Here is a 72089-nt window from a genome sequence, read left to right on the forward strand (position 1 = left end):
TTACACACCCATAGCCTGTTCATTCCAGAGAAAAGATGGCTTTGGTTTATTTTTTGAGGCAATGGAGTGGCAGATCCATTTATGACAGAATGTTTGAACATGTGTTCATTAAGTCTTTAGTTGACTTTGTGTAATTGAAAAAAATAGTGGGTGTTTACGCATTGGCCATATGGATCAGCCTGCCTCAACGAGTGGGCTGCCGGCCCAGATCCCTGCCCTGGCTTCACCCCGGCCTGAAGAGAGGCTGAATTGCAGGGCTCTGTGGGTGCGGGTAGGGTTGTCTCACCCCAGAGCTCAGCAGCGTGGGCCACCCCAAAGGACGGGAGCCCTGCTCTCTTCCTTCTCCTTCCCGCCAGGCGTGCATGAATGGCCACAATCCCCCATGCAGCAATGAACTTGGAGCCTCAGCCTCCAACTCTGCCCAGAGTCAATCCCAGCGTTTCCCTCAAACATACTGTCATCTGAGTTTGAGAAGAGCTGTGAACACAAACCATAAACTACCGAGCAAAATATAGGGATGAGCTGTTACTGCTGAATGGCACTGCGGTTAGGACACCGGTCCCAAAACCTGTGGGTTAGAATCATGGCTCGGCGGTGGCTTCCTAACCATGTGGCCTTGTACAGGCTGGGGCACTGCTCCGTGCCTCCGTGCCTCCCTCCCAGAGTGGGGGTGAGGATGAAAGCGTGACAACAGTGACGTTAGTGATGAGGGTGCTTACCCCATGGAGCTGATGGAGGGTTATATAACACACGTAGTACCTGGCACGGAGCAAGGGGCATTCACGGGTTTGCTATTCTTTTTTAATCGTGGCGGGGGGGGCCTCTAAATCACAATCCCAAGATCAAGAGTCGCATGCTCTACCGACTGAACCAGCCAGGCACCGCACATGTTTGCTATTCTTAACATTAACCATTAATACTGAGTTCTGGCTGAGAGTAAGCTAGTTTGCTTTTATGATAACAGTGACCTGACTTTAGGGGGGGAAATGAACTATAACCTTGACAGGGTTGTTCAAGGTCTTAGAGAAGCAGGGTGGGGGGCAAAGGAGCCATACACACCTGGGTTCGAATCCCAGCTCATCTTCTATGGCCCTAGGGCACCTCTCCATCCCTCTGAGCTTCAGTCTCCTTATCTGTGAAATGGGGTCAATAACTACGCCCTGCCATGGTTATAATAAACCTAAAGCTAATTATGAAGAGGACCCCACTGATCACTCACGACCTTCCTCCTCAAGCTGTTGGCTAATAGCCACCTGTATTACACCAGTGGCATCCTCAAACTCTTCTTTTGCCAGCATCTCTGTCCACATCCAACTCCATCTCCAGATGTCAGGGTGCTGACTATGCATCATTCATCCCTGAATGCTCCATGCCCAGCATAGCCTGGCCCTCCAAGGGTGCTCAGGAGATACTCACGGGGTGAAGGACAGTGCACTGCAAGCCAAGTGGCCAGGTGTATCTCTTAGTCCTTGCTTCTGACAACAGCATCATTTCAGGGCCCACCTGCCAGAGAGGATGGAGGTCCCCCACAGCCCAATTCCAGCCCCAGCCCCACAAGACACTCTGCCCCCAGAGCCCACCCTATCTTCGGGGACCGATCCCTTCCCCCAGCATCTTCCCACCAGGCTCACTGAACAAAAGGTGAGGAAAGTTGCAAAGGAAGGTCAAGAATTTCAGACACATCTATCTTTATTTGTTTCCTGTCAGAAAAGTTCAAGAATTACACCAAAAAATACTTCAGCCTCTGCTACCTACTGACAAAAATACACCACAAAATTATAAAGCGCTCAGCGGTTTTGCTAGGGACAATTTGTTATTCCGCTTCGGATGACAAATGAATTTACAGGTGACTTGAGGTGATGGGGTGGGAGGAGGAAAGTCAGATGATAGCGTTTGGCAGGATAGTTTGAGCGATGCTAGTCTCCTTACCCAGCTGTTGTGTATGATTTCGGCAACATAGCGAGCCAGGAGAAAATGTCCATTCAACAGCCTGTCGCAGCTTCATGGGGAAACAGTACTACATCTCAGATAACCAACTCTCCCAGCCAATTCTGGCCCTGCAGGCCTGGAGCCACGTCCCACTGAGTGGGCCCTCTGGAAACCTTTGCAGGAGCGCCGCCTGGGAGTACCTGATGTGGTCCCAGCGCAGCGGGAGCCCCGGGCAATGCCAGACGCTGCCCTAGTCAGGAGCTTCTAGAACTAGACTGGGGACTTTGGGTGCTTGTCCAACAGCTGTCAGTACAACAAGTGGGCAAAAGACGGTCACATTTTTCAGCTTCCTTTAGGGGTGATTTGGCATTGTTGCAACCCTGGTCTTAAAGGCTCCCTGGCTGTCACCTGCGGGTCCCAGTTATGACCTTTATCACTCTTCCAATTGTTATTAGCACTTTGGGAAACAACAAGCAAACAAGACTTGCAAAATGTGCTGCTTGTGCTTATGGCTCGGCCACATATGATACGCCTGTCCCGTGCCTTGCTTCGTCCTGCGGCCTCTCGTCCCCTCTCCCTGCCTACCCCTGCTGTCTCTTAAACATAGGCAGTATCCGGGTGTCGATCTAGACATGCAAGAAAAAGACAGAGAAAGTCTGCCTCTGCTCAGTGTTTGATTGCAACTATGCATCCCCAGGCCTCATGCACCGGCCCAAGCCCCAGCTCAGATTCCTGTATGGACAGTCTGTGTTAACTTGGCAAAACACACCCACGGTGGGTGCTCTTGACTTTGGGTTGTGTGCGTCCCAGACCTAAACATGCCAAAATCAGCCCTCTTCTCTAAATAGGCCAGTCCTGATTTCCTCTCTTCCTCTCCTGCAGAGCAGGGGCCAACCACGTAGCCCCCGCCTGCATCACTCACATTTTCTGTACCTTCCAAACCCCCACTGAAACTACGGCTTCTCATCGAAGAAGCCCAGAGTCTGTGCTCTTTACTGCCCGCCAACGCCTTCCAGATGCAGCCAGTTTAATCCTTCTTTGTTCATTTTGTTTCCTTTTCTGTTTTTAAATTTTCCTAACAAGTAATAAGCAGTGGCTTTGAAAATATCTTACATGGGAACAATCAACACGAAACATGCCTTTGTACATAATCCTGACTTGGGGACGAATCAACAATACCAAAGGACAAAAAGAAATACCGATTCAGACAACTCCAGTGCACGATATTTTCGGTGAGTTCCCCCCCACCCACCCCGGCCCCACCCCCGCCCCCATATCCCAGGAGTACAGTGGTGTCTTGTAACTGGAGCTTGGCTTAGCCAATAGGGGGCTCCCCTCTGTGCCCCCCATTCTGGCTGGGGGTGGGCCTCTAATGGCCCTGGGTCTTGGGCGGCTTGGGCTCGTGGATGACAGCAGCCGCCGACAGCCACGGCCCGATGGCCCGAGCGGTGCTCTGCTTGGCCACGCTATAGTGGCTGATGACCGTGTAGAAGCGGCTTCTGGAGTTGGGGTCCTGGGATGAGTAGTAAGCATCCAGGGAGGCCGGGATACAGCGCTTGTGCTGAGGACGAGAGAGACAGAGTCAGGGGGAGTTCAGCGGACTGCTTCCAACTCACCCTGCGCCTCGGCCACCCCATCGGGGGGCCACGGCCATAGGGGGCTCTGTGCCGGAGGGCAGGTGATGTCAGCTGGCCTGGGCCTGGCCCTCAGCACTCTTTCCCCAACATCATCACCATCGCCATCTCAAAGCCACCACCTACTCGACGCTAGAAAGAATAAACCTGTTGCTAGACTGGTGGTTGCGAGAGGCTGGGGGACAGGGGCGGGGGGTGAAGGTGGTGAAAGTGGCTAAAAGGCACAGACATCCAGTTTTAAAATAAATAAGCCCTGCGGATGTCATGGACAATGGTGACTATAGTTAAGAACTCTGTCTTGTATACCTGAAAGTTGCTAAGAGAGTTGATCTTAAGAGCTCTTATCATAAGAAAAGAATTTTTTTTTGTGGTGATGGATATTACCTAGACTTACATTTAAAAATATATGCAAATATTGAATCATCACGTTGATTCTTGAAACTAACATGTTGTATGTCAATTATCCCTCCATTTGCAAAAAGGAGAGAAAGAAACCTGAGGCTGGTACTAATCCATGGTCCTCTGCTCAGTGACTGTGAGGCCACAGAGGGCACCAATTCCGCCCCCACCCCGCCACCGACCTCTTGATCCAGCTCATTCACCCATCCCCCAGCTGCTTCTCTGGGTCATGGCTCCAGCCTATGGCTGTCTATTTTATTTCTTTGATTTTATATTTGTAACTCCTCTCTCTTTGATCCAAATCTTTGGTTCCCAACAAACATTGATAGAATGGCCTATTTGCGTTATCCTACAATATATATCCAAATAGTCACAAAATAACACGAATATTATGACCAACAGTTAGATTATTGAATCAACTTTAAGATTTCTCTGTAACTTTCTGTAACCTTAGAATATATTCCTCTGTGGGTTTACAGTCAATGCACTCTTCTCGTTTGGGATATTTATTTTCTTTGTACGTTTATGTCCCCAAATTGATACAGAGCTAGGTTCTTTGTTAAGCTTGTTTTGATTTTGAGGAATGACTTGCTGTTATTTATTTTTTAGATATGTCAGACATTTACAGATACCAAGGACAAATGGATAGCAAGATGTATCCAGAACAGCCTTGCTCCTCTTCCCTGTCCCCTCTACTCTCTTCCCTCCTCCACCCCCCCACACCGAGTAACCATTTTCCTAGTTTTTTCATTTATCCTTCTAGAATTTCTTTCTGAAAATATAAGCAAATATCCTTCCCCTCCCCTTTTCCTCACACAAAGGCAGTGCCTTTTTCTCTTCATTATTATCCTGGAGGATATTCCAGGCCCGGGTCTGGAGACCTTCCCACCCATTTTCACGGTTGTGCAGAAATCCCTTGTGTGAACATGTCATCGTTCATTCAACTGTCCCCTCTTGAGAATTGTTGCCTCTTTGAGAACCTCAGCTTTTAACTACCAGGAATGTAATCTGAAGAAGCCACGGAGCAGAACTGAAGGATGGGTGTTTCTAAGGCAGAACATACCCCATTTGACTCCCTCACTTAGGAATGTAATGTGACGGTTTGGAAAACTCTCTTACCCTACATGTTCTTCCCCTGTTTCCTCGTATGTAAAGTGGGAGCAATAAAATCTATTTTTAAGAATGCATGTACAGCTCAATTGAGATAATGTTTGTGAAAATATCGAGGAAAGGCTGTGACTTATAATGGGTGCTCAGTAAATGGCAATTTATAAACATTTGAATCACCTGTTTTCGCTGTAGAACAGATTCTGTCTTTATGACAACTAATATTCGTTGAGAGCCCATTATCTAATAGGTCTTTTGCTAACTTAAATTCTCTCCTTAAGGCCTCACAAAAATCCTGCAGGCAGGTATTACCAGTGCCCATGTTACAGGCAAGAGACTGAGGTTCAGGGGCGAAGAGACACCCCAGAGTCACGCAGCTGGTTCGGTTCTTCAAGGGAAGGAGTGTGATCAGAGCAGGGTCCAGTGGGACGGGCCCAACAACAGAAGGACTCAGGAGACTTCAAAAGCACCGGCTCCCACCACAGGAACCGGGAATCGGACATCAAACCAGGAAGATGGGTGCCAAGGCAGAGCTTTCTGAAGATGGACGGACTGGCCTATCTCAAGCGGAAGCGAGCTCTCCCTGCCCGCTGACCTCCAGCCCGAAGCTGGACCACCTCCTACTCCTGACTCCAGAGAGCACCATCTGGGAGGAAGAACTCTACTGCCTACTGGAAGGAAACCAAGTCCTTCGTGAAACGCCTTGCCTGACACAGACTACATTTTCAATAGTCTGCAGGGAGGTCCCCCGAATTTGGATACCAGCGAAGAGAAGACATTGATAAACCCTCTAATTGAGGTTGGCAGTCACCTGGGGCCACTCACCTGCCAGAAGCCCCTTACCTTATAGACAAATCCCTCTGGGCAGCTGTGGTCATAGGTGAAGGCTTTGTAAACCACCAGGAACACGATGCAGGCGAGGAAGGCGAGGGCCAGGCTGACAAGAATGGTGACCTGGAGGAAAACAACGTTGAGAGTCATCCAGCCTCAGCCCTACCTGCCTTGAGCCCAGCACACAGGCAGCCTTCGAATCCTGGAGCCGGTAGGCAAAGTGGTATGTCAGAGAGAGCAGGGGCGGCCTGGGGCCCGAAGAACTGGCTCTGTTTCACTCTGTCACTAACTTGCGGTGTGACCTGGAGCAAAGTACCTGTACTCTTTGGGCCTCAGTTTCCCCCTTCTGCTAGATACTTTCTGAAACTCCTTCTTGGCCCAAGGTGTGATTCCCCCCCTCATTTACTTTTCCTGTTTTTGTTTTTGTTTTTCACTTTTCCTGTTAAGTGTGTGTGTGCTCGGGTGCACAGCCTGAAGCAGGGGGCGGCAGGGTGTGTGGCGGGGGGGAGTCATTAATCCACCTGTCACTTCCGGTGCTTCTGCTTTCCATCACCACCACCCTCCCTAGAACTACTGAATTCCAATCTCAGGTACACCTGCCTCTTTCACCTCTGCTAGGACATGCGACCAAACTAAACCCCTGCTCCTTGTCATCCCACATCTGTTCTGCCTACATTTTTCCCCAGGTCCACCTTTACAGTCACTTAGGCCAAACATCTTGGAGTCATCCTTTTTTAAAAAATTTTTATTTATCTGAGAGAGCGAGAGAGAGCAAGCATGAACAGGGGGAGAGGCAGATGGAGAGGGAGAAGCAGGCTCCCCACTGAGCAGGGAGCCTGATGCAGGACTCAATCCCAGGACCCTGGGATCATGACCTGAGCCAAAGACAGACACTTAACCATGTGAGCCACCTAGGCACCCCTTGGAGTCACCTTCAACTCTTTTTCCTATATTCTACATCCAGTCCTCCATCAGAAGCTATGGTTTCTGCCTTCAAATATATCCCATAATCTAATGGCTTCTGACCTCCCAATTGTCTCCAACCCAGCCGAGTCATCACCACCTCTCATCTTTAGTCCCAAAGCAGCCTCTAACTAGCAGCCTTCTCGCCCCCTTCGATGCAATCACATGCAGCAACCAGGGAGGTCCTTTCAAAATCTAAGTCAGGGCATGTCCCTTGTCTGCTCAGAAGCATCTCATGGTGTCCAAATTGCTCACAGTGAAAGCCTAGCTCCAACCATTATCTACGAGCAAACTTTAAAAAAATAATACAAGACTAAACAGACAGGATTTACCAGAAAGGAGTAAATGGTTAATTTCAGAGGCACCTCCAGGCTTGCACCAACCCCATCCCACTCCCCGTGTACAAAGTGGTAGGGTAATCCCATGACATGGGGCACCTAGTGTTACTCGCAGAATTCTTTTTCATGCTATTTTTAAAAGCTGGTGGCTTTTTGAGCCAGTTGGACGAGACACATGGCAGAATTCCTCTCATGGAGAGGAGGTTTCTTTTGATTCAGAAGAAAAATAAAATCAACCTCGGGGGTCCCCAATCCCATCTCCTTTTCCACTCCAGGTCATGGTTTATACGGACCAGAGAAGACAGAAGTCTATGTTGCTCCAAATGAACGGAGTTGTTTGTTGGCAGCTTTAAATACTGGGTGGGAGGCATTGGAAAAGGCAAGAGGAAGATGGAGATGGGAGGTGTCCATCCAAACCCAATGGGCAGACACTGTCTGTGAGAAATACCTTGTGCACGTGTGTATGAAGTTTTAGGACAGTGAGCTATTATGATATAAGAAAAATATATATTTGGGTCTTGTTCCCAATTCCTGGCACAGAGCTCCTAAAACCCTTATAATTTCCTAAATGATAGGAGCACTAGAAGCATCTTTTGTTCTAATATTTGGGTTTTGCGCCCAGTTCCTGAAATAGCCCAGATCCATAAAAATGAAAGGAGTCTTTTATTGTTCATAAGGAGCCCCTTTCAGCCACACCTGAATTTATGTTAATGACGTGACTTTTGGAAAGCCTCTAAGGAGGGGGGGCCAGTTGCCAGGGAGCCACCCATGGGATTAGAGGGTTAGAACTTTTGACAGCACCCCCTCACCCACGGGGAGGGGAGAGATTGAGTTCAATCACTAATGGCCAATGATTTCATCAAGCATGCCTATGTAATGAAGCCTCTATAGAAACCTTAGCTGAAGGGATTTAGAGAGTTTCCAGATTGGTGAACAAGAACACGTCCATATGCAGGAGTGTGGCTCACCCCATTACTCTACATGGGGACAGAAGCCCCTGTGCTCAGGACCCTGCCACACTTCATCCTGTGTATCCCCTCAGGGGGCTGTTCATCTGTATCCTTCATAATAAATCAGTAAGACTAATATTAAGCGCTTTCCTGAGTTCTGTGAGCTGTTCTAGCAAATTATTAAAACTGAGGAAGAGAGAGTAGGAGCCACCTGTGAATAGCCAGCTGGTCAGGAGCACAGACACAGCCTGGGACTTGGGACTGGCATCTGAATGGGGACAGTCTGTGGGATGGAGCCCCTCAACTGCTGGGTGTGCGCTAACCCCAGCAGCTAGTGTCAGAGGTCAGTTAAATTATAGAACATCTAGTCACTGTCCCCTGAGAATTGGAGAATTACCTGGTGTGGGGAATACCTCGCACGTTCGATGTCAGAAGTATTGTGGAAGGATGGAGAAAAAGCAGTTTTTCCTTTCAGATGGTGACATGCAAAATTCACTTCTAAACTCTTGTCAGCACAGTGCACTGTCCGCCCCTCCATTTGCATGCTGACCCCTCAGCTGCAGCCTGTTGCGCATGCACTAGCCTCCTGCCCAAGACTGGGGTGGGGTGGGGTGGGGTGGGGTGGGCGAGTGCAGAGACCCGGACTGCAATCACCCGGGTAAGATGTGGAGAGAGTTGCAGATGGCAGTGGAGGCTGGAAGCTGAGTCAGAGATGCCTGCATGCATACACCCCTTTAGGGACCTCGGAGATAGGATTTGATTAGTACAGGGAAGGGGGCCACCGCAGACCTCTGGCTAATGCTAAGGACCTGGGAATACCTGGTCAGCAGATGTTTGGAGTATAGATATAAAGATTTGTAAATGCCCAGATTTCCCAGTAGCTAAAGGCAGAAACAGCCCAAATGTCCATGGACTAATAAATGAATAAACACATTGTGCATCCATACAATAGAATATTATTCATCCGTAGAAAGGAATGAAGTACTGGTAGATACTACACATGTCGATGGACCCTGCAAACACGCTGAGTGAAAGACACCAGGCATAAAGGGCCACATATTATATGACTCCATTTATAGAAATATCCAGAATAGGTCAGTTCAAAGAGAAAGAATGCAGATTGGTGGTTGCCAGGGGCTGGGAGGAAGGGGACTATGGGAACAGAGTTTCCTTTTGGGGTGAGGACAGCGTTTTGGAACTGGGTAGAGATGGTACTTGCACAATATTGTGAATGCACTATAAATGGCATTGGAGTTTTCACTTTAGTTAATTTTATATGTGGATTTTACCTCAATTTTTAAAAAATGCCCAGAGCCCAGGTTCATTCTTTCCATCAAAAGGCCCTTAAAGGGCGCCTGGGTGGCTCAGTTGGTTAAGCGACTACCTGCGGCTCAGGTCATGATCCTGGAGTCCTGGGACTGAGTCCCGCATCAGGCTCCCTGCTCGGCAGGGGGTCTGCTTCTCCCTCTGACCCTCTTCCCTCTCTTGCTATCTGTCTCTCATTCTCTCTCTCTCAAATAAATAAATAAAATCTAAAAAAAAAAGGCCCTTAAAGTCCTGCTGGCACGCTCTCACCAGAGCCGTGCGTGGGGCTGAGACAGACATGCTTGCAGGCGCAGCCCCGGACAAAGGACGGCTGCAGAGCTCGCGTGTGCCAAGGAGAGAGCAGAGACCCGCAGCCCCACCCTGTCACCACCGCCAGCCTCATGCAAGGTCGGGGGAAGCCCCCGGGAAGCCCCCATCTTAATGTGATCTGACTGAACAGAGACCCAGTCTCTGGGCTGACCCAGCATGGGCGTTTCCGGGGAAGCAGCAGGTTGGTGAAGAGGAGGAGGCACTGGGAGCCGGAGCATGGCCCAGCACACCTGTCCTTGGGACACGTTCCCCTTAGGGAGCCGGGGTGTGGGGGGGGCCTGGGCTCTTCCCTTCCTAACAGCTCTGAGTTAAGCCCTATTAAGCCCCCACCTAGGAGGGGCAGGGTCTGATTCACCTCAGTGCTCCCAGAGCTCCAAAGATAAGCCCAGCAAATGTTTCTGGAACAAGGAAAGAGAGGGAGGGAGGGAAGATCCTGTAGGATTCAATGCTGATGCCAAAATTGCTACCACCCTGGTGGATTCTCATTTGTTGGGTCAGGGATGGTAGGTCCAGGACATGGGGAGTCTTATGAACTCTCTGGGTGATTATAACATACAAGCTAGGACGAGGACCACTACTCTAGGATGACTAGGTGTGAGTGGTTCTCAAGCTGGCTACACATTCTTAGAATCACCTGGGCAGCGTTTTGAATAATGCTGATGCTCTGGACCTGCCCCAGACCCATTATAGCAGAATCTCTGACAGTAGAGTCCCATCCCCAAGGTGACCGTCGTGTGTCCGCAGGGTTGAGAAGACTTTGGCACGTAGACTGTGGGCAGGGTGCCCAATATCACTGCCAGAGACCAGGGTCTGGTGCTGAGGAGGGTGCCAGGAGTGTGGCCACCTGAGGGATTTTGCTGAGTGAGGCTAACAAGCCCCGGAACGAGGCTGAGCAGAGACCATTTTAAGGGAAGGAGACCTTGCCTCCCTGTCCTGAATCTTGGTAACTTCTGCAGCTGGAGGCCAGTCACTCCTTAAAACCTTGTGGAAGTCAGAGAATACAGGGCTGTGAATCAAGCACAGGCCCTCCCTTGGAGCCTCCCAGCCTACAGGGTGAGGGAGAGCTGAACAGATGGATGTGGGCACGTGCACACCAGGGGTGGCACCCTGATGAGGGCATCAGCACAGGGGACTGCTGGGCCTAATCAGCCTGGAGGTAGGGGATCATGGAAGGCCTCCTGGGGGAGGCAATGTTGGACGTGACTTCAGGGAAGAAAATAGGATAGGGAAGAAAGAAGGTTCTGGGCAGAGAAGTCGTATCTGCAGTGGAGTGGAAGCTGGGGCTATTCTGGAAACATCATACAGTTTGACATGGCTGGCCCAGAGGGTACAAGTGAGGGAGAGAGAGGTCTGGGGCAATGGGTAGGTGGCAAGAGAACAGATAAAGAAGGGCCAGGCTAAAACTTGCACTGTATCTCCAGGGTAACAGGGAACCCCTGAAGGTTTTAAGGAGGGAAGTGACAGGATACAAATTATATTTTGGAAAGATGTCTCTGGAGGCAACGTGGAGGCAAGTTTGCAGGGGCATGGCTAGAGGCAGAGGTCAGTAGGGAGGCTGATGTACTAGGGCATGCCCCAAAAGCGGAGGCTGGACATGGGGCCGTGAGGGTGGAAAGGAGTGCATGGTTTGAGAGGCTCCTAGGAGGTGAGCAGGGAGATGGGAGGGGGAGGAGCGAGGGGCTGACTCTGGGGACAACGGGTGACATTTGGGTTGGTCTGGATTCTTGTGAACAGCATTGATTGTTGGAAGGGTCCTCAGAGAGGACCCCAGAGAGAAGCTCCCACTTCCCCACTGAGCACCTTGCAATGTGAAAGCCTGGCTGCACGTCAGTAACAACTACCTGGGTTTGTATAACCTCAGAGAGGTCCTACAACACTCGGCTTCACCTCGTGATGTAACAACCTGGAACTAGAAATCAATTCCGGGCTAGGTTTGGGTTTCCTCGGAGATGCAGTCCTCACCGCTGGACATAGGCCTCCTCCCCATCTCCAGCCCCCGCCACGCGTTCATCCGTGCATCCACGCGGCACACATTTATGAAGGGCCCACGGCGAGCCAGATGCTGCCCTATAATCATTGCCTCGGGAGCTTACGGCAGAGACAGGGTCAGACGCTGAACAAGCACAAAGAAAGAATTCTAAAACAAGCCCTGAGCGGGATCTGGAAGGGCACATAGCAGGGATAGGATGGTCCAGGGTGGGAGAAGGAGGCCCGCATAAGAAGACTCTGGCGAGAGTGGTCCAGGATGAGGCGCCAGCCCAAAGACCCACAAAGGGAGTACCTGGGTCCTAGTGGGTCTGGAAGGAGCAGGGTAGCTGAGACAGGGGACAAGGGGAGAGAACGCTGAGATGATGCGCCACAGGGCTTTGAGACCAAGGTCACCTTTGTCCTGCCCAGGAGAGCGACTTCCCACAACATCCATCCCATATTTCAGGTATCGTCCTGCTCAGCCTGGCCTGGCTCTGCCACCTCCAGCCACACAGGCCACCACTCTCTGGCTGGCCTGGTCCCCTCCAGCTACGCCCAGCCCACTGAGCCCTCCTGCACTCGTGTGTCTCAGCGTGGAACTCCCACATGTCCCTCCTGATCACAGAGAATGGTCCTCAGCCTTCCAGTCCAGCCCGCTATCCCTTCCCTGCCTGGCTCTGTACTAGGGCCTGCGTCGGCCGCTCTGAGGGTGCTCCCTCTGTCATCGTGACCTCTTCATACCTCTGAACCTTCCCTTCCCCGGGGAATGCCTTGGGCAGCCAGCACATCTCATCGTTTACTCTGTGCCTGGCACCATGACTCCTACAGAGGGGGATCAGTAAACATCTCCTGAACCGAAATGCTGAATCAAAGACTGCACAGTGCAAACACGCACACACACACACACACAAACACACTCTTCCCCAGACATACACAAGCAGACAGACATGCAACCTGGTCCCAACCACATTGTGTTTATCTAGGATGGAGGACTGAGATACCTGCACTTGGCCTTCTGTTCTTTTCCATCCCCTATTCTCAATCCCATCCACCACAACCCCCAACACACGCTCAAACAAAAGTACCTGAACCTTGAAAAGGGCCAGGGTTTAGGTTGGAATCTACTAAGACCTGCCCAAGATTTCTCCTCACAATTTTGAGCATAGGTCAGAGAGAGAACAGAGAAAGAACTCAGCACAGGAGTACGCAGCTCACAACTCCAGCAAAGCCATGCTGGGACGGGGGCCATAATGACCACCTGCCATGGGCCACACATCCATACAATAATAGTAGCAGCGGGAGTAATATTGATATTACTCATAGGTACTGGGGTGTCTGGGTGGCTCAGTTGGTTAAGCGTCTGCCTTTGGCTCAGGTCATGATCCCAGGGTCCTGGGATCGAGCCCCGAGTCAGGCTCCCTGCTCAATGGGGAGCCTGCTTCTCCTTCTCTCTCTCTCTGCCCCTCCCCCTGCCACTTGTGCTCTCTCTCTCTCTCCCCCCCTCAAATAAATAAGTAAAATCTTTAAAAAAAATCAGAGGTGTTGTTATTGAGAACTTATTGTATACTAATATCGGCACAATCATATACTGCAAGTAGAATTATTATGCCCACTTTGCTGATGGAGAAACTGAGGCTCTGACAGGTTAAGTGACTTGCCTAAGGTCCCACAGTGAGTAAAAGATAGGTTCAGACAACACACCAAGGCGCCTGAAGGACACCTTGAACTCTCCATTCGGGATCAGTCACGTTGTCTTCTGCCTCAGTGGGATTTGTGTTCAGCATCCCCCCAGGCCTCAGTCCCTTCCCTCCACTGCCTGAATGCAGGCCTCTTGTATTTGCTGATGCTGCAGCTCATCCTAGGCCCAGATCAAGTATCTCTTTTTCCCCAAAAGTCTTCCCCCAAAGTCTTCAGGCAGTACTCAGCCCCTCCCCTGTCTGCTCACAGCTCCCTGACACTTTTCTCAGTGCACCGTCATTAACCACCACGGTCTGCTTCCCCTCTCGAGAGGTCGTGTGGAATAACACTTCACATTTCCATTTACGAAGCACTGATTATGTGCCAGGCACTGTTCTTGGCACTGGACATGGATTTATTCTTGTAAACCTCACAACAGCCCTACGAGGTAGGTTCGTCTTCATTGTTTTAGATGACGAGACTAAGGCACAGAGAGGTTAAGTAATTTTCTCAGAGTCACACAGCTAATTAAATAATACAGTCCGGGGTGCCTGGGTGGCTCAGTTGGTTAAGCGACTGCCTTCGGCTCAGGTCATGATCCTGGAGTCCTGGGATCGAGTCCCGCATCGGGCTCCCTGCTCAGAAGGGATTCTGCTTCTCCCTCTGACCCTCCTCCCTCTCATGCTCTCTCTCTATCATTCTCTCTCTCTCTCAATAAATAAATAAAAATCTTAAAAAAATAATAATAATAATACAGCCCAGAGTCTAATTCAGGGAAGTATTGGCCTGGTCCCTTCACCCATGCTGTATTCCTCGTAAAGCATTTATTCATTAAATATCAGCTGAGCCCCTACAATGTGCCAGAAATAATTCTACACATTGGACATATGCTGAGGAGGACAGGGGAGGGCCCTGCTCTCATAGTTTTCCTCCCATCCCTTTGAGTGAGTTTCCTCCTCTGTAAAAGGGGAAAAATAATAGTACGTGCCTCTCAGAGTTCTGAGGATTAAATCAGATAATGCATGTGAAGCCTTGTAGTGAGTTGACTCACCCCGCAAGACAGATGTCCACATCCTCACCTCAGGAACCCATAAATATGGCCTTATTTGGAAAAGAAGTCTTTGTAGATACAATTAAGTTAAAGATCTGAAGATGAAATCATCGTGGATTATGCAGGTGGACTCCAAATCCAAGAACAAGTGCCCTTATAAGAGACATACAGAGGAAGACAAACCCACAAGGAGAAGAGGGGGCCATCTGAATGGGGAAGCAGAAACTGGAATGATACGCCTGCAAGCCCGGGGAACACCTGGAGCCACCGGAATCTAAGAAGCAAGGAAAGACCCTTCAGAGGGTACATAACCCTGCCCTGAGTTCGGACTTCTGGTCTCCAGAGCTGTGAGAATACATTTCCATTGCATTAAGCCACACAGTCTGCAGTAATTTGTTATGCCAGCCCCAGGAAACTGATAGAATGCCCTCCCATAGTGCCTGGCAGTGCTGCAAATGGGAGCTCTTGGATTTCCCCACATCAGCTGCCATGCTCCTCAGCATGTACTCCAAAACTTCCAACCACTCCGGAAGACTGCCATTTTTCTCAACATGTGTTGCTCTTATGCACCTTTTCAGCCTTTCCTCCCTTAGTGAACTCCTAGGCATGCTTCAAAACCCAACTCACAGCATGTTGCCTTCCCTGGCGAGCCTTCCCTTGCCTACTTGTGCTTTCACCACACTTTCTTTCCTCCACCATTAAGCACCCGGCCCCATACCACGACTGTCCACTCTATTGTGTGTGTCATGGGGCAGGGACTGTATCTTGTTTGCTTCTGTGGTCCCACCTTCTGGCTCAGGAGCTGGCACTGGGTAGAGGGGATGCTAATGTATATCCCACATTCCCTACCCCTCACCCCCTTTCTCATCTTTAGCACAAAGCACTAGCAGTAGCAAATTTTCAGGGCCCTTCTTAACTGTTTCACTGCCTGGCAGGCTGACTGATAAAATCACTGCATAAGGCCATCTGAGTAGTTCATTTGACACTGGAAGAATTATTAGTTGCCCCTGGAGCAATCTCCTCGTCTGTCTGCTGTGCCTGTCAAAGATGAGAGGCTTCTCTCTGATGGCTGGGAGGCCTGGCTCCTCCATTCTGGGCACTGTCCATGAAGTTCTGTGCAGCAGTGGTGGCCCCATCCCAAAAGGGCTCTCAGCCTGCGTCTGCCTCTGATGAGCTGTGTGACCTTGGGCAGGATGATTCACCTCTCTGAGCTCATTTCCTAATCTGTTAAATGGGGACAAATCTCCCAGCCCGCAGGACTGCTAAGAGGATCCATTGATTCACTGTCTGTAAAAATGCCCAAGGTTGTCCTGGTGCACGGGCTTAACCGATAATAACCATCATTTACTGATTGTTCGGTAATGCACCGGGTACCGTGTCCAGCACTTTGTAGGTAGTATCTTTTTAAAATCTTTCATGGGAAACCGATAAGCCCAGGTATTACCCCCATTTTACAGCTGTGCAAACAAAGGCGCAGAGGCACCGTGTAGCCTGCCTGAGGCCACCTGGTTATTGAAGCAGCAGAGCTTGAGTGGAACACTGGAATATCTGATTCTGACATTCTCAACCCTAACCACTACCTTAAGTAAACTTTTGGTAAATATTTCTCTGCCCTGCTGCTGCCTTTGCTTGCAATAGCTCAATGAAAGAGGACAATCTATACTCTTAACTAATTCTAGGGGGGATACCACCTAGACGTGGATGTGGAAATCCCAGGAGTTAGGAAGACAGAGGAGAAGAACAAAAGCCTCCCACTGTCTGCTGAGCCAGGACACTGATCTAGGACCCTCATTGTGGCAGGAAACGTGAATTTCATTCACATTCATGTACTGCAGCCTCGCGGCATCACAATGCCCAGGAAACCACCCTTTTTATGAAGAATGCAAACCCTGGAAACCTCAAAGCAATCGAACCACTCACATCAGGGAAATTAAACTTTGTGGGGAGATAAAAACAGAGCTACCCGACAGACATTCATCTTTTGTATGCGACAGCTGGAACCTCCAGAGACTGAATTAGGCCACCCGATGTCTTGCTCCTGGCTCAGTCCCAAAGATCCTGACAATAGGGCTTGAGTGGAAAGTGCAAGGGGATGGTAAATTCTCCATAAATCCTGCCTCAATGACATCCTGGTTTCCCTGGCCCTGTCCCTAGCACCAAGCACTTAATGGAGTAGAGTTTTAGAGCCAGGATGTCCAGACGGAAAGCCCAGCTCCGTGACTGACTTGCTGTGTGACCCCGGGCAACGCATGAAGCCTTCAGGATAGGCCCGGCCCGTGGTAATGACTTCAGCACCCATGGAGCACATACATGGCTCACATCATTTCACGTCCTCGAAACTCCGTGGGGAAGGTACTAACTAGCAATGTGCCCATTTTACGGATGGCAATGACTTGACATATATGAAGACAGAGTGGAGATTTAAACTCAGGTCTAACTGAGAAATACAGCTGCCTTACCATAGGTTATACTGCTGATAAATCTATAACTGTGTTAGAGTTTATTTTTATTCAAAGTGCGCTGCACCATTATAATAAGAACAACATTGGAAATCCAAGAGGAAAACACCCATTACAATCCTGCCATCCTCTCAACTCTGTTTTTACACACTTTCTATTTATTCTTATCCACATGCATCCTTGCATAAATCTTGATTTCTTCCATTTCTTCCCATTTTACCCGTTCGTCGCCCATCTAACTTTCTACAGTCACAAGGAAAGCCTGGCCCCTCCCAGCACCATACAGACCTCACTTTACCACCTGCCAATGGCTCTAGGTCATTACACTAATCTACACAAAACTGTCATGAAGTATGACCAAGATGAATAATGCAAAAGGCCAAAGGTCCACGTAAATGTGAAAGTGATGAACTAACACTTCTCGTGGCCACCACTGTTACTGTTATAATTGTGCATCCTCAGAGCTGAGTTTGGTCCAGGTGTTTCTGCAGCACAAGGACCATCGGGTATTACACTGTGTTGCCATCACCTGTGACCTGTCCTCCCTGACAGACAGCCCCTCAAGGGCAGTGCTGTCTGCCTTTGGGCTTCCAAGGGCCCAAAGGTCCCACCGGTGATTCTTGTTGATGGGACAGAAAGGCACCTCTCATGGGGGTCATCTTTTCTCTGGCTTCTCCCGCCTTCCCCTCTCAATCCATCATCTCTGCTGGCCTCCAAAGGGATCTTCTTAAATTATTCCTCAGCACACTTTGTGGGAGCGGCTGTAGATCTCATCTCGGCCCACTGCAGGGCTGACCTCATGTCCGGACATGGTGTGTCTACGATTTACTGAGCATCAAAGCCATCTGAAGAGACTGAGCAGATGCAGGGTCCCGGGCCTTACACCCAGAGATTCTGGTTCCCTCAGTCTGCCCTGACACCTGGAAACCAGCATTTCCACATAAGCCCAACAGTTTCCAGGTTTCAAGTAACCTGGAAACTATAGTTAGATCAAGGCAAAGACCAAAACTCTTTGCCTGGCCTCTAAGAGAAGAGAGCAAGGAGCTCACATTCTTGATTGGCAGATACTCAGCACTTTACAAATATTAGCTCACTCAGTCCTACCCAGTGTCCCAGAAAGTGGGTATGGTTGATATTCTTGCTTTCCAGATGACAAACCTGAGGATTGCTGGCACTTCTTCAGTTCCCAGAGTTTTCCAGCCCATCGGTAATGGGGCAAGACCTAGACGCCAGATCTATTTGGATCCAAAACACATTTTCTTTCCTCAGCACTGCACTGTCTTCATCATCTGGCCTCTGCTGACCCGTCCCACATCACCAACTACTACTGCCCCTGCAACCCTCACACACACACACACACACACACACACACATCAACATACTGACCCAGGTAGACACACAGACACAGAGACCTACGCACCGACACACACAGACATACATACATACACACGCACACTCTCCCTCCCTCTCTCTCTCTCTCCTTAGCTCCTGAAAGTTTTAGACTTCCTGCTACTGGCATGCCTCTCCACTGCCTTCTCCCTGGAGGGCGGTCCCAGAGCACAGACAGGTAGCCTTCCCAGACCTTTCCCTCAGGAGTGAGGCCACTCTGAAGCCCCCAAGTGCTGGTTCTGGCCATGGTCACTTAGCGCCCTGTGTTGTCATGACTTCTTGCCCCATCATCCTACCCCACTAGACCAGGAGCTTTTCAAGGGCAGGGGCCATGCCTCTGTGACCTGTCCAGTTCTTGTCCTGGCCCTGCCACAAAGAACCTAAGAGGGAGCTGGGAAGGACTCATACCCATTTGCTTCAGCCACACCCAGAGCCGGGCCCCCGAGCAGAGCAGGGCGGGTTTCCTCCAGCCAGGGCTCCATGCACATCATAGCCACAGTGAGAAGCACACAGCTGTCTCTCGGTGTCCCAGCCAACCCTTGTCTGGACCCATCTCCATGGAGACACCAGCCCTGCAGCCCAAATACCCAGTTCCATTAAGCTACTTTCATTCCTCAATCCCCTTTCTTGGCAGAGGAGTTGATTTTAGAAAGAGAGAGAGAAGCAGGTCAGCAAGATTAGTTTGGAAAATTAGAAATCATCCTCCATGTTCCAATGTGTGGCACCGCTAGAAATGCCGGTGGGGTTTCGGAACCAGATAAGCCACTCCACGGCTTTCTATAAATCTTGCAAGGGTGAGAAACCATGCCTGCCAACACCGCAGCAGCCCCACAGCAGAGGGTCCTCGGACAGAAAGCAGCTGTGCTTGGGGGAGGCGGCATTTCTCCTCTCCTCAATTTGCTGCCTTTGTCCGTGAGGAGGAAGGAATCTGTACCCCCACCTTCTACCTCCTCTCCCTCCCGCCCCACACACAGACACACAGACACACAGACGTGTGCACCCTCCCCACCTGGAGGAGTCTTGGAAGAGACTCACAGAAAAGAGTTAAAGCCCCAGGCCTGAGGCCTTTACCTTCAGAAGGTCTACTTGCAAGGCTGGCACTTGGCTGGTGCCTGGGGACATGCACGTTCCCAGAACTAGTAAGAGTGGCTCACTGTGCCTAACTTACACAGACAGTATGGGTGATGCCGACACCTGCCTTCCTTCTGGGGGTCTGGAATGTGGGGACGTGCTGGGTAAGGGGTGCCTACGTGAGCAGCTCTCAGTAAGAACCCTGGGCGCTGAGTCCTAATGAGTTGCCTGGTGGCCACAATTTCATGCATGTCACAACTCATTGCTGCGGGAGCTGTGTCCAGCATGACTCCATGAGGAGAAGACTCTGGAAGCCCGTGCCTGACAGTGGCCCTTTTTCCTTTGCCTTGTCTCCTTTTCACTGTAATAAAACAGAGTGCCGAATACAGCTATACGCTGGGTCCTATGAGTCCTTCTCGTGATTCACCAGCCTGGGGGTGGTCTCAGGGACCTCTAGTACGGCTCCCCTCATTGGCTCCCTTTCTGGTTCCCCTAAAGGAGAGGCATCACAGACCTGATTTTTCAGAGCCTGGCAGGAATATTTGTTACTATGGACCTGATGCCTTAAAGACAGGCACCAGGTTCCAGCCTTGAACCTTTCCCTTCCTCCCCCTTCCAGTTCAGGCCCCCTGAATCTCTCTTCTTTACCTCTTGCCTCGTGGATCAGGACAGGGTAGGGGTCTTCTTCTTCCTGCCCACATCTCTTTTCAGGTCTATACTTCCTCTCCTTGTGGCCTCTTGACCCATGTGATCACTGGGTGAGCCTGACGTTGGGATTTGGGAATAAACACTCTCTCTCCTATCTTCCAGCTCACATTTTTTTCCCTCCGGTGGTGGCGAATGTGCTTTGGACTGCTATTTTCTCAAAGCGTAGTACGAGATCCCTCCTTGGGGTGAGGGTGAGCAGGCCAAGATGAGAAGCCAAAGACTCTGAGGCCTCCCCCCAACAGCCTCATGCCCGCTTTGCTCACGGAAGAAGCGGTCTCTCAGGATATCGGCTACTCTCCAGGGGTACTTTGCCTCCTTATGTACAGACGGCCTTGGCAGGGAGCCTCAGAAGGAAAGAGTGGAAGGATTCTGGCACCAAAACATTTGTCTTCCCAGCTCTTGGCAAAGTACACATGTGGGTATGTAAGCTGACTCCACAGCTGCATTGCCCAGTCAGGATGCTCATCAGTTTCACCTTTAGGTCACACCTAGGAGCTAAGTCCGCCCTCAAGGCCCAAATATTCTCAGGTCAGCCAAGGATGTTTCAGTGTGGCCTCAGGCAGAACATTTTACCATCAGTCTGTTCCATCCTGATAAAGAGAGAAAAATGCAATGGCTGTCCCATTTAGATTTCCCAGGCCTCAGCTTTCTCATCTGGAAATTGGGATCATAATAACTACTTTAAAGCACTGGGGTGAGGATAAAATGAGATTGCTGTGTGAAAATACCGAGCCCAGGGCCTGGTGCAGGGCCAGTGCCCAGAGCTGGCCAGCCCATTCTTCGTCCTCACCAAGGATCTGGGAAGAATAAAGGTGCCTCGGGATCTAAAATCTGATTTCCTCTGACTGTCCCACAGTTCCATGCTTTGAATGATTTTTTTTCATGCCAAACAAACAGCATTCGTTGAATACTAATGAATTCATTCTCCTATTTTGGATTCCTTGGACTCAAGTACATACCTGTGAATGAGAGATAACCAGAGTGACCAAAACAAAGACCCTTGGTGTCTTTGTGGGTCTGTTTGGCCTAATCAGAAGAAAAGAAATTGTTTGGGTTTTATGAACTATCCGGGCAAGACTGAAGACAGCCATCAGTAGTGGCCAGGGCCTGTCTGAGGCCCGTGCAGACTCAGAACAGACCTGCTCTCCACTTCTAGCTCCTTCCCCTGCTTTCTGCATGACTTTGGACAAGTTCTGTGATGTCTCTAAGCCTCAGGTTCTCCACCTAAAGATGGGAGTTACAATGATCCCTAGCCCCCAGAAGCACTGAAAGGTACCGTGTGGATCATACAGATCAGCGGCCCAGCTTTGCTCTACACATTCAGCAGAGGGCAGAACAATTTCTGTCATATTACCTCTGGGGTAGAAACGCTGACCCTAAAGTGGCAGGCAAGGTCTGGAGAGTGAGCGTGTGTTTTGTTCACTCCCATGTTCTGTTTAATTCCTCCACGGGAGTTAGTTCCTAGAGAGGGAGCTGGCTGTGCTTATGGGCTGTGCTTCCATATCCAAGATGATTTCACTAGAAAGGTTTAAGATGGGCAGTAAGAATTATTAAACACAGTTGGTTGTTTTAACTTTATTTCTTGTTGGTAGCTTTTTAAAACCAACTCTATAAGGTAGGTCTTCTCATTTTTCCTGTTTTATAAATGAGGAACATAAGACCCAAAAAAGTTAAGTTGCTTGCCTAGGTAGACTCAAATGACGAATTAAGATGCAGAATTTGAACTCAGGTGCGATCCCAAAGGCTGTGTGTACCTTCCACTCACACTACTTCCTCTGGATTGGCGGCTAGTAGCGTGGCTCTTTGGAAGACAAAGGTTCTCTCCATCCCCAAACCAAAAAGATGGCATTATTACACTGTTTGGCTGGCTCCCTGTGGGAGCTCCCAAAAACCCATTAAGGAAGCCTATCCTCTAGGGCCCCAAATGAATCCCACTCAGTAAATTGCCTTTTGAAAGGAAAAGGAAACATCTGCGGCCTCAAACTTTATATGAGCAATAATTTGAGTGTCTCTTTCACAACCCAGGAAGGGGAAATTCCCCATGGAAGGAGGAGTGGTGCCCAAGTGTGGACCCTGCTCGAGCCAGGAATTCATTAATAATCGTGGAACCCTTGAAAGAGAAGAAGCACAGTTTAAACTGGAACATTCCAAAGCAATAACTTATCTCTCAATATAGTTTGCTATTGGCATAATCATTAGAAAGCAGAAATGAGGGTCTGGGGGCCCAGCTTATGTGGGAGACAAAACTCTGGCCTCCTGAAATATTTTTCATTTCAGAAGTTCAAACCATTGTTCCTTTTGGACCAGAGGACCTTAAGACAGTAATGCTTTCACAGGATGGAGAGGCTAAGGCCTTACAGCACAAGGTTGTGTCTTTCTAAGCTGATAAAGACAAATGCAGAACAGAGACCTAAACAAATGCAACTTGATCTAAACGATGTATCAAAGGGGAGGGAGTCAACGTTTCCTAGACTCCCGAGATGTGCGAGCACAGAGTAGACAAGCAACATAAATGAGGGAAGAGGGCCGGGGCGAGGCACTGGAGGGAAAGCACCCCATCCACAGGTACAGCAGCTGCTCAGCCCCAGGCAAGTGCCGTCAAGGACAGGAATGAGGGCTTATCACAGCTGATCTGCTTTCTCAAGAAAAGACGGAGGTTTTGAACCTTAAGTGAAATTTCCCGATGTTTAAATTGGGGGCAGCAGATACAAAATTATGTTTTCTTTCATTATACATTTTAAATGTTTCCTTATAAAATTGGCCTTTTCAATCCTATTTTACAGGAAGTCAGGTCCCAAAAAGTAGTTGGTTCAGGGTTAGATAGCAGTAAAGTTTGAAACCAGGACTTGCCCCCAATCAGTTCTACAAGGGAGGTGATGACCGATTACTGCACAGGTCAGGTCGGGGGACTCAAGGGGCCCGGAGCATGTGTCCACAGAACATCTCCAAAGAGGCCCAGCACCTTCTACCACAGGGAAGGGAGGGGATTTGGGGGTGTGGAGAAGAAGGACCTACCATTTATTGAGCATCTGCTATGAGCCAGGCACTGGGTTTTGCACACATTGCTTTATCAAGTCCACACAACAAGTGTTTGATGAAGCTGTTATTGTCCCTGTCTTATTGAGGTCAAGCTAGGGGACTTCCCAGGGTCCCACAGCAAGGCCAAGTCAAGGCCTTCTTTCTAACATTTGCTCAGCACACTTGGGCCTTCCTCCTGCCTAGGCTGCTGAGCGAGGGGAGCCCTGGAGTCTCCCCTACAACCTTGTCACTCACCAGCATTTTGTAAATATGGTCCAGATAAAGAGACTCTCACAAATCTTGCCAGGGCTCTTTGGCACCAGGGAAACTCAGTAAATTAAGATGTCACCCAAGCCTTGCTGTTTCCACAAGGAGTGATTATAGCTACAAATCTGTCCCAACATGTAGTCAAATGGGCTTTGAGCAGATAGGTCATGAAGTTGGATTTACTGCTGCCATGATTATGATTTTAATTTATTATGGAGAAGACAAAAGGCTTCCAAGGGATCAGGATACAAGGGGTATAGCAGTTCAGTTTTGGCTTTGCAGAGACTGGGATGCAGAGGTTTAAAAGGGAGGCAGTGAGAGGTGGGAGAAGGAACCAGGCTCTAACACCAGACTGGCCTGGGATCCAGTCTCTGCTCCACCATTTTCTGGCTGTGGGACCTTAAGCAAGTAGCGCCACCTCTCTGAGCCTCCATATCCTATCTGCAAAAATGGAATTATCATAACAGCTACTTACCAGGCACATTGGAAGGACTCCCAAAGACACTTGATGTAAAGCTCCCAACATTGTTGGGTATCATTATTGTCATTATTGCTGAAATACATTCCTTAAGCAGTCGTCTGCAGAGCCGACTGCTTGACTTCCTGTCACTGAAATAGTCAATGTTTAGCTGAACCTCTTAATTTCATCAAAATGGTCTGGTGAGTCAGAATCTTAATTAACTTTTGCATCGTGTTCTTGGGGCACAAATCAGACCCTTGCATTTCGCCCACTCTCCCTGACTCCAAATAACGGAAGTGCATGTCCCTTATAAATTGCTCTGACTCTACAAAGATGAGCAAATCACCCAGTAGATACACAAGGTTGAGCACACAGCCAGCCTGCAGGGCCACAGAAAAACCTCTCTGCAGAACACTAACGCAAGGGCTTGGAACCTAATGAAATTACGCTCCCTCTGCTGAGTTCCCTAAAGGGATTGCAATCTGGGCCCCCCCCGTTTGTGTGCTATTCAACGGTGACCTCAGCTCGACCCCTCCCAACAGCCCTGGTAGGAGGAGTTGAGCATCGTGACCCAGGGTGAAGGGGCAGTGTCATTTCCTGGATGCTGCTCTTTGCAGGATTGCAGAAAACCAAAGGGTTGGGAGTGAGGTTCAGGTCAGGGTGGCTTCCTGGACACGGAAATCAAGCAGGGCAGAAGATGCAGAGTGTAGAATGTTCTTAGCGACAGGATCCATGGCTAAGAAAGCCAGTTTGACATTTGCCCCATGCTGTCTGTTCCTTGAGGGTCCCCAGCCTTGAGGATTTATCTTGGCACCCCCTGTATTGGTCCAAGGCTTGACTGCAGTAGGTGTCCAGTAAATATGTGCTGAGTAAATAAATGCCACCTAACCAGTTTCATTCATCTGATTTTTATTACACCCCCCCCCATCTTTTTCCAGAAATGATTTAAGGCAACTTACAAGCTACATGATTTAGTAATCACTACCATTCATTGAATGCTCACGATGTGCCAACTTCTGCCTTGAGTACATTACCTGGTTTCTCCAGTGTGTCTTCACAACAATCCTCTGTGAGGCGATTATTATGATTAGCCCCATTTTACAGATGAGGAAAACAGTAATGAAGTAAGTGGAAGGAACAAAGATGGGCATAAATTGGAAGCAGGTGTTATAACAGTGTCCATACTCAGAGCAGGGGGGCAAAAATATGCTCAATGTTTACTAGCAGCCTGACAAAAGAAAGGAACTGGATCTGTTAGAACATTCAGAGTCCAGAAGATTAAAACAACAACAACAACAACAACAACTGACTGCTCAGAAGATGCACAAATGGTTCCTATCTGACTTGTGTGGCCTTGGGCAAGTCACCTCTCTCTCACCCTCTGTTTTTTCCTCTGTACAAAGGGAGTGATTACAGTAATGTCCCCATCACAGGGCAGTTAGGAAGGTCCAGGAGATGATAAAGATAGCAAGCCCAGTGCCTGGCCAGAAGACACTCCATCAATATTCGCCCTCCTATCTCTTCTCTGACCTTTTTGCCCCAACCACTTATTGAAGGAGGGATCTTGGAGCGTGGGTGTTTAACTGTAAAATCATTGGCAAGGCTGCCCAGCCAGCTCATTATTACTTAAAAAGAAGAAAGGAGCTGTGCAAGGCGTCTCGGGGCTTTTCAAGAAAGCCTGCTTCTGAATTTCATGAGCAGTGGGTGGCTGAATGGTTTGGTGAGTTCCAGCCTGGGCCCTGCTTGAAATCCACGTTAAATGAAAGGTGCCTCCAACTCCCCATTATAGTGTCGTGCCCTGGGAGGCTCCCGAAAGTCACGCTTTTCCGTCATCTCCTGCAGCCGAGAAATGCAATTGATTTCCCTGGCCTCATTTTCGTGTTTTAAAGAACTATTTCCCCTGGGCTCCTCTGAGAACTGAAATGGAGAAAATCTCATTCATATTTTACCATGTAACCCAAAGACTAATCATGCACCTGACAACAGATACTGGCAGAACACCTAGTCCATAGCAGACCCAGGGCCAGGCACATGGGACATAGGAATGACAGATATGTGGTCTCTACCCTCAGGAGAGCCCTTTAGAAGGCAAGCTGTGATGAAGACAGCACCAGGCAAGAGGGCTCCTAAGCCAGCCTGGAAGGAGGCGGGGAAGGGTGATGTGGGCCGAGAGAACAGCCTGTGCAAAGGTATGGGGGTGTGGATGGTATGTGACGGTGAAAGAGGAAGCTTGAAAGGTAAACAGAGGCAAGCTCAAGAAAGAGCTTGATGTCAGACTAGAGTTTATTGGGAGAACCAGAGAGCTAACCCGTGTTTAATATCTGGTGTTCACTGATGTGGTTCCATTTGAGCATTAAATATTACTCTGGCAGTTTGGATGGAAATTGAATTGGAGGTGGCAAAATTGGGAGGTAGGAAGACCAGTCAAGGGCTCTAAAACTAATCCAGACCTGAACACATATTCCATGAGTGGCTTCTTGATAGCCTAGTACTAAGCTAGGTATTTGGGGAAATACCAAAATAAGGAGATAAACTCAGGCTTACTGGGTGCCCACTGCATTTTGATGTTTTACAAGTGTTTTCCCATCTAAGTATCACAAAACAAGATCAGTGTCTCCATTTTACAGATTAAAAAAAAAACAACCTAGCTTAGAGAAGTAGAGGTGAGTAGCACCAGGAGCTCCACCCACTGAAGACCAGCGTGGCCCTACTCTGCAGACCAGAGTCAGAGACTGCAGCAGGCTCCAACACAAAAAGGAGAGACAATTTGCTGTGTGAGGGAGTGAGATGTTGCACTTTAGAGCCAAAAATAATTCGTGTATGCCTAAAGGGGAAACTGTAAATACAGAGCCTGGAGCTCTGTTAATATTCAATGATAAATGATATTGCTTTAAAATCAAATAGATGCACACGAATGGAGGTTTTAGCTTTATGCAGGGAACATTAGATTGTGGGCCAAGTCTGGTACTTCCATGAATTACCCACACCACCTACCCCAAGGCCTGGGTCCTAGCCGCTATTCTGTAAATATTTATTTACTGAATGCGGCCACTTAGAGAAAAATTGCTGAAGGGAGTTACAATTAAGAGAATGACAATGGGCGCATTTCAAAAGATAAACTTTCAAAGCTTTAGAGAGGAAGCTGGGTACAAATGAAATTTGTTTATTAGTTCTTTACATATTTACTGAAAACTACCCACACCCTCCCAATACTACTAAGCCAGATGACTTTATGTGTTAATTCTTAAAAAAAAAAAAAAAAACTCAAAGAAACAGTATTTCTCTATTCTTGCAAATTTTCTAGAGCATCGAGAAAGAAAAAGGCATGTACATTTTCTTAACAAAGGCAGCACACACACAAAATTACTCAACACAAACTCACAACATTACTAAAGCAAAATTTCCAAAGAATATTATTATCAAACAGAATTCAGTAGTACACCATGACCAAATGTGGACATGTATGAATGGCTTAGTATTTAAAAATCTACTCATATAATTTACCATAATGTCAGGCCAAAGAAGACAAACCATATGATCCCCTCAGTACATGCAGAAAAGGTATTTGGGGAGGAAAAAAAAAAAAATCCATCAAAATGTAAATGACAAAGGAGCGCCTGGATGGCGCAGTTGGTTAAGCATCTGACTCCTGGTTTCAGCTCAGGTCTTGATCTCAGGGTTGGGAGTTCAAGCCCCACACCGAGCTCCATGCTGGGTGTGGAGCCTACTTAAAAATAATAATAAATAATAAAACTATGTAATTGAAACAATTTGGTATTGTCTCAGTTTTTGATATCAAATAACTGTCAGATCAATGGAAGAAAAGAGAACCCAGAAATAAACTCAAATACAAATGGGAATGCACTATCTAAAAATGGGGGTATGTCAAATCAGAGAGAGGAAGGATTCACTAATAAATGTGGAACCAATGGCAAACTGCTGTTCACAAAGAAAGAAAGTTGGATTCCTACCTCGCTCTTTGCAAATTCCAGATGGATCAAAATTTTAATATAGAAAATAAAATCATAAAAGTACCAGAAGAAAACATGAGTTTAGGGTGGGAGAAGGCCTTGATTTTTATAGTCAAATGTATCAATATTTTCCTTTATGACTTCTAGAGTTGGTGATTAATCTCAGTTAAAGCAAAAGTAGGAAATCCTGCAGGCTTAAAAAAGAAGTTACACCATAAACAAAACCAAAAGGCAAAGGACAACTAAGAAAGTACCAAATAGGTGAGAATGACTAAGTTCTTAGCTTTGGGAAGAGGCCACACAAATCAGTAGGAAGGAACAGCAAGTCGCCCAACCAAATAAGATGTTTTCCAGGAAGGAAGCAAAGGTCAAACAGTCAATTAGAACACAGAAAGTGGCTCCATCTCACTGATAATGAAAGACATACAAACTAAAACAAAGAAGAGGCGCCATTCTCTCTATATCAGACTGGTAAAACTTCTAAAGTTTGCTAAAACTGGCAATGTGGGGAAGAACACACTTGTAGACATGATGGAGGAAGTATAGATTGGTGGGAAAAAATTTGGGTAGATAATTTGACCAAATCTATTAAAATCGAAGATTCACAGACTCTCTGGCAAAGCTTATAAGATGAAAATTCTCATAGCTTACCAATATACTTGTAAAATATATGAAAGATGTGTGTGTGTGTGTGTGTAGACATGCACACTAGGAAGTTCACTGCAGCAGGGTTTTTAACAACAAAAGACTGAAAGCTAGAACAACAATAAGAGACCGATTAGGAAGATTATGAAAACCCTCGGTCTACAGTCATTAACAAGAACATAAAAGGATCTCAATGTGCTGATGTACAAGGATCCCTAAGCTATATTATTAAGAGAAAAAAAGCAAGGTACAGAAGAATATATATAAAATGGTCCCATCTGAGAAAACAAAAAGGATATCAAATGTATACATGTGTATATAAATCTATATATGCTGACATGTAGAAAATGTCTCTAGATGAGAACATAAACTATTCCTGGGCCATCCAATGGAGCTTCCTGCAATGATGGAAACGTCCTGTAAATCTGAGCTATCCAGTATGGTAGCCACTGGACTCCTGTAGCTATTGAGCACTCGAAATGTAGCTTGTGTGACTGAGGAATTAAATTCTGAATTTTATTTCATTTTGATAAAGGAGTATAGCCACATCTGCCTAGAGGCTTCCAATTTGGACAGCACAGACATAGATGATGAGTATTTGAGGTGAGAAGGATTACAAAGGGAGAGAAAAAGAGACATTTTTCATTTTATGCCTTTCTACACTGTGGGAATTTTGCACATGTAGATGTGTTACTCTTATTTAAAAAGAAAACTTACTGACCACCTATTGTTTTCAAGGCCCCATGATCAATAGCTATGGGGGATGTAGAACTCAGCCAGGGGTGACATCTGTCTCCAAGAGCCCAGGCTTTCACAGGGCCATGGAAAATCGCAGGTAAGGAAATAACTGCATGAAGGAAGTCAAGTTGACAAACTGTGCAGTGAGGAAGATCCCAGAGGAAACGGTCTGTTCCACAACTGACAGCAGGGAAGAGAGGAGGTGATGTTTGAGCCAGGCTAATGAGATGAACAGGTGTGCACTAGACCGTGGGGGAGAGAAAAATATTCAGGGTGCAAGAAACAGCTAAGCTGAGGAGTGGAGGAGATAGGGCAGAGTGTGCCCAGGATTCGGTGGGTACTGTAGGTTGGCGGGAGGAATTTGGCAGAAGGAAGGAGAGGAGATTGAAGAGATGAGCAAAAGACAGGTTCTGAGGACCAGGTACAATGAACTAAGGGGTTCAGATTTCACGCTGAAGGCCAGGGGAAGCCCCAAAATGATTTTAAGCAGGAGTAAGGAGTGATCACAATGACTTTGAGGAGAGACACACACTGACTGTGACTTGGAATGTCAAAATCAAAGGCTGAAGCTAGAAATGAGGGTGCAGTTGAAATATACACAAAGACTTATTTTTATTCTCTATAGAGAAATAATAATAAAGCATTTATTATATAATAATATAATAAAGCAATAATAATAAAGAAATAATAATATTTATGGGTCTAAAATTGCACTGTTTGCCCATGAAACAATCACATTTGGTGTGTTTAGAGTTATGCAGTACCCAGAAAAAAGAAAATTCACGGGACCGTATTTTCCCCACCTCCCAAGGCCATCTCATTTTTTATTAAGCCCCTGGGATCTTGAGAAGTCTTTGTCTTTACCTTAACTAATTTTCCTAGGGCTTCAACTCTCTAGGAGATGGCTAGGATAAGAAACTGAATACTCGACAAATCTGACACATCTTAATGGGGCGACAATGGCATGATTCCTCTTTTTAGACCGATAAACATGGTGGTAAGTCCTAGACAAATGTTTCTCAGCCTTGGCACCCATGACATTTGGGGCAGGATAATTCTTCATTGTAGGGGTCATCCAGTGCATTCCAGGATGTTTAGCAGCATCTCTGCCCTCTACCTACTAAATGCCAGTAGTATGCACACACACATGCACGCACACACACCCCCCACAGCTGTGACAACTGTAAATGTCTCCACATATTGCCAAATGTCTCCCCTCATTGCAAAATCATCCCTGGTTGAGAACCACCGTAAGAACATCAAAGACAGCAGAGACCTTGGGGGCAATCCCACCCAACTGCCCATTTTACAGATGGGAAAACTGAGGTCCAGAGACTGAGACTAGAAGCTAGTTTTCCTCACACAGGTTAGAGATTTTTTGGAGACCAGAGATCTTTTTCTTAGCTTCAAAGAAATGTAGTTTAAAAAAAATTGGCAGAATTTTCATTCAAGTCAATTTCACCTAGGTGCATATTCATTTATCTTTTCTCTCTCTCTTCTCTCTTTCCATTTCTCTCTCTTTCTTTGCCTCATATACATGATTCATCGTAGAATTTCTATTTACTAATTTGGTTTTCTAGCCACAAATGCTACCAAAATTATTATTATTATAATTCTGTTATTATTAAAACAACCACCCTCTCTAATTCAGCATTTTTCATTTTTTATTTGTTCACAGTGAAGAGGTTAAGGGGAACATATTTAATATATATCAGGGGCCCCTGACAGATACATCACAAACAGAATCATTACAACAATCCTCTGAAGTGGGCATTAGTATCCCCATTTTGCAAAAGAGAAAACTGAGGCTCAGGGAGGTGAGGTGACTTGCCCAAGGTCAAACAGCCAGTGAGCCAATGAGTGGTTCTAGAACCGGATTCAAACCCGCATCTGTCAGAATGCATAACACAACTGAGTTCAAGTTGTGGAGAAGTAGAGTGAGCTCACGATTAACACCCAAGTGAAAGTTGAATGTCCTCAGAGAACCAAATTGCCTCCCAGTTTCTTGGATCACGGAGCTAAGGAGCTTGTCAGCATCTCCAGGAGAAAGCTAGGCCTCTGGCAGTTGCTATGACAACTACTTTTCTTATAATTATAGAACATGGTGGTGACACACAAGCTGCACATACAGTCACTTTGTTAGGACCTGTCTGCCTCTGACACTTCCAGGAACTTAAACATCATAAATTTTTTTAAATCACATTTAATATAATCATGCATTGCAGCAGTGGAGGCCCAGAGAGCGAGAAAGTCAGGAGATTCACCCTCCCACCGTGTGATGGGACCATGAGGCAAGCCACATGACAAGCAGTGAGGAAAATGGCAATTCTCCCTTGGGAAATTTTGCTTCTCTTTTTTTCTTTTTTGGATCAATGCACTTCAGGGCTTGGCCAAACAGTGTATTCAAAGAAAAGAAAAAGGGAAAGAGCCAAGGCAAAATTAGCCTAATTCTTGGCAAATAACAAGGAAAAGCAGCAAAATTTAGAATTCTAACAACCACTTTTCAGTTTAGTTTCATTTAGCCAGTTCCCAAAATGTGCAGGGTTTCCCAATTTGGAAGATGGGTATAGACAAAAGAGCACATATACTCAAAAGCATCCATAGTCACACACACCACTCTGGGTCAGAAAAGCCTGATTCTGCCCCTTTTTGGCTGTGTGATCATAGGTACCTTAACTAACCTCTCTGATCCCCAGTTTTCTCCTCTGTATATCAAAAATGATGCCTACTTCATGAGCTATAGTAAAGATGAGATGGAAAATGATTAGCTAACTACCTGACACATACAGATGTTCAATAAAATGAAAGTTATTGTTATTAATTAATTACAAAGAATTTTAAATACTGCTTTACCTTCTATGAACATCTTCCTCTTACTACCCCCACATGGGATTCAAGAAACATTATAAAGCCCTGCCTTCAGTGCTACCTTCAGCAACCCAACCAGGTAGCAGGAGAACTCTGCCCAAGCAGAGACAGATACAGGGACAAAGGGCAATGCTGGGACCTTGGGGCCCCTCAGATGAGAACCTGACTTGGGGAATCAAAGACTAGTTTCTGCAGGAGGTGACATTTGAGCTGGGTCACAAGTCAGAGAACATGGGATAGAGGTGGGGGGAGACTGCACGGGCAAAGATCCGGAGGTGAGAAAAGGCATGGTGGCTTTACAGAACTACGAGAAGGCTGAAGTCCTGGGGGTGCAGGAGGTCAGTGGCACAGCGACTGGAACTAGCAGCGAGGACCACCTTGGGACGAGTCTGCAATGCCATACTAAGGTCCTCATGCTGTTGCCTGTAGGAAGTAGGGAGCCGCTGAAGATTTCTCAGGCAAGATCAATGATCCAATCTGATGTTGCTCATAATGGGTGGAAGGAGGTGGGAGGGAGATGGAGGGTCAAAAGCTGGCACAGTAGAAAGGGCGAGTGGGAAGGGACAGGTGTGCCCAGGCAATGTCAGTTGAGACAAAGGGCTCACAGAGATGGAATGAGGCAGGCTTCCCACTGGAGGCCCGACCTAGGTTGGATGCATTCCATCCGGTCAGATGACCAACTCCCCAGAAATGTACAAGAGGAAGCTCACATTTACTGAGCTCCCATGGGACAGCGTTAGTTTATATTATCTCACTCAGTCCTCACACCAGGCTTATAATGTAGATGTCACTATCCCATTTTACAGATCAGGAAACATGAGTTCAAACAGGTGAAATGACCTGCTTTAGTTCACACAAATCCCTGACCCCTGTATTCCCCCTTCTTCCATATTGCCTTTCATATTGTTTTTAGTGGGGGGGGGTGGGCTAATTTGTCTGTGTTTGCCCATTTCCATGGTGTAAATACTCCCACTATGGTTGGTTACAAGCTTGCAACAGTTTAACAGCTGGCTTGCAGACTTTTAATAACTGGCCCTCAGGAGGGGGTGTGAGCCAGCTCCCGCCCCCGCTGAGGAGTCCCATAGGAAAGAAGAATATTCACTAAACTCTAGCAGCCTTCTTGTACATCCAATGTATTAACTAGTCACTTGCTTTATTGCAGCATTTACTTACCAGTGTTTGTTTGAGTCAACAAGCATGAGAAGTCAGCAATTAAAAGCAGCTTCAGTTATTGAGCTATAGAGTGGTCACTGAGCCACCCAGACACCCAGGCCCGCACTGAAACCCTGAGCACATTCCTTCTGAGACAGCACCATGGAGGTTTTTGTTAAAAAAAAAAAAAAGCCACATTTGCTTTTCAATGATCAACTGATAACAATATATATATTTCTGGAAGTTACTCTAACAGTACGATTCTATCAGGCCTGGAGAAAGCACCCAGACAGAAACATAGGCCAGCATCTTTATTCTGATTTTCAATAAAACCCTAGCCAGAAATGCAATAATAAACATCAAATATGATCAGGGCCTTTCTCTACCAAGTACTCATATGCAAATTCTTTCCTTTCCTGCCAGATAATGACTCTGTTCTTAACCCAGCAGGCAATGTTTTTAATAACTCACCTAGAATGTTCCTCAGAATAAAAAATTAAAAAAAAAATAGGAGAGCAATAAAAACCAAGACAACAGATAATAAAGTAAAATGTCTTATCTCCATTTGCTGCTGTCAGCAAAGATTAGAATCCCATCTAAGGAAGGCAGTCCCTGGGGTTTTGATGAAAAATTGGCAGAAGCAAATGGCAAAGGTATAAATGGGGTCTCACCTCCCTTGGAATGTGGCATCAAGAAGAAGACATTTATGAGAATGTGTCATCGTCAAGAAGCTTAGGAACAGAGATAAAGCCCTAATTTTAAATAAAGATATTGAAAACGAGGCAGCCAGAGCTCTGGGGTTATTCAAATGCGGAATTTCTCAGTCAGCCAGGGGGATTTTTTTGTTTACTCGTGCACCTGTTCATTCAGTCATTGAAGGCATCTTTTAGTTCCTAACGTGGCCAGGCACTGGCTAGGCTCTTGAGGTGCAAAGATGAAGGAGACACCATTCCAATCCCAAGTCAGTGCAAGACATGGCAGGTAAGTCCATGACGCCAACACCGTGTAACTGGTGCTAGAATAGAGGCTCGTACAGCAGGTGCAGGAAACCAAGGAGGAAGGACAGACCATGTGGGCAAGCCAGCAAGACCGCACAGGCCAGGGGCCATTTGGGTTGGGTGTTGAAGGGTGAGTATGGACTATGCCCACTGGTGAAGGCAGGAAAGGCATTCCAGCTGGAAGGCACAGCACGAAGAAAGACAGGGAGGCATACTGTGTACAGTGTCATAAGGGAAGTGCTTTGGGCGGTCAGAGGGCTTGTGGGAGAGGCAGGTGAGCTGTGGAGCTACAGAGGACTTTAAAGGGGGCAAAGCCCTCATGGGATATGCGCTTTAGGAAGAGTCCTCCTCTGGAGTGGTGAGAAGAATGGACAGGAGCCTGAGAAAGGAGGCAGAGGGACCCAGGATGAGGCTGGGCGATGAGAGGATGGGTGAACGGAGAAGAAGGTACAGTTATTGGAGACTTTCAGGAGGGAGAGGGGCCTGGACTCTGCCGGCTTTTACACGTGGCACTTGAGCCTGGCGAGGCTGGTTCCAGGGCTGCCCCATACCTTTTCCCATGTTGGGGGGGGGGGACGCTAGTGGAGCAGAGGCCTGAGACGGAGTACCAAGGCCCTATCCCTTGGCCAGACAGAAGGGAAGGAGGAAAGGAACAACCGGCAGGTAAATTGGCTCAGCAACATCCCCAGAGAGCTACTCACTGGTAGCCCAGCTCCCATTCCACTGCAAGCAGCCTTGCGTGACTGCTGAGCCCCTGTGTAGGGCCTGGGAGCCCAGCCCAGCCACACAGCCTCCTGGTGTGGAACTTGGAGGAAGCACCAGGCTTTCTGAGCCTGTTTCCCTTGCCTGTAAGTGGGGTGATGAGCTCACCAGCCCCGCATGCCGGGATCACTCAGTGAGATAGCATACATAAGGCACCAATCACAGGTCAGGAGCAGAGCAGGAATCCAAAAGAACTGAGTGGATCACAGCGGGTAGATGAAATAGTGAAAAAGCAAAGCCTTATAATGCTAGGCCTAAAGTTTCAACTGGACTTTTGTTTATTTTGTGTGATTTGTTCGTTGTTGCTTGTTTTTTTTTAGTAATAGCCCACAGACCCCTATTCTCTAAGAATTACTAGCCCTCCCACTTCCAGTCCTCCCCCACCTGACTTCCTGGTAATGTGTCTGTTTGCCTGACAAGAATGGTGAGTTCTAGTCCCTTACCACTTATGCATCCTTGCCATTCTGACTTCTCCCACTGACTGTGTTCTGGGTCCGATCTGCAGACATCCCCCTACCTGAGCTTGCCCGGGCCATAGCCACCAGAGTCAGACTTTCTGGACCCCAAATCGGGCTGTGGTCAGAGACGAATACTGAGGCAGTCCCATAAGACTGGGGCTCCAGTGGGCGCCTAGGTGGCTCAGTTGGTTAAGCGACTGCCTTCGGCTCAGGTCATGATCCTGGAGTCCCGGGATCGAGTCCCGCATTGGGCTCCCTACTCGGCAGGGAGTCTGCTTCTCCCTCTGACCCTCCCCCCTCATGTGCTTGCTCTCTCTTATTCTCTCTCTCAAATAAATAAATAAAATCTTAAAAAAAAAAAAAAAAAAGACTGGGGCTCCAGTGGCCACACACCAGACACCCACTCTATGCCAGGCCCCGTGCTGGGAACTGGAGACAACGTGGGTAGGCCAGAAGTGACCTTGCCCTCCAGGGACCAGAGGCTGGGGGCAGGTCTGCAGATACAGGAGCAGCTAGCTACAGTACAGCGGCATTCAAGGCCCCATGTGACCTGCAGAGCCAAGAGGAGGCACCAAATCCAGCTGAGAGGATCAGGGGAAGCATCCCAGAGGAGCTGATCCTATAGGCACAGTATAGCTGAGAAGGTGGCCAGAATGTTCTTGACGAATCCACATTTGTGAACTCCTCCAGAGCAAGGATTTTGTCTTATGCATCTTTGTGTCTCCCAGCAACAAGCATTTGGACCAGCCCAGAACAAATATTAATAAAGACAAAAAAGAAAGAGGGGGAAAAAGGAAGGAAAGAAGGCAAGCCAGCCACAGAATGGGCACGGGCAATGGCAAGGTGGCATGGAGGTGTGGCAGAGAGAGCTATAGCTGGGTTCCTATCTTGTTCTAACACTTCCGGGCTGAATGACCTTCGAAGCCACCTCACTTCTCTGAGCATCAAGTTCCTCATCTGTAAAATGGGGATAACAATAAGCATTGTTTTTGTTAGGCTGAAAAGTAGATTAAAAGCGTTTTTTAATAGATACCGGGATTATTCATGTTATAACCAATGTGTTGAGAAATAGCCTACAAAAAAAAATTGCCTACACTCCCCAGTAGGCAAAGAGGTCACGGTAGACAGCCAGGGGCTGCCCATGAATCCTGACATTGAACTGGCCACCCTTGAACAATTCTGCATGTTTCCCCAGCCATGTTCCCAAAGGGGAAAGCCAGAAAGGGAGGCCCAGGTTTGTCTCAACCAACAGACAAAAGCTGGCTAATTAGGCAGGAAACTAAGAACCCAGGAGGAAGAAAGGGGATCTGAACAGGAAAGAAATAAGATGATCATTCATTAAGATCTAAAGTGTGCCAAGGACTTACACTATTTGTTATGTCCACAGTGTGTCTTGGTTTATTGATGAGGAATCAGGAGCTCAGAAAGGTGAAGGGACTTTCCCAAGGTCATGGAGCTAAGAGGTGACAGAGATGTGATCTCAGCTTCCCAGGTCATTCTAGCCCCGAGGCCCTAGAACAACCTCTCATCAACCTAACACAGTGGCCTCCAAATGAAAAACTCAGTTCCTTCTCACACCAGCTTGGGGGACAACCGGGTCTGACAGCATGGCCAGATACAACAGCACCCTGCACCGACCAGCATCCTGCACCGACCAGCACCCTGCACCGACCAGCACCCTGCACCTACCAGCACCTTGCACAGACCAGCACCCTGCACCGACCAGCACCCTGCACAGACCAGCACCCTGCACAGACCAGCACCCTGCACCGACCAGCACCCTGCACAGACCAGCACCCTGCACCGACCAGCACCTTGCACAGACCAGCACCCTGCATAGAACAGCACCCTGCACAGCGCCTTCCATGGCAAAATGAGCTTTAGAGGAACACTCAGCTCCCAAGACTAAGAAAGAAGGAGGGGCTCCTCTCTGCATGCTACTGTTTTCTTAAATAGCCTGCTGAACACTTTCTCAAGTCTGTGACCTCTCACAAGAGCTTTCTTGGTTTTAGAAAAGACAAAAAGTCCAGGCAATTCTTTCAGCCAGGCTTTCTCACTTCATTGCCCCGCCACTCTCTCCTCTCATTCTCTCTTATGTGGCTTTGAGCCGCTCTGTCTAGATCAGCTCTGAAATGTGAAGTCATAAGCCTTTCCACCTCTGTGAGGGTATTGGAATAAGGGACAGATGCATCTTTGCCATCCCCGTAGTTACCTCCTCCACGAGCAATATCCCTGGGAAGTAGCCCAGCCACTGTTTACCAGCACCACACTCTCTAAGACTAACTGGGAATTCTGACTTCCAGCCTTGGTTCTCCAGCACAGAGCTCCATCCTGAGCCCCAGGCCATTTACATACAAGGGTGACCAGACCACCATTCATGGCCCATATGCTCCAGGCACCTCTCACTCAATGCATGCCCCCAACCTAGGTCCCCCAGTTTCTCCTTCAGTGGACAGAGTCCTCCTGCCCAGCCAGCCAAGCCAAACACCAAGGAGTCCCCCTTTTCCCACCAGGAACAAGTCCTATAAATTCTATCTTCAAAACAGACCACCTGGGCCCCTAGCCTTGTTGCAGCCAACAACTCAGACCCTCAGACTCTCCCACAAAGCCTCCTCCCAGGTCCTCGAGCCACCCTCACCGCAACAGATATATCCTCCACACAACCCAGAGGCAGCTCTCTTTAAGAAAGCAAAGAAAGGCTAATGAATGCTCACAACTTTACATAAACAAACGGATTTCCTCCATTCCTCCCATTTTGTTCCTAGTGGCAGGGTCCTCTGCCCACCCCTGACACCCGTGCTGACAAAGGACTGCTGCCCCCAAACCCAACACCCTTCCTTCTTGACCCCCAGGACTAATCGAGTCAAGCTGCCTGGGGGGGCTTCTGTAGCCCCAGACCCTGACTGAGCCCCTCCTTTTCTCTTTGTTGACTCACTTCTGTTCTGCTCGAATGGGGAGTGACCCACCACGACAGGTGGCGTGGCTGAACAGAAAGGTCGCTCTGGCTCAGCTCTGAGCCCCGGCCCTGCTACTTGCTGGCTAGAGGAGCAGATCACGTCACTGCTCCGAGCCATGGCTCCCCTTCGAGAAATGGAGGATTACATCAGTCTCTCAGGGGCTTGTGGGCAGTAAATACGATTAAATAGCAACATCACCAAAAGTGGTCAAAGAAGAGGAAAAAATCATCCAACATCACCGCTGTAATATGGCCACAGAGGGCATATACTGATACATTCTTGCCATGTCTTTTTCCCTCTGTTTACTTGTGGGTTTTTGCATAGTTCCAATCCTGGAAAACACACAATTTGAATCCTTGCTTTCTTCACTCAACTTTCCCTCTGAAGTATTTGCCCAAATTATTGTGTCTTCATAGCTATCATTGTAAAGCAACTGATAAATAAGGAATAATTCCATCAGAAGCTTGTAACACTGAAGTATTTGCCCAGATTATTGTGTGTCTTCATAACCATCATTGTAAAGCGACTGATAAATAAGGAATAATTCCATCAGAAGCTTGTAACACTCTATTTGGTAAAAAAAAAAAAAGAAATTAATAATCCTACTTTTTTTCTGATTATCAAAATCATGCATGCTCATATCAAATTTGGAAAGCACGGGAAAGTAAAAAGAGATGAAAATATTGCAGAAGCCCATAATTCTGAGTAAATGAAATACTTTCTGAGAGAAAGGGAACCCTGAGAAACTGCTAAAATAATCCATCATATGGCTGTGGTCTTATTTACAGAATCATGAGGAAGTTGTTGAAAATGTAGCATTATTTCCAATACTTTGATGTTCTAAATAACATTGCAGTAAAAGTTCTTGCACGTGAATCTGGGCATATTTCTAATTGTCTCCGCTGCCAGGAGAACAGGTCAGCTTACTCTCTGGCCCTGTGCATGTACTTTATGCACCAAGGTACCCTCGCCTTCCCCTTGAAGCTCTGATCAGGCTCATTCTTGTGGGCATGCAGTTCAGGCCAGGTCCATATTCACGGGGCCTACACTGTGAGCCAGACACTGAAGTTACTGCCAAAAATACGAGCAGCCCCTGCCCTCAAAGAGGGCATCAGCATCCAGGGAGCTCCCACACTCCAAGGGATGCATACAGAGGGGCCACACACCCTCTCAGGCTCACACACCCAGCGGCTCTAACCCAGATTTAACAGGGAGATAGGGAGGGACGGGAACAGACCAACATGTTTATCCATGTACACACTCCAACCAAGGGCTGTTTTCACTTTCAAAGCCCCCAGTCACAGCTGACACTGAAGAGCTACTGTTCTTTTGTATTTATCATGTACAGATCGTAGTGCTCTGCATGTCTTCTGCACTTGACCCTCACAGTGACCCTGCTATTACCTCCATCTGATACATGAGGTTTGCGGACTTGCCGTGGCCACTTGGCCTGGTATAAAGTGGAAACAGGGCTCATACCCAGCCAGACTGCTCCAATATCCATCTAAAGAACCACTTTGTTCTAGTTAAATCATGGCTGATTTTGCCTCCTAAATACCTTTTAAGTCTTTCCATGTCTCTCTATCTGCTCACCATTCTTGTTGGAGCCACCATCTCTTTCTACTTGGACGATTGCAGTAGCCTAATAGTCTCCAAACATTCCCTCTTTCCCGCGACAGTCCACTGGCCACATAAAAGCCAGTGTACTTTATTTAAAACTCAATTAAATCATGTCTCTTCCCTTCTTGAAGTCCTTCCGAGGCTTCCTTTATGCTTCTAGCATAAAATCCAAATTCCTCCATAGAGTCTACACAGCCTAGAATTGTCTGCTTTCTGCCCATTTCTCCTGTCTCATATCTGCCTACTCCCTGCCCCCTTCTAAGAGCCTAGCCTCACTGCCCGTATTCTTATTCAGAGTTGGGACCAGCTTCAGGGCCTTTACACAAGTTGTGCTCTTCTCAGCTTCCTAAGTGACTTCTCCAGGGCACTTCCCTCAAGTTCCTCCCTTCGTCCTTGCAGAGCATGCTTCATGACTCCTTCATCACAGTGATATATATTTATCAGCCCTCCTAGTGACTGCTCACCAAGAAATAGAAGGTCAACCATTTGGGTTTTTTCCACTAAGAAGTCAGGGCTTTTTTCCCCTTTGTCTTTTTTGTATTTTGTTACAACCATCCACTGACTAAAATCTGAGGGCTTTTTTTTTTTTATATATACATTTCCATCATATTTCCTGGAGATTGTGATGGAAAGGTAGAGAGATGGGGACAGGGGGAAAAAGAAGAAAGGAGGCACATTCATCAATTATCAAATTATCTGAGCATTCCAGAGCAGAAGAGAGCATAAATAGTCCTCCGGAGGCAGAGCTTTTGTTATTTCATTAGACTCAGTGAGCCAGATAGTGTGGCCTCAAGAAATCCTCCAGAAATAGCCTCTATCATTTCCCACTCCCCAGTAGCACCTGCTTTACTAGCGTGGGGAGTCTTGAGCTGGCTGAAGCCAGCCTTAGCTTTACAATTTGTGTAAAGAAACTGACCGTAAATTCGGCGATTTTCGGCACCCGAAACTTCCCTTTGTTCTTCTGTTCAGGCTGATATTCTGTTCTTGTCTTCACAATCACCTGAAATGTTCAACAAGGGTTAGCACAACTGGAGACTTGAACTGCTTCTTTTTTTCTTTTCTTTTTCTCAGTAGCTAGAATTTTTATACATTGCATAAAGATCAGAAGATAAAGAACTTCCTTCTCAAACATACAAGAAAGTAGAAAATTCAAATTACCCATACTTCCCCATGCCAACAGAGACAACCATAAGTGACAATTTGGTTCGCACCTTTCCAGATGTTTTTATATGCATACATATGCATATATTAGATATATGTGTGCTATTTATATAAACATATCTTTTCTTTTTATGTGACAGATTCATACTTCATGAATTATAACCTACTTTAAACATACAACAATATATTAACATATATTTATGTAGACAAATACACAATTGTATTTTGCCTTTTGATGAAGCATAATATTTCACCGTATGCATATACTACAATGAATCCGATGAGTCTCTATTGTTGAACATTTAAGTTGTTTCCACAGTTTGGGTTATGTAAACAAGTTATGATGAACATCTTGTAGCTCAACCTTTATATATATACTTGATTCCAATTTGACTTAGGCACTTGCACAGAGAAAAACATAAAGGTCTTTGAATCTCTTGTATCATCTTGTTTTTCTAAAGTCTGAATATTTTGCAGAGGTGGTTAATATCTTATCAAGATATGCTGTCAACCTGCCAAGACATTTATGGAACTCCATCCCACTGTGTAGGCAAAGTGAAAGAAGAAAAGAACCTGACAGATAATCAATAACCATGGCCAAGTGCCACAGTGTCAAGGGGAACACAGAAGCTGTCTGAGACTCAGGGCCTCACCTGTAAAATATGGGCAATAATCATAATCATCATCCCTATTTCATAAGGTTGTTTTGAGGGTTAAATGAGATGAAAATGGGTAATATTTTTGGAATTATTTATTATGTGCCAGAACTAGATCAAGCACTTCATAAGCCTTTATCTACATACCACTACTATTTCCAGTCTTCGGATAAGGAAACTGAAGCTCAGAGATACTAAGTCACTTGTCCAAGGTCACTCACCTAAAAGGAAGCTGCCTTCTAACCATGATCACTCTTACTTCTCACTGGAGCTTAAATTAACTGAAACTTCACTGAAAACTCCCACCACGTTTTCCGGAGACAGTAGTCAAGTGTACTGACTCAAGCAAAAAATTCTCCTATGAAGAATAATCTTTAAGTCTGTAAGGCATGCCATTAACTAAATGTAGCTCAAAAAGGAAAGGATGGAGAAAGGACTACTATTACTGAACATTGCCTGCGTGGCACTTACATATGCTGGTTAAGGAGGCTCGGCGACCAGCCCATCTAAGACTTCTCTTCCTCCCCATGACCTAGAACCCCAAATTTGCAGATGTCAGTCTGCTCTTGTGTCCCACCCCTCTCTGTAATCTGCTCCTCCAAACAATGGAAGTGAGCCTTGGCTCCTTCAAATAGGGAAGTAGGGCAGCCAAATAAGGGTGACGGTCTTTTGGGAGGTGGGGTGGGTTGTTCTGTTATTTTTATTTTCTTTCTACCTCCTATTCCAAAGAATAGGAAAGCAGAAGCTTCTTTGGCACAGGTAATAAAAATAAGTCTCATGCTTTGCAAATTTACCATATAGCAGGCACTGAACATTTGACATGCATATCTCACTTAATTCCATGCTGTGGAGCAGACACTGATACTGTCAGTACTGTAGGAAGGTGTAAGGGTATGTGCTGGGTTTGAACACTAGCTCCACTCCTAAGCCTTCTGTGTCTTTGTTTTCTCCTCTATAAAATGGGCAATAACCATAAATATCTCATTGGGTTGTTGTGAGGCTTAAATGAGTTAATAGAAGATAAGCACTCAGACCATTCATTCAAAAACAAACGTTTATTTGCACACTGCCTCTGAGTGCTGCCAAATTTTCTTCCATGGATGTTCAAAGCAGATGTGCAATGGAGCCTGGCCTGCACTTGTCAGCCTGCACGTCCTCCCTACCCAGTCCAACAAGAGCAACACAAGGGCTTCTTAAGAACAATGCTGTTCAAGCATGCTCCTGACCTCCTGTCTGGAAAAAAAAAAAAAAAAGGTAGGGAGTGATGGATGAATAGAAATTTCCTGGGTGAGGGGCGCCTGGGTGGCTCAGTTGGTTAAGCGTCTGCCTTCAGCTCAAGTCATGATCCCAGGGTCCTGGGATCGAATCCCGCATTGAGCTCCCTGCTCAGCGGGGACTCTGCTTCTCTCTCTCTCTCTCTACCCCTCACTCGTGCTTTCTCTCACTCTCACTTTCTCTCTCTCAAATAAATAAATAAAATCTTAAAAAAAAAAATTTCATCATAACAGACTAGAGAAAGCGTCTCCTACTGGCCTTGAAGAAATAAGCTGACATGTTACAAGAAGACTATGCAGCTGGAAGGCAGACTGTAGATGCTGAAAGTGACCTCAGCTGACAGCCAGGTCACTCAAGAAGATGGGGACTTCAGTCCTACAACCACAAGTAACTGAATACTGCCAACAATCTCAGCAGGCTTGGAAGAGGACCCTGAGTGCCAGACAAGAAGGCAGCCTGGCCAACACCTTGACTTCAGACCCGTGAGACCCCAAGCAGAGAACACAGCTAACCTGTGCCCCGACTTCTGACCTACAAAAACTGCAAGATAATATATTTGTGTAGTTTTAAGCCATTACATTTTTGGAAATTTATTGTACAACGATAGAAAACTGATATGCTTTCCCACACTGCCAAGTCCATCTCAACCAACAACCATCTTTTGGGTTGATCTGTTTGCGGCTAGATCCTTAGCCATCAGATCTCAGGTGTTTACGCATCACAGAGGAAATGTTAAGAAGCATTTGCTTCTTAGTCCTTCCCTCTGCCCCTCAATTTCTATAAACATTTTTTCCAAACTTCTCAAAAAGCTCAAAATCATTTTCATCATTCCACATAAATTTAAAAGACCCTATGCATAGCCGACATTTTGAGACAGGTGACAGAACTTTAAAAATATTACTGTCGGAATAACATTCTAAATACCATATTAAACATTTTGTGGTTGCTTCCCTAGCATCCATTTAGATCAAAAGTCCCCAGATATTCCTTTTGGGAACCCACTGCTGCCCCTTTGTGTGGCAGCCATGTGGTTTGGTGGGATTGAGGCCTCCCTTCATGATAGGAATGGTAGGTTAAGCCAATCAGGGCCTACTATCCTCTTGATCACAAAATATGATTGGCTCAAGATTAGGACCAATGAGATATGAAGCAATATTGACTAGGGACTTGGGGAAAGAAGCCTCCTTGCTCTTTATGGGTGTTCCTCAAAGAGCATGCTCTTCCTCTGGCTGGTGTGGTGAGGACTTGAGTTCTGAAACTTCTGTAGAGATTGTTGTCACAATAAGAAGGAGCCAAGATGAAGACAAAGGTGGCATATGAAGGAGAGCAGAGCTAAGAGGAACCTAGAGAAATGGAGATGGGCCCTGATGACACACTGCCCTCTGGATCACACCTTGCCTAAAGTTCACATTGAACTCTGCAGTTATAGGGGCCAATATATACTTTTTGGGCCTTCGTCCAATTTGGATTAGGTTTTCTGTTACCTGAGGTAAAAAGCTCTAGCTGATAAAAAATATGTTCCAAGAAAAATGAACTGAAAAGCTATTAGAATTTAGTAAGATGGCCAAATAGTAAATAAGCATAAAAAAATCAGATTTTTTTGGCACCAGCAAAAAAAAAAAAAAAAACCTCAAAATATAATGGATCCACCAAAACATACAAATAAAATGTTCATGGCCACTTTTTTCATAATATCCCTGAACTGAGAACAATCTAAAAGTCCATTAATAGGAGAATGCATAAATTGTGGTTTATTCATAAAATGGGATGCCACACACATGGGTGAATCTTACAGACACTACCTTGAACAAAATCTGACACAAAATTTTTTTGTATATTATATGATTTCATTTACATCAAGTTCAAAATATATAGAGAAAATTTATATATTTTTAAATATAATTTATATATAATATTTATAATAAATACATAAATAACATGTAATATTTATAAGTATATATATACTATTTCTTTTTAAAGTCTCCCGTTTACCATTTGCAGTAATGGTGGGGGTGCTGCGTTTAGGCAGAGTTGAGGTCATAGCCCTCCTTCAAATCCATGTCCTGCTTTGCCCTAAACCCCTATGACAGGCTGCTTATGCCCTGAGTGACTTTCTAATGAAAGGGGTTCTTTTTGGTTTTGGAGCCCCATTTCTCAAACTACCAAGATCAAACACAGGCCACAGGTCAGGTGGGTACCTGACCCAGGCTGGTCCTCAGTCTTCTCCTCTCTTTAGCTAAGCCACATTTTCCCCAAAAGCAACCCAGGTTGCTTAATATTTTACCATTGCCCCTAAGGTTCATTAGAACCCCATCTCCACATCAAAAGCAGGTCTTTGCCCATTTGCCTAGAACAAGAACAGACAGTCCTGGCCTCTTCTCTGACCTCTCACTGGTAGGCTTGTTTGCTCCCTACCCCTTGAAATGCCCTTCTCCCTTGGGTCCATGGCCATATTTCTCTTGGTTCTCTTCCTGTTCACTGACCAGCTCTCCTCAGTTTCCCTTTCAAGATCCTCCCCTTCTGCTTAACCTCTCAATGATAGAATTTCTCAGGGTGAAGTCATGGGCGCGCTTCCCTCCTACACACTTCCTCTGAGTGTTCGCACTCCTATAACTTCCAAGTCCATCTTTATCCTTATAACTAAATTCAGACCTCATCCAGCATTCAGATTCCCCTACTGGACATTTGCCCTTGGACCAATCTGCCTAAATATACCATGTCCACAGCAAAGCTCTTGGGTTCCCAGATCCACCTGCCCCTTAACATTTCTTCCTCAAGCCATCCCCCCCAAATAGCAGCAATATCCATGCCAGTGCTTATGTCAAATACAGGAATTCTCCCATGACTCCTCCCCTCCCTGAACTCTCCAAATCCATTTCAGCACCAGCTCCTACTTCTCAAAAACTTCTCTCAAATTAACCCATCTGTCCAGTCACACTGCCTTCACCCTAGTCCAGAGCATTGTCATCTCTCCATGAATGGTTTCTCTGGCCAGCTTCTTGTTTCCATTCGTGCCTCCCCAAACTTAGGGAAAAGGGTTTTCTAGAGCGAGGGAACAGCATATACCAGCATACGTTCAGGAGACACTCAGGAGGCTGGCACATGGAGGAGCCACAGGAAGTGGCTTTGAGTGGCCAGAGCATAGGGTAGGTGAAAGTGAGGGGTAAACAGAGGCTCTGAATGCCACACCAAGCATCTTGAAGATTAACTTGAAAGCAGAGAAAATCCAAGGAAGGATTATAAACCAGAGAGTAGCTTTCCAGATGTATATTACAGGTAATGGAGAAGCCTCTGGCCACAGTGAGATACACTGGAAAGATGCAGAGAACAGGAGAAACACAACCCTACAGAGTTACTGGAATCAACCAGCTATTGGGCGTGTCATGAAATTTGGTGTTCTGTTCCCATGGAAGGGAGCCAGAAACATTTCCCTTCTATAAAAGAAGATACGGCAACAGTCGCTTTTTTTTTTTTTTTTTTTTTTTTTAGTACTATGAAGGGGAAAGCATAAGAAATGTTAGCAAATCATTAATTGTACCTTGGAGGAATCAGCTTACATAAGCAAAGAAAGAGAGAAGAGAAAATATATTTGCAAAGAAAGGCTCTATTCTCTGCAGTTGAAAAAAAAAGTGGGGAAAATGGAGCCCTGAGCTCTTGACTAATAACAGAAAGGGGGGGAGGGAAGTGGAGAGAGAAGAGGAAAAATCCTTTCTATGCTTTTTATCATTTAAAGTGGGGTCTTACAAATATTTGGGAAAATGAACCTCCAGATTTTCAAATACCATTGTGGATTTGGGCAAAGATATAATTTGTTTTCATATTTATACATCAGTCCCCATTGTCCTGTCAGTGGCTGATATGAAGAACATAATTTAACATAATTGGCATTGTGAAAATGGGATAAATTATTCATCCCAAAAGGACCCCTAGTCTGGATATATTCTCCCTTCACTGGCAAGGCCAGATAATACATGGTGGTTCAGATGGCGCAAAGTACAGATCATAAAAATTTAAAATACTACTTCCCGGGATTATCAATAATGAAGAGGTTCCCACATGGAGAGGCCCCAGGATTGGCAAGAACAATAAATAAAAGTGCAGAAGTGCTGACAATGACCAAGATTGTATTTTTATGAGCTGCACTTGCACAGGCCAAAAATAGATCTAAGTTGTACCCTGCTGCTCATCCCTGCTGCTAAGAGAGAAGTTCAGAGCAGGACAGGGAGTCTGCCGAGCACCTACTATGTGCCAGGCACTGTTCTAGGGGGTCTACTGATGTGTACTCTGTTAATTCTCATAACTCTCCTCACAACCTTCTCTCCAATCTTCATGTATCTCCTTTAAAATCATTATTATTCCCATTTTTCAAATGAGACAATTCAGCCTCAGAGAATTCGTCACTTGCCTATGATCAAATGACTGGTAAGTAGTTGAACTGGTGGTTCAAACTCAAGATTACCTTGCTCTTTCCTATCATTGTTTTAAAATGGGTACCCAGGAGCGCTTGGGTGGCTCAGCTGAGTAAGCATCTGACTCTTGATTTCTGCTCAGGCCATGATCTGAAGGTCCTGGGATCCAACCCTGAATTGGGCTCTGTGCTCAGCAGGGAGTCTGCTTGAGATTCTCTCCCTCTGCCCCTCCTCTCTCTCTCTCTCTCTGCCTCCCCAAAATAAATAAAATCGTTAAAAAATTTTAAATAAAATAAAATGGGTACCCACTACCACTGTGCCAAAAGCTGTACATCTTATATCGTAGGAAACCCTCTCAATCACTCTGAAGTAAGAATGATTATCCCCATTGTACAGATGAGGAACCTGAGTCTTGGAGAGCAGAAAGGACCTCATAACCTCACAAGGCCACTAAGAAGCAGAACCAAAGCTTGAATCTAAGCTTTTGGCTCAGATCCAAGTGCCACCCACTAGGAAGGTCACCATTCAAGAATTCTAACTCTGATCTTGTGGCACCTGGTACACACGAGGGGAATCCATACATACTGTTGAATGAATGAATCCCATCTGTAAAGAGACAAGGTGAAATTGACCAGATGGGGCCTGAATACTTAGTTGGGAACTTTCTCCCATTTCCCTTGCTCACCTCTCAACCCATACTCCATCTTTTTGGGTTTGAGTCTCTTCTCTTTCTCTGGGCCCTCAAAGCTTGGTAAGGGCCCAGAACACAGGGTAAAATGTCAGTGCTCAGAGGACATTAACGGTAGTGTTGTCCAACCCTATCAACTCACAGATGGGGAGATGGGAGCCCAGAGAGGAAGGTATTTGCTACAGGTCACACAGCAAGACTGGGTCAGAAGCGGGACTCTAGTAAGGGCCTGCTCATTCCCCGTCTAGGGCTCTTTCCATGGGATCAGGTCTCTTTTCCTTGCTGGGCTTTTACTTTTTCAGAGGCAGAATGGAAGGTGGGCCCATATGGCCTCAAATGCACCGGCCAGCCCACTAGGCCTATGACTGTCCAACCCCCCGGCAGTATGTAGCATGCGGGGACATGCGGGACTCTCCATATGGTCCTCTCTGGGGTTTGGGGTGTGGGGAGGGCTCCAACTCCTGTTCTGAGTGGAAACTAGCCTCCTGGGCTGGAATCTTTATAGTAGAGATCCGCAGATCTGCCCCTGGGCTTGTCTTCTGTGGTCCAGAGGCCCAGCCCACTTCACTGCTCAGCACTCCTTGAGGCCTGGGGCCAGCCCTGTGCTGCCCACAAACAGATGAGAATGGCAATAAGCAACAACAATAATAACAACAGCCTCGCACTAGCATCTACTCTGTGTTGGACACTGGGGTGAACACTCGACATGCATTTTCTCATTTCACCCCTGAAACAGTTGTTAGAGGAAGAGAGTATTGTCCTCATTTTACCAGCGAGGAAACAGAGGGACAGAGTGGTTAATAAACCTGCCCAGGGTCACACAGCAAGTAGGTGCGAGAGTTAGGGTTCAAATTCAAAGTGCACTGCTATAATGCCTTCCTCTACGTGCAGGGATGCAGGCTTGCTCCGTGTGTGAGTGTGAGCAAGTCACTTCCGTGCTCCAAGACTGTCTCACCATCTGTGAGAATGGGGGTGATTTTTTTAAAAGTAGAAACATGCTCATGATAAAAATAAAGCTTGAAAAATATGGAATGAAAGTCTTCAAACAGTCCACCCTCCAACCCCATCCCTACTCCCTGAACATTTAATGGTTTCTTGTGCGTCTGTCCAGAATTGTTTTATGAATGATAAGAACAAAACATACACACAGATGTGTTTCCACAAATGAGACGACTCCGTGCCATGCTCTTTAAAGCTATTCTAACTGAGCGGGTGTCTGTGGTTCCTCCCACATTAGCACAAGCAAGAATGCTTCATTCTCCTAGCAACCACTCAGTATTCCACATCCATGCGCTAGGGTTCATCTAACCAGCCCAGTCGCATGGAACATTCCAGTTGTTCACAGGTTTTCTTTATGCATAAGCCTTTGCATACTTGAAAGAGTATACCCATAAGGTAACTTCCTACCAGTAGGAAGCATGCCAAGCGAAGGTACGCATAGTTTAAATTTTATAAACAATGTCAAAACACCCTCTGCAAAACATTGCACCAAATTATATAACCGACCAGACTGTATGGAGATCTGCTTTGCCTCAGTACTAGCAACACTGGGCTTTATCAAATGTTGTGGGGTCGGGGGGTTTTTGTTTTGTTTTTGCCATTCTAATAGGTAAAAAGTTATATTTTGTTTAAAATTATATTTTGAAAATTATAAAAATTTTAAATATGCTGAGTGGTCACTTTTATATCTATTTACTGGAATTGCCTGGTCAGAGCCTTTGCCCGGATTCATGGTGATTTATAATCTGTGTCTTGAGAGTGTCTGAAGAGCGGAACGAAGGGGCTCTGTGAACCTCAAATGTGCAGAGATGTGCATTTCTGCTGCTCCCTAGGGAATGGCTGGCGGTTCTCTGATCCTGTGCTTCAGGGAGAAAAAGAACCCTCTTTTTAAAGCCACGAGAGAAGCCAAGAAGGCTCACAGGACTCAGTGACAGGAGAAGCATCTCCTTTGGCCACATCCGTCCAGGTCCACCCTGTCGGATCCCCTGTACCTACACCTTGGAAACCCCGTTCATATCATGTTTCATTTTTACAGTCATCTTTCAAAAATGTGAATTTCAGGACACATATTCTGGATGTCCAGTGAAAGATAGGAAACTATATCAATAAAGCACCATTTGTGTGCCATTAGACAATTTTCATGCTTTTTCCTCACAATAACCTTGGTAGGTAGATATTATGCTCATTTTGCAGTTGGAAAAAAAAAGTCCAGAGAGGCTAAGCGACTTGCCTAAGCCACACAGTAAGGAAATAGCTTAGCTGAGATCTGAACCCAGACCTCTAGGATGGCAAAGCACATGTGGTTTACCATACAAAATACCAAGTGTATCAAACCTCAATACTGGATCTCCAAATATCTGCATTCTTTTCCTCCCACAAGCAAGTAAGCCAACCTCATCCAGGACATGTAAAGACTTAGGAATCAGTAGAAAGGAAAGGAACATTTTCCCAGAGCTTGGTTGCTGGCTTGCCAAATACATGATTCCTCTGGGGATTTGCCAAGGTGGGGCTGTGCCCGTTTGTGGCTTACTTTCTGCAGACCTGCCACCCATTAGTTGGCATCTCCCAGCACACCTGTGTGCTGATCTTGGCTGCACTGTTTTCTTTTGGGTATCCTAGGATAGCATTTCACCTCTCTGAGTCTGTTTCTGCATCTGTTAAACGGCAATAATGGTTGCAACCTCACAGATGGGTTGTGGGGGATATCCAGATTAACTGTGCTCACTTAGACACACCAAAGGCAACGAGGCCCCACGGGCATGTCCCAGAATTTGCTATCTGCAGATTGATGTTTCAGCTTCTCAAGAGCTTGCGCTCATGGGCTGAAAAAGTCACCCAACTGCTTACATTCAAGTCTATTCCCACATCTGTCAAGTGGAGAAACTAAGCCCAGCTTTAGGCTATGGAAGGGACAGGGGTCCTCGCTCAGCCAGTACTTCCCACTGCCCATTGCATGCCAGGATTCATGATGAGGCCGAGCCAGGGTCCTTGGGCCTAGTGGGCAAATCTCCTCAGTGCCGACCAGACACAAAGTCAGCCTAAATCCACCCACCTCCCCATTCTCACTGCCACTGCCCTAGCGCCACCCCCCACCTCCTTCAAGAACACAGCAGTGGCCTTCTAGCTGACCTCCTGCCTTGCACTCTTTTCTCTACTTCTACCATTCATGGTGGGCACGCTGCAGGGAACCAGTCACCTCTATCTTGGGGGAACTACTCTGGTGCTGCGAGGGGGATACACTGGAAGGAATGAGGAAGAGGAGACCCATCATGAGTCCCTCATCCCTAGGGTGGCCCACAGCAGCCAGAGGAATCTTCCTTAAATAGAAATCTGATCCCATTACTCTCTTGCTTTAAACCCCTCCAAAAAAATACACTGAGACCCCCATGAACCGGTGCCCACCTCCCCTCATCTCCCAAATCTCTCCCCCTCATCAGTGTGTCCAGCCCACCTACCTTCCTGCCTATCCCTCCAACTCCCTCAATACCTGTCCACATAGTAGACCCGCTGCCCCTACTCCCTTGACCACCCAACCTCCAGGTCTCAGGCGGGGCTCCTTCCTCAGGAGGACCTCCTCGATCAACCTCTATCACAGTTAGGTCTCTCAAGTCTTATCGTCTCTCACACCACAGCTCTGTATTGTTTCCTTAATAGCCCATTTTCAGCTTGTGTCTCTGTGCATCTGTTTGTATGATGGCTTGTTTGAAGTCTCTCTTCCCCACTGGACTGGAAGCTCCATGAAAGCAGTGGCTAGGCCTGGCTTCTTATGGCTGGATATGCATAGTCTGGCACAGTGCCTGGCACATAGAAGTGCCCAAAAAGATGTGTTGGGTGAGTGAGTGAGTAGATACCTTCCACGGTGATAAGTAAAATCATAGCTATAATGATGGGTGGCTAGGGAAGAAGCCCAGGGGAGCTGCCATCTGAGCTGGGTTTAGGAAGATGAGTACTGGCTTAACAGACAGGCAAGGGGTGACAAGGACATTCCGGGCACAAGGAATGGCATGTGCAAGGAGGAGGGAGCATGAACCACCCTGGAAACTGTGGAAAACTCTAAGGCAGGGTTTCTTAACCTTGACACTGTTGACATTTGGGGCAGGATAATTCTTTCAGTTTTGGAGGAGGGGTACGTTCTATGCACTGTAGGATACTTAGCAGCATTCCTGGCCTCTACTCACTAGATGCCGATAGTGTTCCCCCCTGCTACAGTTTTCACTACCAAAAATGTCTCCAGACATTGTCAAATGTCCCCTTGGGGGGAAAAATCACCCTCCACTGCTCTTGATATGTCTGACATGTTGGTGTTCAAGGTACAAAGTGGGAATGGTGGGAATGGAAGCCAGTGGGGCAGATAAGGATTTGCCAAGGTAAAGATTTGAGACTGTAGCCTGTAAATACGATTGAAAAGGGTTTCCATGGGAGAAGCACCTGGTCCCAACTCTGGGAGGCTCCCTCAGGTGCAGTGTGGAGGATTCGATTAGAGTGCTAGACAAGATGGGAAGCTAGCCCATCTCCTCTCCTGAGGCAGGCATGAATCCCTCCAGTACTGGGCAGGGAAGAAGCATTTGGGGCTGGGATGTTCTCTCTGGAGGATCACACCCAGCCCCCATCAGCTGGTCCAGGGAACCCAGCATGACCATGGATGAGGGATGTTGAGTTTGAGGAAGCACTCTTGGAGGTGGGAGACTTCTTGTTATTGAGGACAGCGCAGTGCAGAGGGAAATATTGGGGTTTCAGGTGCACTGGGATTCCAACCCCAGCTCTCCCACTCCATCTGTGAGGCTTGGGCAAGCCACTCTATTGATGTGAGCTTTAATTTCCCCATCAGTGAAATGGGTGCACTAAAATCCCCCTCACAGGGCCATTGGGAAGATTAACTGAAACAACAGATATGAATGCCTTTGTGGCCCATTCCCAGCCCAGTACAAGTGCTTCAGACCTGCTCATTTCTCCATTTGGCCTCTGAAAGCTTTTCCCCCTGAAACTCATAGACTCCATACTATAGTGCATTTAGTGAACAAATCTAAAGATGATTATCAGTATCACACACCAAGCACACTCTGTATTTTACATTTTCAAAAAAAATATGATTTAACATTGATGTCAAATATACTTCTTTGTGATGAACATTTTGGCTTCAAACACTCACCATCTGACTGGAACCTAACCAAAGAGCTGACACCTGTGTCAGGACTCACCTCACCTTCCCTACAGTCCTGTGACCTGAGTCCCAATATCATTATCCCCACTTTACAATGAGGAGGCTGAGGCAGTCTAGGAAATTTGTTTCAAGTCATTAGCCAAGGTAAAACAGTAAAAGATAGGGCAGAGATGTGAACCCTCCTAGAGAGGTAGCTTCAGAGTCTGTGCTGCTAAATAAGCATTTGGAGGACCCATTTGGCTTCTCAAGTGGAATTCACGTCTAACACATCTGTTCTGATGTCGGGAAAACTTGTTTACTTTTGTAAATATTATAAAATCAAAATTCTAGCACAGAAAACCACTACTAGAGTTTCCGACTCAGAGAAGAGTAGACAGAGGCCTGAGTGAGGAGAAACAAGTTACACAAATCACACTGTGGGTTGCAACTGAGTTTGAGCTAAAGCCCAAGTCTGTGGACTCCCAGGCCAGCTGGCTCCTTGTTCCCGCTGAAGTGAAGTTTCTGGAACAACACTGCCTAGGTTCTGGGTTCTCTAGACATCGCCAGGATGCTTGCTAACTATGTGCTTTGGGAAGTTACTTTATCATTCCATGCCTGAGTTTTGTCATCATCAAAAATTGGATTAAAATAGCAATTCCTTTATTGGGTCCTATTAACTATTCACAGGTAAAAGAAAAGTGTGTTTGTGTGTGTGTGTGTGTGTGTGTGCGTGCACACGCACCGCACGTACATATGATTTAGAACAGAATCTAGTATTTAGGAAGCACTTGAAAATGATCATTATTATTCTTTTATAGTTACTTTTGTGCCAGGAACTTTACATATGAGGCCGTATCTAACTTTGTTCTGACCATTGTGAGTAAGGGTGATCCTCCCCCCTTCACAAAGGAGGAAATGGTGGTGCCTGGTAGGAAGACTTGGTCATGAACATCAGAAAGAGCCTGTAATGTGCCCATGTGAGGATGTGTCCCAGTAGGGATTTGCATCTTTCGGGATGCATTGCTTTCCCTTTCCATGCGTGCAGGTCGCCAGTGTATTTGTCCTTCAGGCTTTGGGACAGTCTTTTGGTTCATCTGGCCTGGGCACTCAATGGTTATTGTACCTTTTCCTTTCTAAAGAAGAGAAGGAAGCCCTTGAAGGCAAAAGGGTGGGATGGGGAGAGTAAGGGGAAACAGAGGCCACGGTATGTCTGGATGACTTGCAATGTGTCTAGGGATGGGGGGAGGGATGATCTCACCACAATCCCTTTTCCTTGTGCACCTTTTAGGGACATGCAGATCTTCCAGGTTGTAGCTGTTGGCAGAAGGGTAAACAATCTTCCTGAAACCTCACAAAACCTCAAGAAAATACCCCTTGCTCCTCTCCAATTTCCATTATATCTGGGTTCAAATTCCAGCATTGCCATGTACTCCTTCTCTAAGCTTGGATAACTAACCAAATGTCTCTGATCCTTCACCTTTTCACCTATAAATTTGAGTGCATAATCCCTGACTCCCATGGGGAAATGTGCATCTAACGCAGCGGTTCTCAACTTTGGCTGCATGCCTGAGTCACCTGGGGAGATTTAATTAATACTGATGCCTGGGTCTCGCCCCCAGAGGTTCTGACATAATTGTTCTGGGGTGTAGCCTTGATATCAGGATTGTCAAAGGCTCCCCTAGGTGATTCTAATATGCAGCCAAAAACTGAGAGCCTCTGTTATCCATGTAGCAGATACCTAATTAATACTGTTCTTTTACATTTCTTTAGTGTTAAGTGCCTGTTCACATTTTATTTTTAAAAGCCTTATCAGTCTCACAGGATGGCTCAAGGATTCTTTATTTCTGCCACCCCCATGCACATTCTCATATTGACAACCTCTGCACTTTCAAAACAGATGACTCAACCCCCAGCCAATCAGCCAGGCCCTTTATCTAGCTTTGGCTCCTCTTTGTTCATTGGCTAGAGCCAATTGGTTAAGACACACAATGCCCTCCTGGAGATGCCAATGAGAAAATCAAACAGATGGAATGATCCATTGTTTGCTCTTCAGCCAGGGAACTCCATCATTTACCTCCAAATCTATCTCTTACAGTGTGCAAAAGCTCATATTCTAAAACCCCAAGTTCTCTCAACTGGATCTTAAACAATAACGTTTCTCCCAGCTCTGCCCATTGGGTAACTTTTGTATCATTGCCCACCTTTGTATAAATGCCCACCTCCATTCTTCATGGACTACTCCCATGTCAGGAGATGTGCCATCAGCCAGTCATTCATTTCCAGCCACGCCTCCCCAAAGACACTCTACTCTAGTCATGCTATTTCTCAAAAGCTCTCCATGCTTTGCATATGTCTTAAATGTCTTTTCCTCCTATGGTCTATCTGGAAGGTTTTCACTCACCTTTGCAAGCCAAATTCAAATGTTCTCCTCTGCAGTTTACCTAATCTGTTCTTCCAGTCCCTTCCCACCCCAAGAGAATTTAATTGTTTCCACCCCTGTGCTTTCATAACCTGTGAAATTCTCAGGTATAACATTTACCCTGATGCATTACATTAAGCATTACACTAGATAGGGATTTTGTAATTTGCCTTTTCATAACCAACTTGTAGCACAGGGATAGGGCCTTAGCAGGTGCAGACTAAATGCTTATTGGACTGCATCCAATATCTCTGTCCTCAAATCTATACCAGTGAATTTTTGAAACACTTCCCCCCAATAATCAAGACAATTTTCTCCATCACCATCCACAAGCTTATTAGTATTCATCTGCTATGATAAAACTTTAAAAAAGAAAGATTTTCTTGCCCATGTATGTATATGTGAACAAAAAATGAGTAAACACTTACCATAAACCTGAAATAACACAAGAGATGTCATTCATGTCTCTGGAAGGAATGACCACATTTTACAAGAAAGGGGACATATTTGGCAGAGGGAATGAAAGGGTTTGAAGAGGTGGAATTTTTACTGCTTTATTTCCTGAGATGGGGGGAGCATGAGGGACTGATGGGGAGAAGAGCAACTGCTTTACCTTTTCCGGAGCAGGCAGCTGTAAGTGGTTAACCTCCAAGGGAGTGATGAGAGGGACGGTCTGGAAGCCATCCTCAACCGAAGGCGGCTTGGTTCCCTTCTCACTGGGGTTACTGTTCAGCTTCACCATCCTTATGCCTTTCTTCCCAGACCTAAGGCAAGCAGTGGGGTTCTGGTTACAGTGGGAGTGAAGCAGGGTAAGAGAGGGCTGACGACGGAGAAAACAGCAGTGTCCTCAACGGGTCCACTCGGATTTCAGTGTAGAAATCAGTCATCTATATATCTTCTGCTAGATTTCATGACATGATTCTCATTATCCAGCAAAACTTCTTTAATCATCAAAATATGCCACCTGCCTATGGAGTTCAACAGCCCTCAAATTCAGGAAAACTCAAGGAAATCCCAGACTTACACAAACAATATACAAGCTTTAAAAAAAATCCAAGATACTAGAGCTAATACCGTCATATAATTTCAGTGAAAAGCTTATTTTTACCACAAAATTAAATCCTATTATTCTGGGTCACCCTGCAGTATGATAAATTTCACCTTACCACCACACCTTACCACCTTGCTATTTTATGATGTTGGCTTTTCTTCAGCAATCTCCTTAAACCACAATAAATACATTCAGTGTCTCTATGTGTACCGTACCCTTTCACATGATATGTAGATTGTACAAGAGCTACAATTTCCTAAAACAAAAAAAAAAGGCTGGCTTGAACCTGATCCTGTTATTCAGCCATAGAATGCCTCCATTTCCTCAATAGCGAAGGGCCATTTTTTTTTTTTTTTTTGCTTCCATGGAAAGTTAGCAACCCCCGTATTGCAAGATTGCCAACTAAATAAACAAATCACATTTATTTCTCTCAATCTCCCTTGGAAGTCAAACGATGCTCCCACCCCACCCCTAGAAGCCCAGACAACCGGATTTCTCTTGTCAATCCTACTGATGGAACATTATTAGACAAAATAGGATTGTTGTGGAGATCAAAGGGATGGTAAAGGGTCGGAGGATATTGAGGAGTGATTATAACAAAAACAAATGCCTACTTACTGTGATGCACTCTTGGGGGGTCAGAGCAGATTCAAGCCAATTTGAAGAGGAGGAGGACGGCCAGGAGTCCTCCCTCCTCAGCCCGAGCTTGTGGTGCTGAAAGGACAGCGCCTTGCCTGTGTCTGGATTGGGAGTTTCTGAGAGCGAGGCGCCAGCGAGGGGAAGAGCTCCTGGCAGCTGCCTGCCTGCTCCTTCGCTCGCACCCCCTCCCATCGGGGAACGGGCTCCCACACCATCTGTCATCTGGCACCACCTGCTGTTTCTCATGCATGGCCACAACCAGGGCATGGGACAAAATGGTTTCAAGAAAGTGGGAGGGATTCTGGCCATAATAATAATAATAATAATAATAATAATAATAATAATAAATAACCGTATAATAAGCAATCCTTGATTCTTTAGAAAAACAGAAGAAAGAGACATATTCATTAGGAGAAGGAATCACTTTTTTAAATCTTCCAGAGCAATATTATGAAACCCAAAATGGTTCAGGACCTGTGCTCTGACCTGTTGTAAGGAGTGAAGGGAAACCTATATTTATTATTTCCCACGCAGTGGGCACTTTTCCAGGCTCTTTCAGACTATTTCCCTCATTTGCAAAATGTGGTGGGATTAGTGTGAGGTGGGAATGTGATCACAACAGGAAAGCAGCTCAGAGCAGGGCACACTGTTCTCACAATGCCGCTGGAATCACACAGGTCAGGTAGAGCACCAGGAGCTGGACCTTGAGCCCTGATCCATGGTCACTGATGTTTGCATGCAGTCCACAACTTTGTATAGCTTCCAAGTTGGTGTCTGGAATCAGGGAAGGTGAAGTCCTAGTATCAGCTCTATGCAGTTCTGACTGTGGAGATCTTGGACATTTTGCATTCCCTCCCCAAGTCTCCATTTCTTTATCTATGATGTGGGAATAATAATACCTCCCTTGCAGGGTGGTTGTGAATAAGATGAGACTGTGCTCAAGGAAACCTCTTTTAGCTCAGGGACAAGGTTCTGAATGGCTGAATTATTTCATCTCTGGGGATTGCTCTTACACTCTTAGAATCCTCTGAGATTAAGACTATTGCCACAGGTTTCTCCTCGCTGTGGTTCAAATCACTGTTGGTCACTTATCCCCAGCTGCAGTGCTGTTTATGATGCACATCATGAGGTCGAGTGGTCTTGGCATTAGTGATAGCATCCCCTTTCACTTTCAAAAATATCCTGGTTCCCATGATAAATTGTTTGGTCACCTTAATTAGTGCTCACATGGTGAGCATACACTCTACCACCTAAAAGGCCAGGAGAAAACATGCATATTATCTGTATTGTTCAGTAATGAAATGGACATGTGTGTGCATGTGTGCATGTGTGTGTGTGTAAAGAGAGATGTTTCTGAGACAGTAAAGTCCATAACATATCAGAGCTGCCCAGGGTACTATTAATAGAAGTATGCATATATATGAGAGGAAGTTACTTTAATATTAGTTTCTCACTCTCTCCTTTCCAAAGACCAGGATGATTTTCATGTGCAAGCATCGTCTAAGGACAACACAATGTAGACACCCACATGGAGTCACTTGTGAACACTTGTGTCTGATCCAATTATTGTTGTCTCCAAAGGAAAAAAAAAAGTCCCTTTGACACAGCTTATGATTGATTCACAAGCAGAAGTCACACCTTTAATAACTCCAAGCCAGAGGTCCTGATAGCTTAGTAAAACGTCCAAGAGAAGCGCCTGTCTCGTGGCAATGGGAAATCCAGGCTTCCTAGTGCGTGGAATCAAGAGAGAGGCTGCAAGAAGAAACAGGGGGCTGGAGTGATGTGGAAAAGCCCCTTATGGGAAAACGATATTGAGAGGAGCTTAATATAATAGACTATTATTCTTCTGTTGAGTTCTGGGAAATATGTTTCACAGTTGAAAACAAAACTAGAGCATTTTTTATGAGGTTTTCCATGTGTATAGATGTAATATATAGGATAACTGCAACATGAAGAGGAGAGGATAAATGGGCCACTACAGCGGTAATGTTTCTATATTCTAAGTGGTAAAGTACATTCCCACTAAACAGTGAAAAGTTAGCTATGTCTATTTTAATCCCCAGAATAACCAAAAATATACAGAGATAAGATCAAAACTACAATAAAGAAATATAAATGGAATACTAAAAAAAAAATCAAATAACTCAAAAAAGGCAGGAAAGAAAAAACAGGAACAACAACAAAAACAAAGGAAACAAGCAGAAAACAAATAATGAAATCGTAGACTTAAATCCAAACTTAGCATTATCATCCAGAGTTCATAGTTTACATTAGAGCCCATTCTTGGTGTTGTACATTCTATGGATTTGGACAAATGTGTAATGACATGTATCCATCATCTGGTTATCATACAGAATAGTCTCATTGCCCTAAAAATCCTCTGTGCTCCATCTATTTATCCCTCCCTCTCCCCCAATCCTTCGCAACTACTGATCTTTTAACTGTCTCCATAGTTTTGCCTTTCCAGAATGTCACGTAGTTGGAATCATATAGTAAGTTGCCTTTTCAGATTGGTTCTTTCACATAGTAAAATGCATTTACGTGTCCTCCATGTCTTTTCATGGCCTGCTAGATCATCTTTTTTTTAGCACTGAGTAAGATTCCATTGTCTGGGTAAAACACAGTTTATCCACTTACCTACTAAAGGACATTGTGGTCGCCTCCACATTTTGACAATTACGAATGTGGCTACTATAAACATTTGTGTGCAGGTTTTTGTGTGGACATAAGTTTTTTACTTCTTTAGGTAAAAACAAAGGAGTGCAATTCCTGGATCATATGATAAGAGTATGTTTAGTTTTTTAGGAAACTGCCAAACTATATTCCAAAGTGTCTGTACCATTGTGCATTCCCAGGAGAGATGAGAGTTCTTATTACTCCATATCCTTGCCAACATTTGGTGATTTCAAGGCTCTTGAATTTGGCCATTTAATAAGTATGGAGTAGCACTTCATTATTGTTTAATTTATATCTCCATGATGACATATGATGTGGAATATCTCATATGCTTATTTGCCATCTATATATCCTCTTAGGTAAGTGTCTATTAAGGTCTTTGGCTTGTTTTTTAATTAGGTTGTTTTCTTATTGTTGAGCTTTAAGAATTCTTGTGTATTTTGGATAAGAGTCCCTTATCAAACATGTGTTTTGCAAATATTTTCTCCCAGTCTGTGGCTAATCTTTTCATCCTCTTGACAGTACCTTTTGCTGCAGAGCAGAATTTTTTAATGTTGATTAAGTCCAGCTTATCAATTATTTCTTCCATGGTTCATGCCTTTGGTGTTGTATCTAAAACACCACCACCAAAACCAAGGTCATCTAGATTTTCTCCTATGTTATCTTCCAGGGATTTTATAGTTTTACATTTTACATTTAGGTCCATGATCCATGTTATCTTTGTGAAGTGTGTAAAGTCTGCACCTAGATTAATTATTTTGCATGTGAACATCCAGTTGTTCCAGCACCATTTGTTGAAAAGGCCGTCTTTTGTCCATTGTAATGCCTTTGCTCTTTATCAAAGATTGGTTGACTACATATTTTTAGCCTTATTTCTGGGCTCTCTATTTTGTTCTATCGGTCTATTTGTCCATTCTTTCTCCAATAACACACTATCTTGATTATTAAAGATTTATAGTAAGTCTTAAAGTCAGATAGTGTCAATCTTCCAACTTTGTCCTTCTTTTTCAATACCCTTGGCTATTCTGGATGTTTTGCTTCTCCATACAAACTTAAGCGTTAGTTTGTTGATATCCATAAAATAACTTGCTAGGATTTTTATTGAGATTGCATTGGTCCTATAGATCAATAGAAAATCTGGCATCTTGGGAAAAACTGACACATTTATAATATTGAATCTTCCTATCCATGAACATGGAATATCTCTCCATTTATCTAGATTTTTTTTTATTTCTTTCATCACATTTTTGTTTTCCTCATATATTCGATGTATTTTGTTAGCTTATATCTTAGAATTTCATTTTTTGGTAATACTATAAATGGTATTGTGTTTTTAATTTCAAATTCTACTTGTTAATTGCTGGTGTATAGGAAAGCAATTGACTTTTGTATATTAACCTTGTATCCTGTAACTTAGCTACAACTGCTTATTAGTTCCAGGAGTTTGCTTGTTGATTCTTTCAGATTTTCTACAAATTAAAAATCAGAAAACATCTGGAGGGAAAATATGGTAGAAAAGTTTGGGCTCTCTTCCTAGCTGTTCCCTTTTCTCTAGGATCTTGTCCCTTCCAGTTCTGGATATCTTGGTAGCAAAGAACTCCAAAGTTTGTCTCCCCACCTCCAAGAGACTGATGAAAGCTCTAGGCCATTGCTTTCTGCTAAGCTTCTAAGCATGTCATTAAGAATTAGCAGTGTGAAGGGGAAAAGCAGCGAGAATTTGGAGTTTGCCCCAATCCATTATTAATTTCTCTCTAGAACCTTAGCTCTCCAACTCCTTGCTTCACTGGTCCATCTCCTTCAAACAGCTGTTTTGTTTGTTTCATTTTTAATTGATGAAATTTATTTTTTAAAGCAGTTTCAGGTTTACAGAAAAATTGAGTGGAAAGTGCAGAGTTCCCATATACCCCTGCCACCACCCACCCTGTGCAAATACACATACAGTTTCTCCTATTATTAACATCTGACATTAGTGTGAAAAACTTATTACAATTGATGAGCCACGATGATACATTATTATTGACTAAAATCCATAATTTACATTAGGGTTTACTTTGTATTGTACACTCTGTGAGTTTTGGCAAATGTATAATGTATCCACCATTACATGTATAGAATACATTCATCATTACAGTATCATACAGAAGAGTTTCACAGTCCTAAAAATCCCTTGTGCTCTACCTATTTATCCCTCCCCCCTTCCCTCCAAACCCCTGGCAACCACTGATTATAAATTTGCCTTTTTCAGAATGTCATATAGTTGAAATCATACATTATGTTGCCTTTTCAGATAGGCTCCTCTCACTTAGCAATATGCATTTGACTGTCCTCCATGTCTTTTCATGACTTAATAGCACACTGGTTTTTACCACTGAATAGTATTCCATTGTTTGGATATACCACAATTTATTTATCCATTCACCCAGTGAAAGACATCTTGATTGCTTTCAAGTTTTAGCAATTATGAATAAGGCTACTTTAAACATGTGTGTGCAGGTTTTTATGTAAACATGTTTTCAACTCATTTGGGTAAATATCAAGGAAAGGAAATGCTAGATCATATGAAAAGAGTATGGTCAGTTTTGTAAAAAAACTGCCAAGTTCTTCCAAAGTATTTGTATTATTCTGCAATGCCAGTAGCAATGAATGAGAGTTCCTGTTGCTCCACAACCTTACTAGCATTTAGTGTCAGTGTTTTGGATTTTAACCAGTTCAAAGCTGTATAGTAGTATCTCATTGTTTCAAATAGCTGTGTTCTATTTTAGCCAAAATTTTAATTGTTCTCAGTTTAGACGTATTGCTAAAACAAGCTTCTCCATCATACCAAACAAGAATTTGAGACTTGCCCTCTCAGGTTCTAGGTTCAAAATTCCCAGAGAAGATCTCTGATGGGTCCTAGTAGACTCCAGTGCCCACTTCTTACAAGGGAAACAAAATTTGAAAAGGACGACAACTTTTATTCAAACCACATGGTTGAAGTGGACAAAAGCACTTCCTGGAAGAAAGGAAGGGAGCATTTCCAAAAAGTGAGAAGGAATATTGATCACTCAAAACAACAGATATCTAAATATAATAATAACATGCTGAAGAGTTTAAACGTTATCAACTTCACCCTTAACCTACTAAATACCCTTAAGACAGTGTATTGGCATTATCCTGGATGAAACAAAGAAATAATTATTCTTTTGAACATTATCTGACCATTCTAGATGGCTTGCACCATAAGTTACTTATAAAGAACATTTTTAAAACACCCATGTTTTTAGCATAATGTCATAGGCATTTTTTCACTTTTAAAATGTTTTAACTGGTATTTATTGTTTGTAACCATTTTCCTTAATAATTGTGTGTATACTATGGAAATTAAGGACACAGTCTTTAGAGCCAGACTGTCTGGGGTCAAATCCCAGCCTTGCCACTTGCTAGATTTCTGATTTGGGGTAAGTTACTTAACTGTTCTGTGCCTCAGTTTCCTCATTATAAACCTGGATACTACTAATACTTACTGCATAGGGTCATTATACGGAGTTAATACATGTAAAGTGCTTAGAACAACACCTATAAGTACAAAACAAATATTTACTCGTGTTATTCCGTTATTATATACACATTTTTTTAGACCTAGCTCCTATGTTAATCAGTTTTGTTTTTACTTTCCTAATTTACACTTTTAAAATGTTTTATTTTTCCTGATTTCCTTAAATATATCTCATTTTTCTCTTTTGAGCTTCCTGGAACAAATATCTAGTTTATTGATTTGCTTTCTTCCTGTTTGAAAATGGGAAATTAATGCTATTATTTTAATTTACCTCTGATTACTGCCGCTCTTTCATTATTATTCTTCAAATATCTTATAACTTAAGGTTTGTTTCTCTGACTTGAGTCATTCAGTAAAATAGTTTTATTTTAATTTCTACATGCTTTTCATCATTACTAATTTGTATCTTTTGAGACCAGTTTCTAGTTTTATTGTGTGTAGTCCAAGAGTGTTTTCTGTACATTTTCTATTTTGTAGAATGTATTAAATTTCCTTTGTGGCCTAGCATATGAACTATTTCTGTTAAATTTTCTAAGCATAAGGAAATAAGTCATTTTCTGTTTAAATACATATGATTTTTATACATAACTATTAAGTCAAACCTGTTACATAAGATACTTAAATCTTCTATACCCTGATTTTTCACTTGCTTGTCCATCAAGAAATGAAAGATAGGGGTGCTTGGATGGCTCAGTCAGTTAGGCATCTGACTCTTGGTTTCAGCTCAGGTCATGATCTCAGGGTCATGGGATCGAGCCCTGCGTTTGGGCTCTGCACTCAGCAGGGAGTCTGCTTCAGATTCTCTCTCTCTCCCTTTCCCCCCACCTCTCTCTCTCTAAAATAAATAAATCTTAAAAAAAAGAAATGAAAGATAAGTGTTTCTACTTTCTATTACTGTTGTGATATTTCTCCTTGCATTAAAGCTGTTATTTGACATATAGCTTCAGGATGTCACATCTTCTTGTGAATTTTGCTTTTATGGATATAAAATGACCTATGAGTCCTTTTTAGTGCTTTGTGATTTGAATTCCTCTCTATCTAAAATACAAATGCAAACTCTTTTCTTTCTATGATTGTATTTGCTCTTTCCAGCCTTTTATAATTGGACTTTATTCTTTACATAGGTCATTATAAGTAACCTTTTTAATGTGGGAATTTAACTCCTTAAAATTAACTCTTATGATGATATGTATTGTCTTATACTTGTCATAATGTTTATTGTTCCTTGTGATTTCCTTCATTGTTTTTTACATAAATTTTCCTCCAATAATTTGGAAGGCACATAATGTTTTAAATTTATGTCTTCAGTTATTTTTTAATATACCCAAAACATATTTGAATCAACATTCATCTCCCAGCCTCAAAAATAAAACAAAATCTTTTGATATCCTCCCATGTAAAATTAGATGATACGCACACATCATTTTTTTTTCACATCACATCACATTTTTTCTCCTCCTGTTCCTGCCTCTCATTTCTCCCATAGTTATCAGATATTAAACCCAAGTCTTTATTTTCACTGATGCACATTTTCCCATTTTACTTCCATTTCCTGAGACACTCTTGTCAGGATTCATAGTGGGAGAAAAGTGAATACAGTGTGAGTCTCTTCCCAAAGGGCTCAATGATACTTTATCTGAAAATAATTACTTTACATACATAAGTCTCAAAGGATCTGTGATGTTTCTGTGATAGGTTTTCATTACATCTTAGCATTTAATGTTTTGTTTTGTTTCCATGTATAAGATATACCTCCAATGAAAGAGATGATAAAAGCACTTTAAATGTCTCATTATAAATCTTCTTAAGTTGTCAGTTTAAGAATGTTATTCAAAATTTAATGATGTGATAGGAATATAAGCTTTTTAGAAATCTGTTCTAAGAATCTCCCAGAGGCCAGCATGAAAGGAAGCTATGCTCATACTATTGCTAGGAGCTCTATATTTAAATTTCAAACAACAGCAGTCAGAAAGCTATGAAAAGCATGAGATTCTCTTTCTTCTTAAAAAGGGAAGAGGGCATTGCCTACTTTTGATTTGAAGGAAAAACAGACAATAGAGAGGCCAAAAGGCAAATGATAGAAAGGCCAGTCCACATCTCTCCTCAGATTGGCTAGAAACAGATGAAGAAGACTTTCTTTAAAAAAAGGAGGCAAGCCCTGTGGGTGAAAATTGACATCAGCTTAATTCAATCAGGATGACTTATGAAGAACCCTTCCAATTAAGTCTGGGGATCCACTTAGAAATAAGCCGATAGGAATAAAGCCTTTTTTAAAAAGTTTTAAATTTTGCCTAGAAGTATATGTCTTTAAAATGCATTCCAGGGGACTTTTTCCTGTTAAATGATCCATTCATCTGTCTTTTCCAACAAAAGGTTTCCCAGTCTATTTTGTAAAATGAGTCACAATTGAGTGGAAAGTTTTGGTTGTAGAACAGGTTTCCCCAAAAGCAGATTCTGAGAGCTTTGAATGCAGGAAACTTATTAAGGAATGCTCAGGATGAAGAAAGGAAGGGGAGGAAGCAGGATTGACCAGAAGGAGAACTTGAACTGTGATACAATCTCAACAAAGCCCTTAGACAATCTCACAAGTACCTGTGAAGCCGGGATGACCTTTCTTAGTTGTCCTGAATTCAGTTGCAGGTGGACACCCTTCTCCAAGAGGGCAAGAGTGGATCTCTTCAACCAAGGGCAATTCCTGGAGAGAGCTAATAGCTAAGGCTGTCAGCCATCACCTAAGGGGCAAAAGACTTTCAGTCCTGTAGGGGGATTTAACTGGGCAGCTCAGCACCCATCACAGGCTCTATCCTAGGCTGTTCTCATGCTCCCTCACTTGACAGTCACACCCTGTGACTTCAAATACCATTCATATATCAATAACTCCTAAATTTATATTTCAAGCACAGATTTCCTCTGGATTCCAGACCCATAAATACAACTGTTTCCTTGACATATCCATTCCAATGGTTCGAGGGCACTTGAATCTCAACATGTCCAATTCCTGATCTCTCACCTCAAACGTGCACCTCCTCCTCCTGCTTTGCCTCTTGGTGAATTGTGCTATCATCCATCCATTATACAACCAGAAAACTGAGAGGAATTCTTGACATCTTATTCCTCACTCCTATATCTAATCACCAAGTCCTGATCATTCTCCCTCCCAAATATCTCTCACATCAGCCCACCCTTCTCTCTCCATGACTCCTGAGTCCACTCTGTCTCCCCATCTAACAAGTCTCCTCACTACTGTATTTTCCTCCCCACCAATCTATTCTTTAACCATAGTCCAAGCAAGTTCTGTGAAATGAAAAGTCTAGTAATTTTATTTCCTTGCTTAGAATTCCTCAGAAGCTTCGGGGCGCCTGGGTGGCTCAGTTGGTTAAGCGACTGCCTTCGGCTCGGGTCATGATCCTGGAGTCCCGGGATCGAGTCCCGCATCGGGCTCCCTGCTCGGCGAGGAGCCTGCTTCTCTCTCTGACCCTCCCCCCTCTCATGTACTCTCTCTCATTCTCGCTCTCTCAAATAAATAAAATCTTTAAAAAAAAAAAAAAAAAAAAGAATTCCTCAGAAGCTTTTCTGCTTCTCCTTCTTCTTCTCCCCCTCCTCCTCCTCGTCCTTCTCCCCCTCCTCCTCCTCCTCCTTCTTTTTAAAGATAAAGACCAAAATCTCAAACTTAGTCTGAAAGGCTCTTTATGGTTTCTTCCCTGCCTATTCCACAAGCTTCACCTCCTGCCACCTTTCCCCTTACAGCTATGCTCCAGCTTCCCTGACCTCCCAAACACACTCCTTCCCAACCCAGAGACTTTTCATATGATGTTTCCTCAATGACTCCCTCTACAGGGAGTGCTCTTTCCTATTCTTATAATTAATTTCTTATATTATTCTTCAGAGTCACTTAAATATTACTTTGTCAAAGAAGTCTCCCCTGAGACCCCAGACTATATTTGACTCCCCTTGTACTGCCTTAGGAGGAGTTTTTCTATGTTGAAATACCTATCATTCTTAAAAAATTTTTAAAGTTTTTCTATGTTGAAATATCTATCTATGTTTTTCTATGTTGAAATACCTATCATTCTGTTTTTCTATGTTGAAATACCTATCTATGTTTTTTTACGTTGAAATACCTATCATTCTTAAAAATTATATGATTATTTGTGTAATTATGGTTTAATGAGAGATTGTGTTCTTCCAACCAAAAGATCAACAACCAGGGGGTAGATGGGTAAATTTTAGTTCACGGCATATGGTGAAATATTATGCAGTCATTAAAAATGATGTCATAGAATTTTAGGTAACATGGGAAATGTTTATGATGTTGAATAAAAAGAGGAATCAAAATTATAGGGACATTATGATTTTGATTATGTGAAAATATAGAGACTGAATATGAACTATGAAAAAAAAACAATGGAGGCATCTGGATGGCTCCATCAGTTAAAGTATCTGACTCTTGATTTCAGCTCAGGTCATCATCTCAGGGTTGTGAGATCAAGCCCCATGTGGAATTCTGTGCTGGGCACAGAGCCCGCTTAAGATTCTCTTTTAGGGCACTTGGGTGGCTCAGTCGGTTAAGCGTCTGACTTCAGCTTAGGTTGTGATCTCTGGGTCCTGGAATTGAGCTCCGCTTCAGGCTCCCCAGTGGGGGGGTGTCTGCTTGTCCCTCTCCCTCTGCCCTTCCCCCTGCTTGTGCTCTCTCTCTCTCTCTGAAATAAATAAAATCTTAAAAAAAAAAAGATTCTCTCTGTCCCTCTCCCTTTGACCCCCAAAACTAAAAATAAAAAAAAAAAAGAGGGCGCCTGGGTGGCTCAGTTGGTTAAGCGACTGCCTTCGGCTCAGGTCATGATCCTGGAGTCCCGGGATCGTGTCCCGCATCGGGCTCCCTGCTCGGCGGGGAGTCTGCTTCTCCCTCTGATCCTCCCCCTCTCATGCTTTCTGTCTCCCATTCTCTCTCAGATAAATAAATAAAATCTTTAAAAAAAATTTTAAAAATAAAAAAATTAAAATTAAAATAAAAAAAGAATAATTATGAAATGTGACAGAAGTGCTAATTATTGCTACAATGGCAATCATATTACAATATATAAATGTATCAAATTAACATGTTGTATGCCTTAAATTTACACAATATTGTATGTCAAATTATATTTCAATAAAAAAGACTGAAAACATAAAAATTTTTATAGGTTTTTTTCTGCATGATTTTTTGGCTGATTTTCATTCTTTTCTTAACACTTCTTTGCTCACCTCCCCCAAAACATTACTTATTTTTAAATCAATGAGGAAAAATGAATAATTTTCTGCTAGAGAAAAAGTCTACTGAGTTCTAAAAAAAACAAGTTTTTTTTAAAAAACAATAATTTATAAGAGACAAGTAAGCCAATATGGTAAAATCAAATAGTTGAGTATAAGTTTACTGGATGTTACAAACACCTCGTGGAAAATTCCTTTTATTCCTCTCTGACACACCAGAAAGTATTAACAGGCTGTAAACATCTATTGTTATTTTGCTTCCAACCTTATTGAAATATAATTAATAAGCATTGTAAATATTTAAGGTGTACAATGTGTAATATGGGTATACACTATGAAATGATCACCACCATCAAACTAACTAACACATCCATCACCTCATATAGTTACCACTTTTTTCTATGTGTGGTGAAGACATTTAAGATCTATTCTCAGGGTGCCTGCATAGCTCAGTCAATTAAGCATCTGCCTTTGGCTCAGGTCATGATCCCAGGATCCTGGGATCAAGCCCCTCAGCAGGGAACCTGCTTCTCCCTCTCCTTCTGCCCCTCCCCTCCACTCATGCTCTCTCTCTCTCAAATAAATAAATAAAATCTTTAAAAAAAAAAAAAAGGTCTACTCAGCAAATTTCAAATATACAGTACAGTATTATTAACTATAATCACCATGCTGTACATTAGATTTCCAGAACATACATTTTGCGTAACTGCAAACTGCATCATTTTGCAAACTTTGTATCCTTTGACCAGCATCTCTCCATTTCCCCCACTCCTCTGCCCTTGTACACCATCATTATACTCTCTGCTTCTATGAGTTCAACTCCTTTAGATTTCACATATAAATGAGATCAGGCAGTATGTTTTTCTGTGCCCAGCTTAATCACTTAGCATAATATCCTCCAGGTTCAATCATGTTGCTATAAATGACAGGATTTCCTTCTTAAGACTGAATAATATTCCATGTATGTGTATACATACATACAGCTGACCCTTGGACAATACAGGGATTAAGGGCACTGATCCCCCAAGCAGTCAAAAATCTATGTATAATTTCAAATCCCCCAAAACCGAACTACTGTACTAATAATCTACTATTTACCAGAAGCCTTACTGGTAACATAAACAGTCAATTAACACATATTTTATATGCTATGTGTATTATATACTGTATTCTCACAATAAAGTAAGCTAGAAAAAAGAAAATTTTAGGAAAATCATAAGAGAAAATACATTTATAGTACTATCCTGTATTAATTTAAAAAACTGTGTAAGTGGACCTATGCAGTTCAAACCCATGTTGTTCAACATTAACTGTATATATATATATATATATATACACATATATATATAACATTAACTGTATATATATATATACACATACATACACACACACACACACATATATATCACATTTTCTTATCCATTCATCCATTGATGGACACAGGTTGATTCTATAACTTGGCTATAGTGAATAATGCTGCAGTGATCGTGGGAGGGCAGATATCTCTTAGAGACACTGATTTCATTTCCTTTGGACATATACCTAGAAGTGGGATTGCTGGATCATATGGTAGTTCCATTTTTAATTTTTTGAAGAACCTCCATACTGTTTTCCATAATGGCTATACCAATTTACATTCCCACCAATAGTGTACAAGGGTTCTTTTTCCTCCACATGCTCACCGACACTTGTTATCTTTTATCTTCTTTATTTTAGCTATTGTAACAGATGTGAAGTGATATCTCATTGTGGTTTTTATTTGCATTTCCCTGATGATTAGTGATGTTTAGCATTTTTTATATACCTGTTGTTCTTTTCTTTGTTTTTTTAATGTTAGCTCTTACTTTTATTATTTATGCAATGTCTTTTTGCTTTATTTTTTTATTTAATTTAATTTAATTTACATTCAATTAATTAACACATAGTGTACTATTAGTTTCAGAGGTACAGTTCTATGATTCATCAATTGTATATAACACCCAGTGCTCATTACAACACGTGTCCTCCTTAATGCCCATCACCCAGTTACTCCATCTCCCCACCCCCTCCCCTCCTGCAACCTTCAGTTTGTTTCTTATGGTTAAGAGTCTATTATGGTTTGTCTCCCTCTCTGATTTCATCTTGTTTTATTTTTCCCTCCCTTCCTCTATGCTCCTCTGCTTTGTTTCTTAAATTCCACATATGAGTGAAATCATGATTGTCTTTCTCTGATTGACTTATTTCACTTTGCATAATACCCTCTAGCTTCATCCACGTCATTGAAAATGGCAAGATTTCATATTCTTTGATGGCCAAGGAGTATTCCATTGTATATATATACCGTATCTTCTTTATCCATTCATGTGTCATTGGACATCTCGGCTCTTCCCATAGTTTGGCTATTGTAAACATTGCTACTATAAGCATTGGGGTACAGGTGCTCCTTTAGATCACTACATTTGTATCTTTGGGGTAAATGCCTAGCAGTGCAATTGCTGGGTCGTAGGGTAGCTCTATTTTTAACTTTTTGAGGATCCTCCATACTGTTTTCCAGAGTGGCTGCACCAGCTTGCATTCCCACCAGCAGTGTAAGAAGATTCCCCTTTCTCTGCATCCTTGCCAACATTTGTCGTTTCCTGACTTGTTAATTTTAACCATTCTGACTGATGTGAGGTGATATTTCATTGTGGTTTTGATTTGTATTGGCCTGATGCCAAGTGACGGGGAGCATTTTTCACGTGTCTGTTGCCCATTTGTATGTCTTCTTTGGAGAAATGTCTGTTCAGGGGCGCCTGGGTGGCTCAGTTGGTTAAGCGACTGCCTTTGGCTCAGGTCATGATCCTGGAGTCCTTGGATCGAGTCCCACATCGGGATCCCTGCTCAGCGGGGAGTTTGCTTCTCCCTCTGACCCTAACCCCTCTCATGTGCTCTCTCTCATTCTCTCTCAAATAAATAAAATCTTTAAAAAAAAAATGTCTGTTCATGTCTTCTGCCCATTTATTGATTGGATTATTTGTTCTTTGGGTGTTGAGTTTGATAAGTTCTTTATAGATTTTGGATACTAACCCTTTATCTGATAAAACATTTGCAAATATCTTCTCCCATTCTGTAGGTTGTCTTTTGGTTTTGTTGACTGTTTCCTTTGCTGTGCAAAAGCTTTTTATCTTGATGAAGTCCCAACAGTTCATTTT

General features: G+C 44.5%; 1 protein-coding gene across 1 annotated transcript; it reads right to left on the reverse strand.

Moving 5' to 3' along the window:
• Window positions 1-3298: 3298 nt before the first annotated feature.
• NSG2 (neuronal vesicle trafficking associated 2) lies at window positions 3299-57472 on the reverse strand. The gene is made up of 5 exons (XM_021698465.1): window positions 57441-57472; window positions 56385-56535; window positions 40940-41023; window positions 5913-6023; window positions 3299-3490 (listed from the first exon to the last, which is right to left on the reverse strand). The coding sequence occupies exons 2-5, from the start codon at window positions 56511-56513 to the stop codon at window positions 3299-3301; spliced, it is 516 nt and encodes a 171-aa protein (XP_021554140.1). The 5' UTR covers window positions 56514-56535; window positions 57441-57472.
• Window positions 57473-72089: the final 14617 nt, after the last annotated feature.

Source organism: Neomonachus schauinslandi, chromosome 7, assembly GCF_002201575.2.
Source record: "Neomonachus schauinslandi chromosome 7, ASM220157v2, whole genome shotgun sequence".
NCBI lineage: Eukaryota > Metazoa > Chordata > Mammalia > Carnivora > Phocidae > Neomonachus > Neomonachus schauinslandi.

What these genes read in the sequence shown, in the direction of transcription:
- NSG2 (XM_021698465.1), bottom strand. Translation starts at nt 56,513, where the DNA reads ATGGTGAAGCTGAACAGTAACCCCAGTGAGAAGGGAACCAAGCCGCCT. An exon ending in AGCTGCCTGCTCCGGAAAAG is followed by an intron (nt 41,024 to 56,384) that starts GTAAAGCAGTTG and finishes TGAACATTTCAG; the next exon opens with GTGATTGTGAAGACAAGAAC. An exon ending in CAGAGGGATTTGTCTATAAG is followed by an intron (nt 3,491 to 5,912) that starts GTAAGGGGCTTC and finishes TCTCGTCCTCAG; the next exon opens with CACAAGCGCTGTATCCCGGC.